Below are 72,089 nucleotides of genomic sequence, written 5' to 3'. Positions count from 1 at the left end.
TGTGAATAATTATATCAGACAAGTCCCTCTCAGAGTTTGGGGGTGGGTGCAATAAATTATCACAGATTGCAACTCTAAAAGAGTAATAATTTATGATAACTGGTCCCGTTTGCAAAGAGTGACATGTTGTTATAAGGAATTCGTTTAAAAAAAGACATTGCTGGAAAATAGCATTCACACATACCGTACCTTACCTCAATACATTATTGGAACATTTCATTCAGTCATTACAATGTCTTGTTTCAAGTTGCATTGTAACAACGTTCATTCACTCTAAAGACTAAAGTGTTGCATTTAACAATGTAAAGAGATCAAAGGAGTGACCGCAATTATACGCATTATCTGACCGAGTTAAAAAAAAAATTAATATTTTCAATGGAGTTGGAAAATGAACACCTGTGAAGAGTGTTAAAATATTAACACTCAATAAAAGTGGTCAGATATATGGAACTCTAATAAGTGCTCTATAAGTATACAGTGTTAACACTTATGTTTTAAGAGAGTTTATCTATGTAGACTTAGCTCATTTGGCTTAACAATGCCCAGTTGAGTGAGACGGTTTAAACTTTGACACGAACGATCCCTACAAAACACTGATTGGGCCAATAGTGTCGAGATGTCGTGTGTTAACGGCTATCAGTAACACTGCTATCATTTTGATTCAGTTTACCACACGTGGCTTGAACCAGACAGACATTTCAAGTTGACCGATTAAATGTCACTGAAAATCTATTATCACACAGTCGTTCGTCTTCTATACTATAGGTGACATGATTGTAAGTTTCCCCTGTATAATTTAAGTATTATTTTACAAACTTGCAGCGTATAGACAGATATGCAATCAGGAATTTACTCAGGTGACAGCAGTTACTTTCAGACTTTATCTCAATATTGTTGTTATATTGTAAAAAATGCCAGTCTAATTTTGTTTAATTTTGAATGTTCTCATTATCACATCGAACAAAGTATTTAATGTTTACATATTTAAGCATGTTCGGGCCTTGAAATGGCTAAAACAGTGCTTAAGGCGTACAATATAGATTCTCATTGGCTGAAGTAAGAGATGGACAAGCACAGGTTATACTTTGCCTAAGCAGAATTTTAAGTATGGTACATTTATCCAAGCGTGACCAAGGTTGCAAGATTTAACCCAGGAAGATATATCTCCACTGTTAGTCATTCAGCGTCGATTCTGTATCCTTTTAAATGGCGTTAAGCCATAACCATTCATTGTTGTTTTAATTATGTTGTTTTAAAAACTTATACGTGGGGAGGTCTCCCAGCAGCCTGCGGATGGTCGTGGGTTTTCTCCGGGCTCTGCCCGGTTTCCTCCCACCATAATGCTGGCCGCCGTCGTATAAGTGAAATATTCTTGAGTACGGCGTAAAACACCAATCAAAATAAATAAATAAATAAAGACTTATAATCAACATATTACATCCGAAAAACCCAAATTCATAAAACACTTGGTTTTACATATTAATACTGAGTTCAGGGTCTATATTACACAAAGCTTTTCAGCGTTCTTCATGAGACATGAGTTTCATCAGGATCTATTGGTACTCCGAAATGAGGTAGTTTGCTGTGACGAGAGACCGAATTGGGGACTGACAAGCTGGACCTGCGTTACCAGTTCAGTGATGTCATTTCTCATTTGTTGGCATATTTTTCTTCCATTTCCTTAAAACCCTGCCTTCCTTTTATAGTATCCTTTGAACTTCGGTTCGAGTCCCAATTCTGTATTGTCGTAGAGTCATTTCATGGTTACTCCTTACAGGTTTCATGGCTTGGATTGTCTTCCTTTGGCTGATCAAACGTTTGCGGGATTTCTTCGACCAAACATTTGCCCTCAACGTCGCTGTTGCCAATAAAGGTGAATATAAGATATTTCTTGACAATTAGCTTAAGCATTATTCCTATAACATTAACCCTGTCATTGTTTTCATGTGATTGTACGTTATATGTGGCGACAATACAGGATTTGGAGTAATTCTAGATCAGTTACGTCTATATAATAAACTGCTGTTAACATTAAGTGCATCACTTATTTCTACCTGAACCAATGTATGTATTTACGACTAGCTCGTTGTCTGGACGAACAGTTAAATATACTCAACAATCAGGTACATATAGCTTGAAGTGAAAAACAAAAATAAAATAGATCTACGTGTCAGCAGAAAGTTCGTTGTAAACTGTATGTGTGAAATTATCGTCTGTAATATGCATGTTAGTATAATGCCTTCCGGATTTCGTAATTTTAGTACACGTGACCTACGGCTTACGCTGTTGAGAAGTTTACACTCGTAATGTGAGCTCAGACATTAATACGAACTACTGTATTTGTTAAATTGGCATTATAAATTTATATATTTCTTTATTTAATTGGTGTTTTACACCGCAGCAAAGAATATTTCAATTATTTCGGCCAACTTTATGGCGAGAGAAAAACGGGCAGAGCCCGGGAGAAACCCACGACCTTCCGCCAATTGCTGGCAGACTTGATACGTACAGCCGGAGAGGAAGCCAGTATGAGTTGAACTTGTACTCACAGCGACCGCATTGGTGAGGGGCTTCTGGGTCATTACGCCCCGTTGGTGTGCTCACCACGTCGGCCGCAGAACAGCATGGACACCAAAAACACTATGAATGTAGCCTACCTTTAAATCCGATACTGCACTTAAGCCCTCAAAATAAAGAATTCATAGCATTGCGACAAAACTGTAAAAGATTACACAAGTTTTCGACAAAGATGCCCGCCAAGGGATCAAACACTTTTGTAACGTTTTACATTTACGTGACGATGCTTTATCATCATTGGACCACGTACGACTTTGGGTCTAAAGAAGTAAAGAATAGATTTAAATAGTAAATTTAAATCATTCTAAAAATTTCTTTTAAAATATGTTATGAAAGAACTGTATCCTACGGGTCTTGTCGCTGACATTTAGGTCATTCTTTGATTTGTTCCAGTTCCAGTTATCAAATGGTAATCTCTGGATGTGTTTTGTTGTTGTTTTTTCTTGTCCCCAGAGACGCAGACAGAGTACCCAATACAGACCTTGAACTATCCCATACAGGCCGCTGGGAATCCAGTCAGTTGTACTCAGGACTCCAGCTTTGAGTCCTCCTCCCTGGCTCTCCACAAGGAAACCCAGGTGTAATTACCAAGACAACAGATTTCGTCGGCATAGTCTTTTCATGCTGGCCAATAAGTGAAGATTTTGCTTGATCCGTGCTTCCGTCGACACGTTGGTTACGTTTTTTTTTTGTGGTTTTTTTTGTGTTTTTTTTCATATAAGACCTATAGTGCTGCATTTTCCTTCAATCTGTCAACCTTAATATATACAATTCATAAAAGTGAAGGTAATTGCTCTGAGGCTTTCTTGGGACAGAAAAATTGGCATTTGAGATCTTAACTTTTATCTATGTTTTAAGAGCCAACGAACTTTCTTACCTGTTAATATTCGTTGGTTTATTTTTCTGTAATAATCGTTTACATTGTTGATTATTTTTATAATTTAAGTAAACGTTACAAAACCTCCCTTTAATACTTAGTTAGTTCTTCCATTACATAATAACAACATGCAAATAGTCATTTGTAAGCACACATTTCAAACACAACACTTTTTATAATGCATTTTTGTGTAAAAATGCCAGTAAAATTACAAGTTACTACGATAAGTCAGTCATGGATTTATTTTTTCAGACAGTATTTGACATACATGAAAATTCATCAATAGATCTGTCTCAGTGGTTTTAAAAAAATGTCGGTCCCCTACACGAAGGTACCGACACTTCTTGCCGGAAAAACGAAAAGAATCCCGAAAAAATATCTTCAGCGCCAATACTTATGTATTTATATGTTATCGATCTTATCATTCACAAACATTCGACCTTTTCTCTTTTTCTTATTTTAATAGTTATTATTGTAGGCTTTCTCACAACTATTTTAACGCACATTGGCTATGTTTCCATTGTTATCTATGCAATCATGTGACAGAAATTTTGGTGCCTATCGTCATCATGCAATACTGTACAATGTTAATCTGAGTAACGACGTTTCAAGACTTTAAATGAGGGGAAATCCATCGAACAATGTCATTCTGTAGGCTTTAAGACTGCGCTTATTGGCTAAGTGACACGTACATTTTTTTCTTGCCGTTGTGTATTACTGGCTTTGTATTTTATTGACTTTGTCTATTATTGCCTTTGTCTGTTACTGTCTTTGTTTATTATTGCCTTTATTCAGCAAAAAAGACATGAAATCACAAAAATACCGAAACCAGTCACTGTTCCTTTGTATCGTACCAATTTAACCTGCAAGTTAATTGTATGACATCGTTTGCAAAATCAACCTACAACTTTTGCCTTAAGTTAAATGTGTATGATGTTTTGTCATCCTTTATCCACTCCTTCCGCCTTTTATAACTTTCGATTATTTTTTGCTGTAAAAGGGCTCCAGGTGTTTGTGGTAGAAAAATTGTAAAGTACTGGTACAGTACGCTGTCTTGGCACCCTTTATCCACTCCTTCCGCCTTTTATAACTTTCGATTATTTTATGCTTGAAAGGCTTCAGGTGTTTGTGGTAGAAAACTTGTAAAGTACTGGTACAGTACGCTGTCTTGGCACCCTTTATCCACTCCTTCCGCCTTTTATAACTTTCGATTATTTTATGCTTGAAAGGCTCCAGGTGTTTGTGGTAGAAAAATTGTAAAGCACTGGTACAGTACGCTGTCTTGGCACCCTTTATCCACTCCTTCCGCCTTTTATAACTTTCGATTATTTTATGCTTGAAAGGCTTCATGTGTTTGTGGTAGAAAACTTGTAAAGTACTGGTACAGTACGCTGTTTTGGCACCCTTTATCCACTCCTTCCGCCTTTTATAACTTTCGATTATTTTATGCTTGAAAGGCTTCAAGTGTTTGTGGTAGAAAACTTGTAAAGTACTGGTACAGTACGCTGTTTTGGCACCCTTTATCCACTCCTTCCGCCTTTTATAACTTTCGATTATTTTATGCTTGAAAGGCTTCAGGTGTTTGTAGTAGAAAACTTGTAAAGTACTGGTACAGTACGCTGTTTTGGCACCCTTTATCCACTCCTTCCGCCTTTTATAACTTTCGATTATTTTATGCTTGAAAGGCTCCAGGTGTTTGTGGTAGAAAAATTGTAAAGTACTGGTACAGTACGCTGTCTTGGCACCCTTTATCCACTCCTTCCGCCTTTTATAACTTTCGATTATTTTATGCTTGAAAGGCTTCATGTGTTTGTGGTAGAAAACTTGTAAAGTACTGGTACAGTACGCTGTCTTGGCACCCTTTATCCACTCCTTCCGCCTTTTATAACTTTCGATTATTTTATGCTTGAAAGGCTTCAGGTGTTTGTGGTAGAAAAATTGTAAAGTACTGGCACAGTACGCTGTTTTGGCACTCTTTATCCACTCTTTCGGCCTTTTTAACTTTCGACTATTTTATGCTTAAAAGGCTCCAGGTGTTTGTGGTAGAAAAATTCTAAAGTACTGGTACAGTACGCTGTTTTGGCACCCTTTATCCACTCCTTCCGCCTTTTTAACTTTCGACTATTTTATGCCTAAAAGGCTTCAGGTGTTTGTGGTAGAAAACTTGTAAAGTACTGGTACAGTATGTGGTTTTGTCGTCTTCTCTCCACCCCTTCGGCGTTTTATAACTTTGGATTCACTCTTTGTGGTTGACCTTTTTGCAACCTATATGGAAATATTCAAATCAGCATGTGTTTTGATTGCATCATTGTCTATTTCTAAGATTGAACAGGTCAGACCTGCCCTCCATTTGTTCCCGGTGATACTTGTTTTGTAAAAATCTCCCTGTGAGTTCAATTTCGTTCATTCAGAGTTGACAAATAATGTATCATTATTAATAAGAATTTCTTTCGTTCTGTTGTTAAATTCTGTTGCAATATCAGAATAGTATTTATGACTGATTTGTATTATGAGTCATGTTATTCACGGTAAGGTCTTTTAAGTCTTTTTCTTTCTCTTTCTCTTTTCCTTGCAGTGTATATTACTATTTTGTGCACCAGCGTACACCGGGTAAATATAGTATATGTTTACAGCTAAAAGGGCTGTGTTAACCAAAACTCCAGGTGTTGAGTTACTCATCGGTCTGTGCATGTAAACATGTGACACGGGACATGATATAGAATGACCAGACAGATTTAGTAGGTAAACTCTAGGGTGAGCTTTTAACCAGCGAAGCCAACGTGTCACATGCTTAGGTTGAACGTGTTTTTTTGTCAGTACAACATTTTGAATTTCACATCTGTTGGTGACATTCACTCCTTATCCAATATGCGATCAGTTTGCACATCTCATCCTAGAGGTAACAGTATATGACCTTTAAAACCGCATGTGACTTGCATAACAAAAACTGAACAAAGAAACAAATTCAAGATTTTAATGTTTTCTATAAACATCTGCCTTACACTATCAGTCACTCTAGAGTCGATCTACATACCGCTTTCTAACAACTTTTACGGAATCTCAACTGGTTGCTTTTCCCCAGTGTTGGATCTGCGTGTTCTATTTCTTTCTATCTTGTGATCTTAACAAATATCAGAAACATAGAGCTAAAAAAAATCTCCTCTAACTTGATTTGTACTTAATTTGGAAAGTCCTTTCTCTGGTTAAATCGTGTATTTTGGTTAACACCATAACTGTTTTGTGAAATCGGGTTATTTTTGTCGATTGTATATCCAATCGGTTTGAACTGAAGGAAAGACATGTAAATATAGCTCACGTTCGTTACTTCATGTATGTCACCAATAAAATCTTTTTATATCAGTTTTCAATTCTCTGTAAATGTTGCTGATTTCAACGAAATTTGTTCGATTACAGATGTTGCAAAAGCGTTGTTCACAAGGCGAAATGGTTTGCTGTGAGAGAAGGCTTAGGAGTAGACTTGATTGCTTAATTTGTTTGTGATGTACTCTCAGCCCTTTTCGATGATTGCCTGATCGAGTGCTTTATGAATTGATTGCGTTACCTTGGTGAGTTCGTTAGTAATTTACTATGCAAAACTAGTAGGTTTGGAAATATTAGGAAACGCCATATTCATGGCTACTCAACCTCTAGTCAGAGATTCCGCCGTTAGCTGTTGTGGTGAAGAACAAACTACAGCCCGGATATGCACCCCACTTACCTTTTGCCCGTCAAATCCACGGCATAACATATTTCTTGCAGATTGCCTCACACAATTTTGTAATGGTTTGGATAAATTTACAGAAGCCAACTATGGAACTTTAAACTTTATTTATCACAGACATATAAATAGTCACCATCTAAAAGCATTCAAGTGCATGACCCCATGGTGAAATACATAGTTTATATATTCAGGTATATCGAAATCAGCATCAAAGTTTCTTGAGGAAATCTGTCATTTAGCATCGATTGAATAACCGGGGCCCGGAGAGCTAATACAGCAAGTCTGAAACAGAAGAAACAGAAACAACACCTTAGTATTGAAATCCTCACAACTGTACGAGTATCTTAGCAGTATTATGTAGATCTCCTACAATTCACTCTTAAGAAATACACATTACTATATTTTATATTTTTATATCTTATATTTTTTGCGCTGGAATTATTTTTCGCGGTAAATTACTCACCGCGAAATCCGCGAAAATTAGTTCCACGCGAAAATTAAGTATTTCACAGCAATCGTCGCATTCATCTATTTTAAAGTTTCCTTTAAATTGACCACGAGCCTCCGTGGCCGAGTGATCAGCGTGCCAGCGCGGCGCAATCATGCAGGGGCCTCCCACACATGCGGTTGACATGAGTTCAAGTGCAGCTCATGCTGGCTTCCTCTCCGGTCATCCGTGGGAAGGTCTCTCAGCAACCTGCGGATTGTCGTACGTTTCTCCTGGGCTCTGTCCGGTTTCTTTCCACCATAATTCTGATGACCGTTGTATAAGTGAAATATTCTTGAGTACGGCGTAAAACACCAATTGAGTAAAATACATGAATAAATATTTAATCTTACAGAAACCTGCATCCTGGCCGTAAAACGCATTCCATAACGTTATTAGCAACCATTACGATTCATCTAAGACGTATCACGTCGTTGTCATATCCAATGGTTGTGGGGTTTCCACAAACGATTAGAATTTGTAGGAAGCAATATGTGTCTTACTTTCTTCAGCCACCGTCCGTCGCCTGGGACATCCTATAGCCATCATTTCCAGCTCGACGTCGTCGTAGAAGTCTGTGACCGTCACCCTGACGTACTGGGACAACACCGGTGGGTCGAACTCAGCCTTTATCACACGACCCTGACGGTACACCTGTTTTCGATTGATTGAGAAATTAATTGATGGACTGATTTTTCTGTTTGTTTCCTAAACTGTTATATTGCCACTACATTAAATTTTGTCAACCGACGCGACGAATTTAAATCATGTCAAATGAACCACGAAAGTTTCCAAAAATTTACATAATTACAATCGTACTACTTGCATTTTATAAGATTTCTCGCAATTCAGTGGCTACGTATTGTGAGCTTTTTGAACAGGTGTCAATCAGTAGACCAGGAAGTCTGAGTCATAAACTGATACCTGTGCCACAGCTGTAATTTTTGACCTAATTTTTGCATATATTTCAAAGAAGTGGGCGTTAACCGTAAAAAGTTAACCTAGATTTTGGAAACATGTCACTCATCGCGCACATATGTACTTTTACATGTACTTGTGCATGGGTGGGTATGTGTCTTGAACCTGGGTGAGGACATCTCTTCCTGCACCTCGCAGTGACATAAAAGCATAAAATCCATTAAAACCTAAAATCTTATAAAATACAAAATAGTAACATTTGTAATTGCTCCTTACCATAGAAGACTCTTCCCATGTAGCAGGGTCAAGACCAGCTTCAACCTTGACCTTGACACCTGGGGTTAGCAGGTACACCCTCACCTGACTCACAAGGGCCCATGAACCGAGGTCTGCCTGAAACACAATACTTTCTTCATAGACGTGTGTTGCTTTATACTTATGCCTATTCAAAGTAAACAAAAAGTCTGCTTGTTATACAGAGACATCTATAGCGACGTGTTATTAATAGTACACGCCCCACTAAACGTGTCTGTATTACGATATGTAGGCCACAAATCAAGAAGAGCACATGATCATACCAGACGAGCCACATCACGACTGGCTGTTCGTTATCAAGATCTGGTCGTGAAAATAAAAAAAAAATATTTTTTGGGATATAGTTCGTAATTGTTCGCCATGACATAATAACAATTCCACATTTATAAGTCAAGATTTTATGTTTATATAATTAAAAGAATTCATCTGATCCAGTATATTAGCGCTCTTGTTCCGTTCTCAACTTTAAAAACCAATTTCATCAATCAAGTGCTTGCTAAACGCCATTCAACTGCAGTGTATATATTTGCATACTTAATCATTGGAGGTAAATTCAGCCTCAATAAAAAAATGTTTTTCTTTTCTGCCTTGATTGTTAACAAGAAATGGGTTTACATGGGCATCTAACACTAAATATATCTTTATGTCTGTACAGAATTCTTTTGTATAAACTGTTTTTTCGTCTGGGATGTAAAGTTCATTTAATTCTTGCTTTACAACAGAGGCAAAATGTGTTATACAAAGTCACTTTGCCAGTGAGCTTGGCATGACTAAAGATGTGGTTCAAATACTAACATGAAAGCAATGAACTTCGGCCCTCAGTTGGTTTAGAACGGGATATTATACAGAGAAAAAATGTACTCCAGCACGAAAGGACAACATAAACCGACCCTGTAGTTGTTACCTCATACGTTAGGGCTTCATCATGCGATGCATATCATTTTAGACTTGGTGGCCTTGGCAACCACACATTTTGTCGAAATGACCCAGTTCGAGAGGAAATTTAATTTACCCCTGGCTAAACATATAAGTGACTCCCTACTTTATGTAGCACGGCATGACGCCATATTTCTGTGCCATATTAAGGTTGGTTGTCATGGAAACCAGAAACTCAATCGAAACGACATCAGTTGAAAGAGAAATCTAGCTTAATCCAAAGTGAACATACAAATTAGATTTGAAGTTTCTACTTGTTGCTAATGTGGTTTGGCTTAATCGAAATGACACCGGTTTAATATTTATTTATTTATTTGATTGGTGTTTTATCCCGTACTCAAGAATATTTCACTTATACGACGGCGCCCAGCATTATGGTGGGAGGAAACCGGGCTGAGCCCGTAGGTTGCTGACAGACCTTCCCCACATACGGCTGGAGAGGACACTAGCCTGACCTGGACGTGAACTCACAGCGACGGCATTGGTGAGAAGCTCCTGGGTCATTACGCTGCGCTAGCGCGCTAACCAACTGAGCCACGGTAGTCCCTCCGGTTTAATATGGAATCTATTTCATCCTAATCTGAACATACACATGTACACAAACCACACTTGATATTCCTATCCCATGTGCTGTCGCTTTTACTGGGAAAATGTCATCTTGACGGACGGACCGACGGGCAGACAGCCTAGCGACAGCCCTCTGGCATATTATGCCGATGACATACAAAGGGCACAAAATCATTCCAATGGTGATTACTCATTATTTTCAACATAATCTCTAATTCTACAAGTGTGAAGAAAACCGAAGAGATCTCAGGGGAATTGTAAGTCATCTTCAGATAGAGTGAACTGGAGCGATTTAGAAGAAAGCAATAACAGCATATAGTGAAATATTTAGAGGAGATTGTGGCAACATGTCCAGGCATGTCTCAGTATAGGTGTTAAGTGAACCAGTTCAAACCGATGTTCAGTTTAAGTCTCTACGTAAAAGATAGCCAGGAGGTGAACTGTATTGTTGGCAGAGGAGGCCATGGCGAGCAATAATGACATTGGTTCGTGTCGCGAAGGAGTTGTCTCCCTTGATTACGTGATTTTTTTTTGTGTGTGAAAATGTGAGAGATTAATACCCCTCAGTTAGCTATATGCTAGTGTTAGTTGAAAGAAATGAAAGTAGTTCCAGTTATTTTTTTGTTCCAGTTATTTCTTTTAGAATTTTTTCAACCGATTAAAATGCTTTAAACAACGGATACAACGGTGATCGAATGGGACCAAGCAGATATAAATAGGATACCAACTATATTTTTGCTGGTAACCGCTCCTTTTATCGTTCCTTCAGGGAAAGCATTCATATCTGTTTATGTATATATATCATGTGAATTAGAAGTGGCAGAAACCTGATGCAGCGTTATTGGTCACAATATAGTCCGAAAAGGCCACATTATAATACATTATGTTTAAGAGAAGACTTTCAAAAAAACTGCAGATTTGTATTTACAACCACAAAAATACGTGGTTATACTACAACGAGCCACAGTATCTGTTGAGTGCATAGTTGTTAATTCGGCTCAATGTTTCAAAAGAAATGTCCATCTAAGGCAAAGGAAACTTAAATTTTCAAGGACCAATACATTTTTCGTATTCTGGTTTTAAATCTAATAATAAATAAGCGCTGTTTATTCAACTAATGTGAATGCCTTTGTGAAGACAAGTTATTACATTAAGTAAGACACACGCCCTTAATGCTTGCGGGGTCGCGGTGACAATAAACGGTGGATGACGTCCTCGCACGAGATCGCTTTGCGCAGTCCAATGTTCGTTGAAGACTATTTGTCTTCCACCAATACGGTGAGCAAATTAGTATGTCCCACATGGAAAAGTTTGTCAGTAACCTGTCAAAGGTCGGTGGTTTACGCCGGGCACTCCAGTTGCCTCAACCCATAAAAACGTGATGCCCTCGTATAACTGAAAAATTCTTTCGTATCGTGTTAACTATCAATCAAATATATTTAAAAAACACTCAAATAAAGTATAATTCCACTTTAGAAAAACAAAATAGATTAATGTTTCTTGATATCGTCATCTAGAAGTGTTAATATTACATGAATATAGAATTAATGATTGCTTTTTGTGTGAGCATGTTGCAAAGTTGTAGATATCTAAGACTTTTAAGAATATTGAATGAGTTTCCTCCGCCATCAGTGTCACGCCGTTTGATTTAACATTATTAAAGGCATACATAACATTTTAGTTTTCAGAATGTAAAAATGCCTGATTTCCGTTCTGGTCCACGTTTGTCACATACCACCGCTTCACTAACCACCGCCCCCCCCCACCCCCCCACCCCCCCTCACACACACACCCCAATCCCACCAGTGCCGCGATTGATCACCTACCTCCAGCCACTCCCCTCGTCTCCACTGCCTGGGTGACCAGCCGGTATTCCCGAAAGCCAGACCGTGCGTCGCGGAGTGACGCCTGTCCCTCTCGCTGGATGCCAGCATCAGGGTGCCAGGGTCTGGTAACGTCTCCATGCCGTTCAGGATCTTTAGTTCCGACCGCCGACATTTATCTGTGTTCGCTGTAATAGGACGGAACGTTTAATTCATAAAACTTGTACCTACCTATGCTGAGTTGAGTGACCCTGACATTTTACACGTCCGTCTTTTTTTCTCAAACGCTTACAATACCGGTGAAAGATCACGTCTTGTGCACGCTCTATGATTTCAAGATTGAATTGCCCAATGTCGTTTCTGATTGGTCAGATACCAGCAAAAAATGTTTGGAAATAGACGTTCTCATTTTCCCTTCATAGCTGAGTTCCCTCGTTCTCCCGTACCTTGCTAAACTAAAATTTTCAGAGGTTCATGACGTATGAATCAAAAGAAATCTACATGAACACGCCCACCATAATTCTGGTCGCTGTGGTATTAGTGAAATATTCTTAAGTACGGCGTAAAACACCAATCAAATAAATAAATAAATAAATAAATAAATAAATAAATAAATAAATCTACATGAACGGCTTAACAAGACTAGAATTTCCTACTCACACTTTCTCTCAGGCCGTAAGTGGGAAGGTCTGTCAGCAGCCTGCAGATGGTCTCTCCCCGATTTCCTCCCACCATAATGCTGGCTGCCGTCGTATAGGGAAATATTCGTGAGTACAGCGTAAAACACCAATCAAATTAATAAATAAATAAATCCTACACAAAAATGTGTCATAAATGTCATCAAGACTGTCATGGAAACACAGATCGGCCCAATGCCTAGATCTAGCATCGGAAAAATATATTGCAACTTCACATCTAATTGTCGACTGGTTTCCAGCTTTGTTGATGGAGGGAATGAGGGTGATCAGGGTAACCACTGACCTTGAGCAAGTTGCACAATTTAATCTTATAAACTTAATCGAATTCTCTTTATTCAAATTATTATTCTTAAACATATGCAATTATGGATTAAACAGTGATCAGCGATTAAGATACGGAATTTTACTTACCTAAAACAGAGTGTAGCGAACACGCCAGAGTCATTAGGACAAACATACTCATGGATGCAAGATTCATGCTGATATCAAGGATGACGTGCTTCAAAAGTTGAAATACCGCGTTACCAGACACATACAAATTATACGTTTTCTCAGTGAAAGGTATCAGCTCCATCCATACTTATACGCAAACTCTGACCGGAAGCAGGTCAAGTGTGTGTTCGCGTGAATCAAGCTAGGAGAGACCTTATTGGCTCGCCGCATAGACGATGCGATGACGTTTGACCTTTGCTCTCTGACACTTTACTGGAGGTATTACAACAGAAGCCTCTCCTATCAAGATTCTAGAAGGTGTAGAAACAATCCCAATCAACCAGCTTCGTCTTCTGTAACAATGAACTACGCCCTCGCGATCTAGCGCATTTTAACAAATATATATATATATTTTTTTTATGTTTTACAGTTTTTTTCTGTTTTTTTTTTTTAGCAAATCCAGTTACGTCACAGTGTAAAACAACAACTATAGCCTGGGGGTATGTTGTCCGACATGTTCATTAAGCTTGAGCACTCCCTTGTATATCTTAATAAAAACTCACTCACAGAAATCCCGTAATTTGTCGCTTAAATGTCACAGCATTATTTTTTTTCACCTTGAATATTTAATTAATCATCATCATACCCGGAATGCTGTGGTGATGAGCTCAGCTGGGAAGAGCCCAGATGAAGATGGAAGTCGGGATGAATGAGCGAGTGAGAATGACCCCAGTGACCCCTAAAATGCTGGGCATTCTCCTATTCCACGTGTGAAGCGGGGGATATGCCGAGCCTGCAAGGCTGACTCGTACAGAAAACTTAGAGACGTCATCAGTAGTGTGTAACCTCAAAATGATATATGTCCATATACAAGGAAGTGTCTCCGGAAATAAAGGTGGTGGACACGCGTGCTGAACCTCATACATCCACTAGTACATTGAGAAGTACCAAGGTGCTAAAGAATTTAACACAGAACTTAACATATTTAAAAACATAGCTTAGGGATAGCAAGTCCATTCCCACATTTAATACTGCGGATGTTTCAGAACACTTGAATCTTTTTCGATCGACTACATACACAAAGGGAAGTAAAGTGAATATGCAGTGTAAAATCTAAAGATTGAGGTGTGAATATTAAAACAATAACATATTGCGATTGTTAATCAGTCCAGCTGGACCCAACTTTAATTAAAACAATAACTGCAGGAGCGAGATATCCATGAGCATTATGTTTAGCTTTTTTCATAAAACACGATCCCAGGCGACACATGGTGGTTTTTAGCCCACGCAGAATTCGCCCGTGTTTCAGGAAGTTTTGTCAGTCGGACATTACAGTTAACTGTAGTTGCAGGAATAACATTACTCACGCATGCTACAGCTCAGTCAAGCTGTATTGTTTTTCTTTCTTTTTTGGATGGAGGAAACTAGGCAGAGGAAACCGGGTAGAGGAAGAAACCACACATGCACGTAGCTGGTCGCATTCCACAAAGCGACGTAAAAATATCAAATCTAATATCCAAAGTTAAAATTTGACACATTTATCTCAGAAACAGACTTGCTATAAACGTTCCCAATTTTAGCATCTTTCGTCGAAACATTAGCGCTGATATCATATTTCTGATATGAGATAAGTCCAAACTGGCTTATTCTTTCTTTACTACATGTACCCGATAGGGCAGGCCCTGCGGAGCTGCTCATGTTTGGTTACTGTCAGACTGGGTTAGAGACAATAAAGCTAATAAAGGTAATCAGAGGAGGCAAAAGTGTACTTTGTATTTCAGAATATGTGCAAACAATAATGTAATATGCGGCGTAATGACAATCCTTGATTAGCGACCACCGCTGTACTCGGAAAACAGCCGATCTGAAATACAAGTAAAAGGTATAACAAAGAAATAAACTGAATTTTAAAACCACATCCCGGTTTCACAAAACTTTCTAAGCAAATGTGGTTTGCTTGAGGTACATTTTTATCATACTTGAGTGGTGTTTGACTTCAGCTTCTGGTTTTTAAGATATTCCATGTTAGATTTAGGCAAAAAACAATTCAGAGACTTAAGAAATTTGCTGTATTTTGGACGTTTAGTGAAACGCGCCGATGGAAGTATACGTAACAATATTATCGTTATAACTGCCGAATATTGACTGAGACCACTGCGGGTTCCGAACCAGCGACCTGAGTCGGTCACCAAGTCGCCAGCCATACATGAAGAAATACCCAACTGAGGTAAATTGACTGTATTTCATTTTTTACGCTGTATTTCACCCGTTACGAGTGACCATTTGTCAGTTATCACAGTGTGGTCACTGCTCTGGCTTTACCCTCTATGCTGTATACATGTACATGTAAGTCTTTAACTATATTGTATTCCCGCATCTGCAGGACTTTGCGATGTTTAATGTGATTGTATGTTAAATGTGATAACACAGCTAATTCTACACTTTTCGTCTAATAAATTGCGATCAGATCACCGCATTTTTGAAAAACTAATTGTGCTTAAGCCATGGTGCTAGATGAGTGTAATTGGCTACTATTTAAGCAATTACATGAACGGTTAGAATAAAACCCTAAATGAGGCGAGTTCACTAGAGAATGTATTTCATCAGTTACGTGTGACCATTTACCAGAAGTCACTGTCATCACACGTTAATTATATTTACCAGTTAACTGATATGCAGAATTTCAATGATTTAATGTTATTGTATATTAAATGGGTCTGTCAGCAACATGCGGATGGTCGTGGGTTTCCCCCGGGCTCTGCCCTGTTTCCTCCCACCATAATGCGTGCCGCCATCGTATAAGTGAAATATGTTTGAGTACGGCGTAAAGCACCAATCAAATAAGTAAATAAATATATTAAATGTGGTGACTACACAGTATTCTGAGGGATTCTGGAAAGGTGATGTCAAATAAATTGCATTTAACATCACTGCTGTTTTTTACCTGATTCTGCTTAAGACATGATGCTAGGGGGCGTGTAATTAGCTACTATGTGTGCATTTACATGAACAGTTAGAATAAAACCCCAACTAAGGTAAACTGACAAGGGGCCGTATTTCTTTATTTTTTTATTTATTTATTTGATTTGTGTTTTACACCGTTCTGAAGAATATTTCACTGATACGACAACGGCCAGCATTATGGTGAGAGGAAACCCGGTAGAGACCGGGGGAAACCCACGACCATCCGCAGGTTGCTGGCCTTCCAACGTATGGCCGGAGAGGAAGCCAGCATGACCTGGACTTGAACTCACAGCGAGCGCATTGGTGATAGGCACCTGGGTCATTGCGCTGCACTAGCGCGCTAACCAACTGAGCCACTGAGGCCCCGGGCCGTATTTCCCCCAGTTACGTTGGATCATTTGCCAACTATCACACTCGTCACTGCTCTGGACTTGCTCCCTATAGTACCATAGTAATTAATATTAGTTTCTCATGTAGTGTACTAAATCCGTGTTGGACGTGTCCTTATACAAAGTTACGTGGAAGTGGCGCCAGATTAAGATCTGCGGTATTACACTCGTGGTGATTAGCTCACTACTCACTTCCATACCACGCGTACTTCTTTCCGCACAGAACGGAAAGAGCGGTAAAACGCGATGATGCCCAAGGTCATCTTATACTTACGCTCTACGGCGACTCCCCGCCGTCGTTTACAGCCAATCACAATCATTTCCAATTCGACGTCACGAGTCACCTTGGTGACGGTCACGCGGACGAATTGCGCCATAACGGGTCGACTGAACTCCGCCTTGATGTATTCTCCTTTAGAGATCATCTGTAAATGTTTGATTTATTCAACGTATTTAATTCTTCTGTGTTTTATAACGACAATAACGACAATGATCATTAGCATAGGGCCCACGCAATCCTTAGAGCGCATGCTTTCCTCTTTTTGCTCGCTTTACAGAACTGCCACACCTGCTAATTTTGTACAGAAATCTTGAACATTGCCAAGGTCAATGGGGTCAAATAAGGCCAAAAGTGGTGTCCGAAAAAAAAAATCAAGCTTCTTTTCAAATCATGCCTGTTATGTGTATTCATTTAAATTTGGCATAAAGTGCACAATACGATTAGTCTGACAGTTACAGGGTTTTATTGATGAATGTTTGTCGCGCGGGGCATTACTGCTGAGGTTAAACCTAGGTGAGATAACCTCTGTCAAACTTGTCAGTTGCAGGTGGATATGACGTAAAACGAGCGTAGACAGCGACGCGTGCGCTGTAGAGAGTATGGCTCAGACCACACCAATTCATATTTTTGTTTAACGTGCAGAATAAACCTTTTTCCAATGTCCAAGGAGGGTATAACAAAAAACTGAAAAATCATCTAATATGTGAGAAATGTGGACACTTCCATCAGTTTTTTTTTAAATGTTTACATGATAGAAAAACCAGGAAAATCACGAAAAGGTCTAGGCCTTTAAAATGGTGGAAAGGTGGATCTTCAATTTAATTTTATTTAAGTTTTGGATTTTTTAGTGTCTGCTCGCCCATCAAACACAACATGAAATTGGTGTCGCCTTATATGAGTGTGAGTAACCGGAAGGAGGCATGTAAAAGCCACTGCTCCTTTCAGGTACCTAAAGAACCCCAGAGTTGTTCAGTAAAACCCCAAGCATACATACATTAATACATACATATATTCAGTGAATCACCGGTATCTGGATTCGATCCTGTGACCTCTTCGGCCAGCGGTTAATGGTACTTGTTGCTGCCTCGGGGCCTCCGTGGCTAAATGGTTAGCGTGCTTGTGCGGCCCAATGACCTAGGAGCCTCTCACCAATGCGGTCGACAACTTGTACACTAGCACGGCACACGATCTGAATACTGATTTCACTCAATCGCCGCCTAATTTCGAAATTGGTATACTTTCTTATTTCTTTGGTAGCTTGTGTCAAACCTCGTTTTGGGAATTGGCCTTGCGACTATTGACCCGGAACGCTCATCTTGGTTCACGAATGTCTGTTTCGATGCGCAGATTCAAGTCCAGCTGATGTTGACTTCCACTCGGGTCGTCTGTGGGGAGGAATGCCAGCTACCTGCGGATTTCCCCAAGCTTTGCCCCCCTGGCCACCTTTGTATAAGTGAAACATTCTTGAGCACGGCGTGAAAATTCAATCAAATAAATCACTTCAAATCCTAATATTACTCAAAAATCGTAGAGTACGACGTACAACCCAAAGCAGGCATACATACATACATACAACCTAGGAGCCTCCCACCAAAACCGTCTCTATTTTTTTCAAGTCCAGCTCATGCTGGCTTCCTCTCGAACAGTACGTGGGAAGATCTACCAGCAACTTGCGGATGGTCGTGGGTTTCTCCAGGGTTCTGCCTGGTTTCCTCCCACCATAATACTGGACTTCGTCGTACAAGTGAAATATTTTTGAGCACGACGTAAAACACCAATGATATATATACATACATACACCAATGACATACATACATACATACATACATACATACATACATACATACATACATACATATATATACACACACACACACACACACACACACACACATACACACACCTACACACATACACACATACATAAACACATACATACACACAAAGGTTACATGTACCTACGTACCTTATCGGCCAATGTCCAGTCCTGTAGATCCATGGATGCCTCCACTTTCACTCTCAGTCCCGGTGTACGTGTTACGATCCTCACCTGTTTTATATATGCCCATGACCCAATGTCAGCCTGTAAAAAAGTACCGTATATTTGCACTGTACTTCATGTCGTACGTTACCCGATATTTACCAGACAATTTAATGATGCATTACCAATGGTGAGATAGTGGTAAGATATTGTTTAGTGATTAGTTTTAAATAATCATATTTTACCTTATAACGGATAAATCTCAGTTTACTCCTTCTCAATACTGCTGGGACACCAATGCTCAAGTCCAGCTTTCGCGCATTTCGCTTTGGATTTAAGTTAATCATGTACGTATAGAAAAGGTCACCGTTTCTGCGGTTTCACCAACCATCAAGACTTGTAGACTAATCGGGCAAAAGTCCAAATTGCGGTAGAAGTTTTATTTTCTGCTACAAAGTTGGACACCTTGTGTAGTTTTATGAGCACGCGGACGAGATGTTACTTGCAGAAACAAAAGAATGCATGGCTTTGGAAAGCTTTATTAATGCCGAAGTACCTCCCACGTTAAACTTAGTCTTTCTTGTATAAACACATTTCTGCTACAGTTTCTAAACCGCCATAGTGTTTATTCATAAAGACATAGTGTTTAGCAAGTATGAAGATGTGTTTATTTTGGTAAACATGCGAAATGTTTACATAGTAATGCGGTGAATATTTTCACTAAAGACACATAGTCCAGTAAACATGTCTTTGTCTTATTAAGTATGAAAAGCCAATATACATCTATCAACGTGTACTAGTAAAGATTTTGCATGTGTTGGGCCCTTAATGTGTAACGATGCATTTCCCTTTACGCATTTCCTTGATCAACTTTTCGTAGTTAACTTAAGTAAATATATAATTGTTCAGTCTGTTTCATATTTCGATTATGATAGTTGGTGTGGGTTGTCCTACCTCAAGCCATTCACCCCTCTGAGCTGTCCTCGGAGACCATCCTGTCTTTCCGAGGGCCAGGCCTTTGTCTGCCCCGTGGTCCGGATCCCTCTCGCTGGAGGCTGTCATGGTCGTCATGGGATCCGCACTGGGCTCGATGCCACTTATCACCTCGATATTGGATCTGCTGCAATCATCAAATCCTGAAAGACGACAAAACTACAGTTCATATTTAGCAATGAAGCGACGAAGCGATAGCAGGATAGGAACGGTCAGTCGAACGGTGGAAAGAAGCTGTGGCACGAGTATCGTCCCATGGCTTCGCACTATCGTGACTTCGCTCGTAGCACCGATCCATCCCTTCGTACTATTGTGTCTTTGCTCGCGGCACCGATCCATCGCTTCGCACTGTCGTTCCATGTCTTCGTATTTTGCAGCCATCGGTTTGTTCCATCGGGCGAAAGACGACACTATAATGGTGCGATGGTGTTCTTAATCGGCTTCCAGAGCGTAACGATTTCCATACGGGAATATCGGGGGGTGGGGGATGGATCCAGGGGCTGCTAAAATAAATGGCCGCTCTCTATAAAGGGCTGTGTGGACCATGTGGTGAATCAAATTTCTATCTAGCATAAGACTATCTCGTTGAATTACTGTAATCAACTTACAGGTAGAACAGTTAATAATGTGTGTCTTCTTTTCACATGCAGATGTAAACGAGACTTTAGAGAATGCATCTTTATACAACAGTCAAAATTTTTAAAATATAAATATTATGTAACAAACTGTTTTAGGTGAAGCCTAATACGTTATAAAATACAATAAAATCTGAACTTACCCTTTCCCAACTGTAACAGACTGAAGTTAATCAGCAAGGTCAAAGTCAGATGCAAGGAAACCATTTTGTCTTGAGTTATTCACCTGGGGAAGGACATACATGAGTAATTAATATATTTTCGGTGACTACACGGCCAAAAAACCTTATACGTCTTTTCTGTTTTCATGGGAGGATCGCAGTGAGGAACTAACTAGTGTCATTTTCACAAATATTTTCGTTTTATATTACATTTTTATATATAGTAAATGTGGTGTTTTATGCCAATGCGTTCTAAATGTGGTTTCCTGGGCATGCGTATTCTAAATGTGGTTTTTTACATTTGTGTTTTATACTTGGAGTTTCTTACATATGTGTATTCTAAACTGCATCCGGTTTCGCCTGACCATTTGCCAATTATCACTCTGTCATTGGTACTCTGGAATTGTTTTCTGTGCAGTGGCCTATTATATTTCTACACATATATGGAAGATGTGGCTCCCAACACAAATGCATTCTAAATGTTTCTCCCGTGGTGATAGGATGTGTGTCATTAATTACTTGTTTAGCGTTTGCGTGAACAGTTGCATTAAAACTTAAGAAACTTGTCAAAAGACCATGTGTGACCGGCTATACGTGTGTCCATTTTACAATTATACTGTCGTCGCTGCTCTGGTTTTACTCTCCAGGCTGATGTTTGTTGTATTTCAACGGAAATGTTTTAAATCTGGCTTGTTGTAAGATATATTCTAAATGTGGCTTTTTACACAGGTACTTAGGTGTTCTAAATGGAACTTATACGTGCGCTACATATGTATTCTAAACGTAGCTTCGTACAAAGTTGCATGTATTCCGCGGTTGGCGTGTTGCATGCCCTTATGATGCATTGTAAACGTGTCCTCCGAACAGATGTGTTCTAAACGTAGCTTCCAACACACATGCATTCTAAAACGTGGATTCCAACAAAGACGGCTTTCTGTCCTCCTAGATCGGTTTTAAGTGTATGTTTTCACACAAATGCATCCTGAATGTCGTTTACTTCATTTATTTGGTTTGTGTATTTGAATCGTGCTTTACGCCATTATAAAGAATATTTCTCTTATACGGCGGCGGCCAGTATTAAGGTGGGAGAAAACCTGACAGGTTGCTGGAAAACTTTCCCATGCACGAACATCGTTCACTTCATCGATATGTTGTAAATGTGGTTTCCTGTACGGATGTATTCAAAACGTGACTTCTCACAGATGTGTTACAGGCGTAGCTTTTGGATTTTCCACATGTTCTAAATGTAAGCTTCCGCACAAGTGCATTCTCAATGTCGTTCACTTCACATATATGTTCCTGTACAGATTGTGTTCTAAATGTGGCTTCCTGTACAGATTGTGTTCTAAATGTGGCTTCCCTCACAGATTGTGTTCTAAACGTGGGTTCTTATACAGGCTGTGTTCTTAATGAGGCTTCCCACACAGATTATGCTCTAAATGTGGCTTCCTGCACAGATTGTTTGCTCAGTGTGGCTTCCTACACAGGTTGTGTTCTCAGAGTGGCCTCCTACACAGACTGTTTCCTCAATGTGGCTTACTTCACAGATTGTGTTCTCAATGCGGCTTCCTATACAGATGATGTTCTCAGAGTGGATTCCTATACAGATAGTGTTCTCATAGTGGCTTCTTACACACATTGTGTACTGTGAGTGGCTTCCTACACAGATGGTTTGTTCAATGTGGCTTACTACACAGACTGTGTTCTTAATGCGGCTTCGTACACAGATGGTGTTCTGAGAGTGGCTTCGTACATAGATGGTGTTCTGAGAGTGGCTTCCTACACAGATTGTGTTCTCAATGTGGTTTCCTGCACGGATTGTGTTCTCAGGGTGGCTTCCTACACAAATTGTGTTCTCAATTTGGCTTCCTACACAGATGGTGTTCTCAATGTGGCTACCTGCACAAACATATATTTAAGAAGAGGAATTGACTAAATGCCAACATAGATATTTCAGCTAACGTTTCATTACTTACGGTCATTTGGTAAGTTTTTCTTTTGCCTAAACAAAAACAAAATGTGTAGTTTAATTTAAAATAAAAAAAAACATGTCAAAAACTTACTGATAACCTTGCCAGCTGGACAGACTTACCCTGCATGTACTGTGTCCGGTAGTATACGTATCCCCGCTGTGCTCTGTAGCAGTCTATGAAGAGATGTTTCTGATATTACGGGTGGACGTCTACCAGTACCAGTTTGAAGCCATGCGCAGGAAGTGTCAATCCCCATCAAGGATTGCGCAAATGCTGTGCATATACCACCAGTGTTTTACAAAGACATTAAAAACATATATGACAACATTATGGTACAAATAAATTATATCTCAAGGGCATTATGTTACGAGTTCTTTTTTTTTTGGCGAGAATTATCTGTTAGCACGACGTAGATGAGTATGGAGATAATTGCTCTTATTATAGACGTATTATACAAATTAATTTACCCTGTAGACAAAAGTCACATTGCTAGAAAATTTCACTTATATAAACAACAATTAGTGGAGCGTTCATGTATAGGTTACAGTACTGGCTGACACTATTTTTTTGCAATTCCTATCAGATACATGCGCCAGAACGTAGTTCCGCAAGGATATCACGATCTCATAATTTGGCCATTTGCAACCTTATGCGGGTTTCTATTAAAAAGTACTTAAAATAACTCTTATGAATTGAACTCCTTCTTAGTTCCTTTGAAATCACGATTGGTCATATGTCATGTTACAAACATGTAACATATTTTGATTATTTTGGAATTGGATTTTGTCATAAAGTAAAGCCAGCCCCATGTTCCAAATGTTGATGATCATTTTGCATATGCTGGGAACAGACAAAAACTTACTGTTTAAGGTGCAGTAGAAATTGAAACGAAATATTAATATACTCTCTGGAGAACGTGAATGAAATATCAATAATATGATAGAAATGTTTATTTGCAGAAGTTGAATTGTTGCATTATAATTCATGAATTTTCAAGGAAAAAAAGACAGTATTGGCTCCATGTAACTATTCAGTTTGCAAAATTATTCCCCATATTAACAAATTGATTCAGTTTAACGTTACTGTTTTTCAGGATGAATTCCTCACAGCTGAAGCAACTAAATTATGCCTTATCATCAACTAAATTATACCTTATCATCAACTAAATTATGCCTTATCATCAACTGAACTGGGTGTCCTTCCACCACACAACAATGCTGGCCACAATCGCCTAAGGAAAATATTCTTGAGTACGGCGTAAAACACCAATCAAATAAATAAATAAATAAATAAATAAATAAATAAATAAATAAATAAATAAATAAATAAATAAAGGACTAATTTAATATTCAAAAGATTTTATTCCTTAAAACATGTCTTCCTGCTTTGGGAATTATTTCTTGTTTACACTTTCTTTATTCATTAAACCTTATTAGAATTTTAGGGTTATTCCTTGTTTACACTTCGATTATTCATTAAATTTTACTAGAGTTTGGAATTATTCCTTGTTTACACTTTGTTTATTCATTAAACCTTACTAGGATTTGGAATTATTCCTTGTTTACACTTTGATTATTCACTAAACCTTACTAGAATTTGGAATTATTCCTTGTTTACACTTTGATTATTCATTAAACTCTCAAGCTAGACAGTTTAACTGAGGATGTTTCCTTGTTTCTTGAATCTTTCCTGATCTCTTCTTAAACATTCCTTACTAAAAGATTCCTTGACAATATGAAGCATTTTTTGAACTTAAAGGATATTTCCCCTGATGTGTGCCAATGTCCTCTTGCGGAACTATTTAATCCGCATTCATCAATAAAATTGTTTCAGAATTGTGTTGGTTAGAATCATGTTGTGCATGCTTCTGATAGGGAGAATGAATGTGTATAAAAAAATATTAGAAACCAAGATTGAGACAGTTTTTGTGTTTTCTGACATCACTTCATGCCTCAACTCCGTGACCACACTGACTTCGACCTTGTTCAAGATTTCTGAACCAAGTTTGCCGGTGGTGGTAATGGATATACACAATGTAGAGAGCAGCGCATGCGCTGTAAGGAGTATGAGTACACTTCTTAAAAGGCATTAGTATATTACGGATTCCTTTTCTTCAGTGTTTGTGTTAGTTATGTCACTTAATCAACGTCGTTGTTTGAAAAAAACAGGGAATTAATCCACATTGGTTTATCGGAATGTATCAGAAAAGGAGACGTTTTACAAGGTTTACATAGAATTTTTTACATCAAAATCAGTATCCTGGTCAAAGGACTGAATGTTTTAATCTTTGCATTCATTCTTTATTTTCATAGTATTCAGCTTAGAACATTGTTATATCAGATTGGCGTTTGAATATCTTCAATAGCGTTCTCTGGAAAAGTGGAAAGGAAATGCTACCAGATATTGTAGCCAAAAGTTAACAAGGTTGTATGTCACTATATAAACTTGAGGAACAAGCCACACGACCTTACAGCCGAGAGCCACACGACCTTACAGCCTGAAATCACACGACCTTACAGCCTGGAGCCACACAACCTTACAGCCTGAAGCCATACGACCGTACAGCCTGGTGCCACACGACCTTACAGCCTGGAACCACACGACCTTACAGCCTGGAGCCACACGACCTTACAGCCTGGTGCCACACGACCTTACAGCTCAGAGCCTGGAGCCACACGACCTTACAGCCTGGAGCCACACGACCCTACAGCCTGGAGCCACACGACCTTACAGCCTGGGGCCACACGACCTTACAGTCTATAAGTTGTTGTACACGTGTCTCTCGAGTAAGACACATACATGTTTTATGTAGATGTCTTAAGAGCCACCCAACAGGTTTATAAATAAAAGTTATTTCCAGGCAGTATGTTTTATAGACTATAGACACAAAACGATATGTAAACTATCTAATCACTCACTTGATCAATATATTTTTACAGACTATATAACCAACAGTTTATTTATTTATTTAATTGGTGTTTTACACTGTACTCACGAATATTTCACTGATAATAGGACGGCGGCCAGCATTATGGTTAGAGGAAACCAAACAGAGCCTGGGGAAACCCCCGACCATCCGCTAAGAGACGATTATTTTTTTATTATGAGCTACAATGGCAGCCCTTATTGAAACAATTATTTCAATAGGGGTAATTTATTTCATTAAGAGTTGCAACACAGCCTTTACAACAGTGTACAAACTTTGCACATACGCAGTGACGTGAACCAGTGGCACACAAGTTGTCCACTACTGACACAGATCATTGTGGATATGTTTCATACAAATTACATAATTTGTCTACTGTTGGTATACTCAATTATAGATGGATATGCAGTTCCTTATGAGAGTGTTGAGTTGTTTTCACGCCCACAGTATAGCAACACATTTTAAAAGGATTAAAGATCCACTTTCATGTAGTAAATGAGTTTTTAACTCTCGTCTGTAGTAAATGACTTTTCAACTCTAGCCTGTACCAATAAGAGTTTTCAACTCTCGCCTGTACTAATAAGAGTTTTCAGCTCTCGCCTGCAGTAATATGAGTTTTCAACCCATGCCTATATAAAATGAGTTTCAAAACTGAACTGATATTTATTTCATTTATTTAATTGGTGCTTTAATTTTTCCCAAGAATATTTCACTTATAGGACGGTGGCCAGCATGATGGTAAGAGGAAACCGGGCAAGGAAAACACACAACCTTACCGTATAAGTCAGATTTATTTACCACGATTACACTCCAACCTCACTGCAATTTTTGTTCTTTTATGTTTTATTTTGACGTGTTAAAGAAGTATTAAATAAATTGATTGTGCTGCAGAACAGCCGTAATGAGGCCGTATAATGCAAAATGCACGTGCAATAAAAAATAAAATATAATCTTAAACAATATAACTCTTTCTTTCTTGTGAACATCTTTAGTCGCAAAAGTGGCAATATTCTAAACCATGTTTCAACTTATTTCAGAGAGTTAACGTCACATCTCATGCCATAATATTCTGTAAATATTGTTTAGAAGAGGACTGCTATATTTATTATGTTTTATCTGATATTAATATCAGGAAAAATGGATTTTTAGTTCAGACTAAAAAATAAAGGCTTGTTTTAATGGCCCATGCCCTTATCGGCTCATGTTCTTATTAAGGGATTTATCACTCAATCGGTCCATTCCATCGTTCGTGCAGAGGATCCCCCCATCCTATCACTACATGCAGAGCAGCCCGCCATCTTACAATCCTATACATCGCTATAGGCAGAGCATTCTGCCATCCCATCGCTTCATGCGAAGTTTACCACCACCCCATGGTTAAATGCAAAGTATCCCACCATCCCATCGCTACCATAAGAGTATCCCACCATCCCATCGCTACATAAAGAGTATCCAACCCTCCCATCCCTACATAAAGAGTATCCCACCATCCCATCGCTACATAAAGAGTATCCCACCATCCCATCGCTACATAAAGAGTATCCAACCCTCCCATCCCTACATAAAGAGTATCCCACCATCCCATCGCTACATAAAGAGTATCCCACCATCCCATTGCTACATAAAGAGTATCCCACCATCCCATCCCTACATAAAGAGTATCCCACCCTCCCATCGCTACATAAAGAGTATCCCACCATCCCATCGCTACATAAAGAGTATCCCACCCTCCCATCGCTACATAAAGAGTATCCCACCATCCCATCGCTACATAAAGAGTATCCCACCCTCCCATCGCTACATAAAGAGTATCCCACCATCCCATCGCTACATAAAGAGTATCCCACCCTCCCATCACTACATAAAGAGTATCCCACCATCCCATCGCTACATAAAGAGTATCCCACCCTCCCATCGCTACATAAAGAGTATCCCACCATCCCATCGCTACATAAAGAGTATCCCACCATCCCATCGCTACATAAAGAGTATCCCACCATCCCATCGCTACATAAAGAGTATCCCACCCTCCCATCGCTACATAAAGAGTATCCCACCATCCCATCGCTACATAAAGAGTATCCCACCATCCCATCGCTACATAAAGAGCTAATGTCATCACATCAGCTAATGTCAACTGCATGGTTAAAAAGCAGCGATATGACCTTTCTCGACCGTCAAAGTCATGAATGTGACATATGGTGCACTGAAAGGTCAAAAATCCGAAAATCTACCTGAACAACGTAACGCTCAAGTCACAATTACCGATCTGTGAGCGACCTGAGATTATTCATTTCATTTATTATTCATTTATTCTTCCACGAGAAGGTCAGTTGTGACTGCATGGGGACAAATAAATGCGTGTATTATCTACAGCGCGTGCAGGAGAAATTATATGTTTGAGTTACAACCTTGATTAGTGTTCCTTTGAATTAATAAATATCTTACATACCCTATGCTGGTAGCAATTACCCGTGGCACTAACTGACACGAGAGACTGTGATCTTAGGTGGTGCATGCACTCCCCACCATCACAACCACCAACCCTCTCGGCCACTGTCTCAGTGTAAGGGTCTGTACAGCCTGGAAACAGGCCGTGGACTAGCCATATATCAACTTCACTATGCAACAAGCCATGGACAAACTACTCTTCGTTCACTGCAAACCTCGCATATGGAGTAAATGAGTAGAGATGTCATTTTTTATTTGTCAAATGAAACCGAGGTTTGCTGCGGACATTGTGGTTGCACCACCCGCAATGCTGACTGCTGTTTTGTATAACTAAATGAAATATTCTTGAATAAGACGTTCAATCCTAAACTCGTAAAACGACTTCCTGTCTTCAGCAGTATGTTTCCAGTGCATTTTGGACATACATGTACCAGTGTGTACATGTACGTTGCCTTTAAAGCTCTCCCTTTAATAATCATGATTCTAAGACAAAGAGCAGTTGCCATCATACCTGCTTCCCATCGCCAGCGTAACCTATATAACGACAAACCACGACGCCAAGTCAACATCATTTGAAATAACATACAATACTGTTTTCAGTTATGCCTATTTTTCCATGGGTACAACAATTATGCAAAAAATCGATAGGCGTTCTAGAAATGTATGCATGTATAGCGTGTAATGACAGTGTTGATTCTCGGATTACGTGTAAACCTTCGGATTGTGTGTAAACATTCGGATTACGTGTAAACTCTCGGATTACAAGTAATCAACACATGCAAAGTTTCACACTGGACAAACCTACATGGGCGCGCTGAAGGTCAGCAGTGTAATAATCTAGGGTTACAGGTGAAATACATACGTTCGATCGTTAGGCCTGATTATATCCTACGAATTTCAAATACCAGATTGCTATAAACAGACCTTGGAGTGCATTATAGCACTGCTGTATACATGTATATACAAATACCTAATTTTCCTCGAAGGTTAGTGGCTGGTAGGGAATATGGAAGTGCATACAGAAAGTCTGTTCATGTGAATATATAGGTACCCACTGAGTGTAATACAAACGACGAGGTACGGTAAGGCGGAGAATCGGCCCCAGAGAGGCACGATGAGAAATTACAAATTTCAAAATCCCAGCACAGTTCTGTAAATTTCCAAATCAGAAGTTTAAGACTCGGTCAAATCACCCATAAAAGTTATATGTCCATAAAAGCGATGGTTGCTTAGTAATAACTCGCCAAAAATACTCTCGGGATCAAAGATCCTAATTTTTCTTTCAAACGAGTGTGTTATTAATTTACAGTATGAAGATCGACATTAACCAGAAAAATACGTAAAAAAAAGTCATACCTGAATTCTGATTGAGAGCACGATATCATTATGTGATATAATTAGTGCGTACTGTAAGAAACATGGCTACATTTATACATCAAGATCCACGGCATGAACAGTTAGGCTCAGTCTAGGAACTCATGTAGGCCTAGGCTTAAATGTACGTGTACATGCACACCAATCACTTGAATGAATGAATGCACAGGGCCTATGTGGCTTAACGACTCTTTAGCAATATTCAGAAGCAATATCGTGGAGAGAACATGTTCAAACCAGGAGACAGTAAATGATGAAAATATTCTAAATTGGGCAAAGATGGAGGTACATTTGTAGGCCAAAAAAAAAAAAAAAAAAAGAAAAAAGAAAGAAAGAAAAAGAAAAAAGAAAAAAAAAACATAGATCAAGTTATTTATTGTTGCTAATGAGCGATTCTGTGCACAGACTTCGTCTCCAGAAAACCGTGAATATTGTGAACTGGTTGATGTTGTAAACGTTCATAGGTTTACTTGGATAATAGGCCAGATTTTCTTATGACATAGACATGTATGCCTGTACTTCAGTCGGCATTTAGGCCCACGTGTACCGGTAGGCTACATGTAGCCTACATCTAGGCTTACATGTAACCTATAGTCGTGCATGAGCACCAAAATACCCAATCAATTTTTAGCTGAGTTTTATTGATGTTCACGTCGCTTAAAATTTCTCCTCTTTTGTGTTGATCGCTTTGGTGTATTACTGTAATTATTGATCTCGTGACAATCAATAGCATGTATGTATGCTTATCCTTCACAGCAGACTGAGTCAACTGTCAGATGGTTGTAGCAATGTGTACGCTGTATCCTAGCAACCAGCCATGTGCGTGCTCGTGTTCTATTTTGAACCAATACAAACGCTCGATAATCAGAAGTCCGAGACAGCAAATCATCATGGCTGGCGTCGCTTTACACATACCCTACGCTCAAAACTTGACATTTCGTGGGTGAATTTTCTTAAATATTAAGGTTTGATCATGGCGAACCGTGCCAATGATTTACAATTAGAGGATTTCACCTACGATGACGACGGATTACCGGTGCCAGTGCCTGCAAATCCGCGAACTAGGAACAGTCTTTCGTCAGTCCTGACCACAAACAACAACAACAACGACAACCCTCACGGTCGCCGCAAATCAGAAGGTTCAACTGGGCGACGAAGAGATCGCGATACCGATGACCAGAATCCCAAACCAAAGTCCAGACAAAGGACACACGGAAATAAACGATACCAAGATCATTCACCCGTGAATGATATATTCAATACATCGTCCAGTACTTTACCCGATGTGGAGACGATTCGTATAGATTCCGGACCTTTGCGAAAGCCGCGTGAATCCCCAGAGACTGTTGTGCAGAGTAGACCTCTTGAAGATGGCATTGACGATGAGATTTCTTGTTTGACTTTACCGCCGGAAAATGGACCCGGTAAAAAAAGAGGCCAGAGGTCCTCAAAGGGTCATAGTGATCCTCCTCCAGTGGAAAGACGCCCTCAGCTCCGCCCTCACAAATTCACAGATGTGGGGGAAGACTGGGAAGGCGATCTGCAGGCTATGTTTGACATTGATGGGGAGGGCTTTGATGTGCGGCTCACCTCAACCAAACTGACATTGTCCCCGATGAGTTCAGGTACATGTTCATACACCAGTTTCAGGGAGGGAGTTATGGCTAAGTGGTTAAGATGCCTTTCTTTCAGTTTTTGGACATATGAGGTGTGGATTCAATCCTGGCCTATGGCAGGGAATTTGTGTATTCTCCCACTGTTTATGAGGCATCAGAGACAATCTGGAAACCAAGAGCTTACAGGAACCTAGGCGGCCTCTGGAGCCCAGCCTGTAGGCTCCCTGCACTCCACTCGGCGGACACCTATCGCTACACTCACTCAAAGAAGATGCACTCCCTAAAATTGTTTTTGCACTCACAGTTTAACAATTCCAGGCTAACACTATGTTTACTCCACCAGTATAGCTGACTGCTATGTATATGTTAAAATTTCTTTAATTTTAAGCTTTGAGTAACAATCAATAAATAAATTAGTAATGGATTTCTCTCGTGCACAAAAGTGTGCATATTGGACATATAATTTGTTTAGTTACTTTCCACAGCTAATTGACATATGACTAACAAGATCTTGCTGGTTTGATGTCTGCTTGAAATCAGCTAAAGTTTTTAATTATTCCACTCCAAGAGCTGTGAGTGTGATTTTCATTCACTCATAAAACAAAAAATTTCTTTAGATTCTCTGAAGCAAAATCTATAAATGCAGTGAGAAGGGATGTTGGGGAAAGTAAATGCAGGGGTCAAAATGTTGGATATTATCAGCTGACCTCGCTAAATTGAGATTAATTAAAAGGGTGTGAAATGCATATATATATTGGATTTCATTTACATGGTGTAAATCATTGCAAAACAACGCATGATTTGGGGATTGTCATAGTTTTGTCTAAAATTATGAATATTTTGTGATCCAAAATACATGTAGTCCGAGCCATGATCAGACCTCAATTTGGCTTTCTTGTTTCTGTTTTGATACCTTCGAATCAAATGAATGACCAAACATTTTGGCCTTTCTTTAATAGTGAATGATTGAAAAAGCCTTAAACCCACATACATGTATAGGTATAATCAATGAGATTAGGCTTTAGACGTTATGATATTAATACACGTATATAAATGTGTATTTATTATCGATATGAGCATCCCTTGGCAAGTCTACCCTACAGGTAAAACCTGTGTGTAAGTTTAGAGTACCTGGAAAAAGTGAATAGGTGCACATGTATGCATATATACCTTGAAAAAAAAACCATACATATAAATTCAGAAAATGAAAGAAATGTGTCGTTGAACTAAACATGCGATGTAAAAAACAAAACACATGTTACTAACTTAAATAATGAGAATTTGAAGTGATGAATGGTTTGAAATACTTGTATTTGATTTTTTTTTTTAATTATTTTTTTTATTTTATGTTTGGTAGGAAGCAGGAGAAAGAATAAACGCAAAGGCAGTGGGTTATTTCGATCTTCAAGCCGGTCAAATCTGAAAAATAGCTCACTCAATATAAACAGTGCTGGAGATGAGGTGATTCGGCTGAAGGATGTGTATGGTGCGAAAGTGAAGTATAAGCCATCACCTAACCAGTCCAGTACCAGTGAAGGCATCTGTGTAGGATTAACAGTCTTCACTGTTGTAAAGAAGGATGCAAACAAACTGAAAATTTGTCCTGTGTCTTTAGATCACCCAAGTGAGTCACTGTCCAGGCAGTGGGTCAGTCGGATTGCCAGCGCTTTGAAGGGTAAGTTACACGGGTTACTATCAACAAGGTTGAGGTTACACTGATAACATAGCACCCAGTGTTGTGTTTGGGTAAAGATGCTGAACTGTGCAGATAAGTTAAAAGAAAGAATCAACAACTATACTTTTAGTTGCTGTGCATTTAGACTATTATCACCAACTATATATAAATTATCCATTTCCCTATCCTTCTTGAAAATCATTGTTTACCTGAGCTGTTTTTGAGCGTTGGCTGGTATTAAACAGAAGATATGTTGAAGACAGTGTGAATGTTTAAGTGATTATGCTATAGCACCTGATAGAGTCCCAGTTATGCATTACCAGGTGACTTTGTATACAGTGAAGTTACACGTAGAGGGGAAAATAGGGTGCCCGGGTGGGGGGACGTGCAGTGATTTAACCAGAATTTAAAATCAGGCCATCTCGTTTCCAGTTTTGTCCTATTTTCCCTATCTTCTCCATGTTAATTTTGTCAGAATAGGGTATCTCAGAGATACAGAGACACCCCACTGACATGTCTCATTAAAAGCTGTGGGCTTTTACAGCGTTTGGTGGGGGAAGGTATTTAAATAGGTGGGGTTTAAAGTGGTTTATACTGAAATTGTAATTATCCCACAGTTATTAAAGGAATAGTATGAACTACATGTTTACATTGGTAGGAGTACGTGTATATTAATAATTTAATAAAGTATGTTTTCGAAACTGATAATCTGCTAATTGTTAACATGGCTATAAGTATTAAATGCATTCCTCACCATGATGCCAATCAGCGAGGTCCCTTTTTTGTAACGGTGCAACGTGGCTTATGCATATAGTGTGCAACATTTGTCTTGTTTCATGGGAGGAGAGATACCTGTAGTTTAAGTCATGAAGGACTGTCTATACATGTGTTTAATGAACCAGTATGGCAAATGTCTAACTTTCTTTTGTACTGTTCCATCAGAATTCTCTTCTGTTTTTGTTGCAGTCTTCACAAGCAGACCAAAGCGTGTGAAGGTGATTTTACAACCTCATGCAGGAAAAAGACTGGGAGCAGGTCTCTACAAAACGCATATCATGCCAATATTTAAACTGGCTGGAATAGAAGGAGACCTGATGGGTAAATCATACTTTTATAGTCAGATGTCCTTATTATACAGGCCAAGTTTTAAGATCTCTAGGTGCTTTGTAGTAGTGTGCCATTAGTGTGCCTGTAGTGAATCTTGTGGAATGATTCAGTTCGTATACATGTACAGTGTACAAGTCCTGTTTTATTACATACATTGGTCCACAAAATAGAGCTGTCACAAATTGCCCAGAATTCTGGTAATGGTACAAATAAACTTAAATTGTTAAGCATCAGAAGTGTTATTTTCATACCTTAAAGTATGTGCCTCTGAAAGTGCATTTTCAAATATCAATCTAGGTGGAATATGGTATTTTACGTATGGGTTTGGTTTTAGTACACCTGTGGAGATAGAGGTATTCTCCAGATTACAGAAAGATCGTAACAAGCTAGAAGATGTGATATTCCCCAGATTACAGAAAGATCTTGACAAACTAAAACATTTGCCTAAATTAAGACACTTAAATGGCACCCAAATTAAAAAGCTTTAACATATTTTGGTTCTATGCAGAAAGATCAGGCCAGTCAGCCGGCCACATATCCACAAGACATTGCGGTAAACCTGCATCCTAATGGCAGGAGAACATTACTAGTGTGTTGTCAGCTAACAGTGTGCTGTTGGTGAGCTAGTGGCATGCCATGTGGCATGAAAACTTAATTATTAAAGCCTGTGTAACATATATTCTTCTGACATACAAGTGTGTTTGCTGCTTTTGTTTTTTGCAAGGTTGACATTCTTTTATTTATTTACTTACATAATATTTATTCACTTATTTATTCATATATTCATTCTTTTTTAATTTTTTTTATAAAGATTTTTGCGTTTGTTGATACACTATACATAAAGTGCACATATCATTGTCAGAAGTGGTCAGATTTCATATAGAATTTAGAGTGCATTCACCAGCAGGATAGGAATCTTGGTCTTGTCGTGTCCTTCAGAATTAGGAAAATTGGTCATCCAAAAAGTTAATTGGCCCAAAATTTACAAATTTAACATAGTTGTAATGAAGGAGATAATATTTTGATGGGTATGGTGTTCATTCATAAAAAAAATCTGCAGGAATACAGTGCTTAAAGTGTTTATTGCCTCAGTTGATCTATTTGATCTGAGGATAAATAGTAGCTCATGTTTTTCATACAGATATGTTAACTAATTATTTCTTCTAAAAAAATCAAATGTTAAAGGACTTGTACAAAACTTCCTGTATCCACACTGACTAGTTTTGTAGTACATGTACATATATAGTAATCTTAAAACGGTATTAGTGAAATATGTTGGCTAGACACATGTGCGTTGTGACAGTTTTAGGCTGTTACAGAATGATGACAGTGAAGTATGATGGCTAGACACATGTGCGTTGTGACAGTTTTAGGCTGTTACAGAATGATGACAGTGAAGTATGATGGCTGGACACGTGTGCGTTGTGACAGTTTTAGGCTGTTACAGAATGATGATAGTGAAATATGATGGCTAGACACATGTGCATTGTGACAGTTTTAGGCTGTTACAGAATGATGATAGTGAAGTATGATGGCGAGACACATGTGCATTGTGACAGTTTTAGGCTGTTACAGAATGATGATAGTGAAGTATGATGGCTAGACACATGTGCATTGTGACAGTTTTAGGCTGTTACAGAATGATGACAGTGAAGTATGATGGCTAGACATGTGTGCGTTGTGGCAGTTTTAGGCTGTTACAGAATGATGACAGTGAAGTATGATGGCTGGACACATGTGCATTGTGACAGTTTTAGGCTGTTACAGAATGATGACAGTGAAGTATGATGGCTAGACACATGTGCATTGTGACAGTTTTAGGCTGTTACAGAATGATGATAGTGAAGTATGATGGCTGGACACATGTGCATTGTGACAGTTTTAGGCTGTTACAGAATGATGACAGTGAAGTATGATGGCTGGACACATGTGCATTGTGACAGTTTTAGGCTGTTACAGAATGATGACAGTGAAGTATGATAGCTAGACACATGTGCATTGTGACAGTTTTAGGCTGTTACAGAATGATGATAGTGAAGTATGATGGCTGGACACATGTGCGTTGTGACAGTTTTAGGCTCTTACAGAATGATGATAGTGAAGTATGATGGCTAGACACATGTGCGTTGTGACAGTTTTAGGCTGTTACAGAATGATGACAGTGAAGTATGATGGCTAGACACATGTGCATTGTGACAGTTTTAGGCTGTTACAGAATGATGATAGTGAAGTATGATGGCTGGACACATGTGCATTGTGACAGTTTTAGGCTGTTACAGAATGATGACAGTGAAGTATGATGGCTAGACACATGTGCATTGTGACAGTTTTAGGCTCTTACAGAATGATGACAGTGAAGTATGATGGCTGGACACATGTGCATTGTGACAGTTCTAGGCTGTTACAGAATGATGACAGTGAAGTATGATGGCTAGACACATGTGCGTACTGCGTAAAACACCAATCAAATAAATAAATAAATTAATTAATGGTAAAAATGTTTGAATGCTTCATAATTTCTGCTTGTCTGTTTTGAAGAACGTCTGTGTGAGCTTTTGGCTATAATAATCCTCTCATCTGGATACAACTGCATACAATGTGTACACAAACATGGAAATTCTGTTTGGATGATATTGTCTGTCAGTTTAAATGTACATTTACATATACATGTACAACTGCACAACTTGAGATGAAATAGAGAAAAGTCAAAATATATAGTGTTTAGTTCCGGCAAAGGAAATGTAACCAATTAAAGCATACATGTGTAGTTGTCAATTTCAAAAGTACATGTAACATATTTAACACCTATAAAAATATATGACTTGTACCCAAATTAATATGCAAATGTTTTCACTGGAGTTTATGACTTTTGCGCTTACTTAAGGAGTGTCATATGATTATAACCTTCAGATCTGAGGAAAGGATTTGGACATAGTACAAATAGTAAAGAAGGTATGTCCAGTCTTAAAAAAGCAATGGTTGGATAGGTAAGGGGAGATAACTCTGGAAATATTCATTGTAATCTGTACTACCACAACACTGCTAGCATAACCTTGTTTGTGTAACACCTTCAGACTTTTGTATGCTATTGGTGTGCTGCATGTTTAGTCCCTTGATCCTATCTCTGTACAAGTTCACTCTGCCTTTTAAGTCTCGATCTGCATGTGATGTACGTAACTTTTCATGTTATAATGATTTTAACTTATTTATTTATTTGATTGGCATTTAGCGCTGCACTCAAGAATATTTCACTTATATGACAGCAGCCAGCATTAGGGTGGGAGAAAACCTGGCATAGCCTGGGGGAAACTCACAGCCATCCACAGGTTGCTGACAGACTTTCCCATGTATGGCTTGAGAGGAAGCCAGCATGAGCTGGAATTGAACTCACAGCGACTGCATTTGTGAGAGGCTCCTAATTTTAATAATTTTTCTACATGATGCACATTTACGCTCAAGGATTGTGGTAGATCTTTATATGTGTCATTTTTATTTTACATTTGCACTTTGTCCTTGTTAATCTTGGTGTACTTATGGTGTAGCCTTTCATTTTTACTAACTGTGTGCCTCATATACCCTAATTCTTCCAGTTTTTGGGACACCTGACCTGATCAGTATACATGTAATTGTAGCAGGAATATTTAATTTGTTTGTTTCTTTCTTTTTTCACATGGTTCGGCCATCTAATGAACAGATCTTTACTTTAAAAAAAAAATGTGAGAGAAAGATAATTCTTTGCTTTCAGTACTGTTAATATCTGTTCTGGAAATGAGAAGAATTAGGGTTTGTCATGTACATGAATGTATGTGAAAGATTGGTTGTGTCGTTCACCGTGTACATGAATGTATGTGAATGATTGGTTGTGTCGTTCACCGTGTACATGAATGTATGTGAATGATTGGTTGTGTCGTTCACCATGTACATGAATGTATGTGAATGATTGGTTGTGTCGTTCACCGTGTACATGGATGTATGTGAATGATTGGTTGTGTCGTTCACCGTGTACATGTGAATGATTGGTGGTGTCGTTTACCGTGTACATGAATGTATGTGAATGATTGGTTGTGTCGTTTATTGTGTACATGAATGTATGTGAATGATTGGTTGTGTCGTTTACTGTGTACCTGAATGTATATGAATGATTGGTTGTGTTGTTTACCATGTACATGAATGTATGTGAATGATTGGTTGTGTCGTTTACCGTGTACATGAATGTATGTGAATGATTGGTTGTGTCGTTTACTGTGTACATGAATGTATGTGAATGATTGGTTGTGTCGTTTACCATGTACATGAATGTATGTGAACTTCTTGGTTGTGTCATTAACATGCACATGAATGGGCCGGGATTGTGCCAGGGCCCACTTTTGCAAAGCTTTTTTTGTAAAAGACGTCTAGGTTACAGTGTTATAAGGTGACGTCATTTACGAGAGAAGCCAAAAAAAAAAAAAACTGATTTGCAAAGTTTTGTGAAAGTAGGCCCAGGTCTTTATACATGTAGGTGTCATTTTAATAACAGTTGGTTCTCACGTAGACTTGGCATTTCTGTTCACAATTTTGTTGTCTCTGCCTGTACCATGAAACTGGCATGTACATGTGAAGACTTGCAAAAGTACACATAAACTTTCAGAAAGTTAACTAAGCCTTTCATAATTCATTTCATGCGTCAATTACATCATGGTAATTAACATTCCCTGTAGATTTTCAGTGTGGAATGTAGGTTGGTGGTGCGTATAAACTGTCATGTTGTTCCAAGCGACCTGTACACGTTCAGCGTTTACACATGTATTCTTCCCTACCCTTACACTATTACACGTATGTTGTACCAATTCAAAGAGAGACCTTTTCGGTCGCTATAAATTGAGTTACTTGTTTTCATAGTTATTGCACATGTAATACAGGTTTCTCCTGTCCAGAACTTCTTGAAAAATATTTATTCAAATTCGTTACATTTGCTTTTTTATAGGGCTATACATGTATATACCAGTATATTTTAAATTAAATATTATACTGTATTTTTGTTGGGGCCTCCGTGACTCAGTTGGTTAGTGCACTGGCACAGTGTAATGACCCAGGAGTCTCTCATCAATGCAGTCGCTGTGAGATCGAGTCCATTTCATGCTGGCTTCCTCTGGCCGTAAGTGGTAAGGTCTGTCAACAACCTGCGGATGGTCGTGGATTTACCCCATACTCTTCCTGGTTTCCTCAATGCTGGCCGCCATTGTATAAATGAAATATTCTTGAGTATGGCGTAAAACACCAATCAAATAAACAAATAAATAAATGTATTTTTGTTTGGTATTTAAACATGCACTTCCAGAAACTCCAAGGTTTTGCTAAGACTTTAATCAAACTTCACAAAAATCCTTTTAACCCTGTATAAGGTGGACGAATCAGACAGAATCACGCAAAAATGAGTACAGTAAATGTGTCAAGCAGGTGTACGGTTTGTGTTGTCAGGAGTCCAGTACATTGAACATGTCACACACGTGTACTGTTTGTGTTTTCATGAATCCAGTACATTGAACATGTCATGCAGGTGTACTGTTTGTGTTTTCAGGAAACCGGCACAATGAACATATCCAGCAGGTGTACAGTTTGTGTTTTCAGGAGTCCAGTACAGTGAACATGTCACGCAGGTGTACTGTTTGTGTTTTCATGAATCCAGTCCATTGAACATGTCACGCAGGTGTACTGTTTATGTTTTCAGGAGACCAGCACAATGAACATATCAAGGAGGTGTACAGTTTGTGTTTTCAGGAGTCCAGTACAGTGAACATGCCAAGCAGGAGTACTGTTTGTGTTTTCAGAAGTCCAGTGCAATGAACATGTCAAGCAGATGTACTGTTTGTGTTTTCATGAGTCTAGTACAATGAACAAGTCAAGTACACGTAGGTGTACTGTTTGTGTTTTCAGGTGTCCAATACAATGGACATGTCAAACAGGTATACTGTTTGTGTTTTCAGGAGGCCAGTACAATGAACATGTCATGCAGGTGTACAATTTGTGTTTTTGGGAGTCTAGTACAATGGACGTGTCAAGTAGGTGTGCTTTTTGTGTTTTCAGGAGTCCAGTACAATCCAGTTCAGTGAACATGTCATGCAGGTGTACTGTGTTTTCAGGTGTCCAGTACAATGAACATGGCAAGTAAGCATGATGTTTGTGTTTTCAGGAGTCCAGTACAAAGAACATATCAAGCAGGTGTACTGTTTGTGTTTTCAGGAGTCCAGTACAATCAAGTTCAATGAACATGTCATGCAGGTGTACTGTTTGTGTTTTTAGGAGGCCAGTACAATGAACACGTCAGGTAGGTGTGCTGTTTGTGTTTTCAGGAGTCCAGTACATTGAACATGTCATGCAGGTGTACTGTTTTTGTTTTTAGGAGTCCAGTACAATGAACATGTCATGCAGGTGTACTGTGTGTGTTTTGAGATGTCCAGTACAATGAACATGTCAAGCAGGTGTACTGTTTGTGCTTTCAGGAGTCCAGTACAATGAACATGTCAAGTAAGTGTGATGTTTGTGTTTTCAGGAGTCATGAACATATCAAGCAGGTGTATTTTTTGTATTTTCAGGAGTCCAGTATAATGAACATATCAAGCAGGTGTGCTGTTTGTGTTTTCAGGAGTCCAATACAATGAACATATCAAGCAGGTGTATTTTTTGTATTTTCAGGAGTCCAGTATAATGAACATATCAAGCAGGTGTACTGTTTGTGTTTTCAGGAGTCCAGTACAATGAACACATCAAGCAGGAAATGATACACATGGATCTGAGCAATTATGATTGGTGAGTTGGAAAGTGATCAAACATTAACACAAATTGTCCTTACTGCTGTAAGTGTTTTTGGAATAGATTGGCTTATTCATTTGAGTATGGCACTAAAACAGAAATGAAACAATTAGATAAATGTGCACTGAAATGTGCACATTCTTTATACCATGAAATATTCTTGGGTAAAGCCCCAAAGAAATAGACAAATTTCCAGTATTTTAACAAATATCAAGATGCATGTGTAGTTATGTCAGTGTTAACAATTTAATATACATTACTATATTCCCTGATGAGATGGTAGTTTTCAAAGTAGACAAATAATTCCTAATTACTTTGTAAGAAGTGAGTATCTTCTGTAGGAATATGGTATAGATGCAGGTGTATGGTCAGGATGTGTTTTATGTTTATACAGTGTGATGTGTGTAGACTGAACATATATGTCACAGCATCTGAACTGGAAGTATATGTTACAGTATCATGTGTATGAAGTGGAAGTATATGCTACAGTATCATGTGTATGAAGTGGAAGTATATGCCACAATATCATGTGTATGAAGTAGAAGTATATGTTACAGTATCATGTGTATGAAGTGGAAGTATGTGCTACAGTATCATGTGTATGAAGTGGAAGTATATGTTACAGTATCATGTGTATGAAGTGAAAGTATGTGCTACAGTATAATGTGTATGAAGTAGAAGTATATGTTGCAGTGTCATGTGTATGAAGTGGAAGTATGTGTTACAGTATCATGTGTATGAAGTGGAAGTATATGTTACAGTGTCATGTGTATGAAGTGGAAGTATGTGTTACAGTATCATGTGTATGAAGTGGAAGTATATGTTACAGTATCATGTGTATGAAGTGGAAGTATATGCTACAGTATCATATGTATGAAGTGGAAGTATATGCTACAGTATCATGTGTATGAAGTGGAAGTATATGTTGCAGTGTCATGTGTATGAAGTGGAAGTATATATTGCAGTGTCATGTGTATGAAGTAGAAGTATATGTTGCAGTATCATGTGTATGAAGTGGAAGTATGTGCTACAGTATCATGTGTATGAAGTGGAAGTATATGTTACAGTATCATGTGTATGAAGTGAAAGTATGTGCTACAGTATAATGTGTATGAAGTAGAAGTATATGTTGCAGTGTCATGTGTATGAAGTGGAAGTATGTGTTACAGTATCATGTGTATGAAGTGGAAGTATATGTTACAGTATCATATGTATGAAGTGGAAGTATATGCTACAGTATCATATGTATGAAGTGGAAGTATATGTTGCAGTGTCATGTGTATGAAGTGGAAGTATATGTTACAGTATCATGTGTATGAAGTGGAAGTATGTGCTACAGTATAATGTGTATGAAGTGGAAGTATATGTTACAGTATCATGTGTATGAAGTGGAAGTATATGTTGCAGTGTCATGTGTATGAAGTGGAAGTATATGTTGCAGTGTCATGTGTATGAAGTAGAAGTATATGTTGCAGTGTCATGTGTATGAAGTGGAAGTATGTGTTACAGTATCATGTGTATGAAGTGGAAGTATATGTTACAGTATCATGTGTATGAAGTGGAAGTATATGCTACAGTATCATATGTATGAAGTGGAAGTATATGCTACAGTATCATATGTATGAAGTGGAAGTATATGTTGCAGTGTCATGTGTATGAAGTGGAAGTATATGCTGCAGTGTCATGTGTATGAAGTAGAAGTATATGTTGCAGTGTCATGTGTATGAAGTGGAAGTATGTGTTACAGTATCATGTGTATGAAGTGGAAGTATATGTTACAGTATCATGTGTATGAAGTAGAAGTATATGTTGCAGTGTCATGTGTATGAAGTGGAAGTATGTGTTACAGTATCATGTGTATGAAGTGGAAGTATATGTTACAGTATCATGTGTATGAAGTGGAAGTATATGCTACAGTATCATATGTATGAAGTGGAAGTATATGCTACAGTATCATATGTATAAAGTGGAAGTATATGTTGCAGTGTCATGTGTATGAAGTGGAAGTATATGTTGCAGTGTCATGTGTATGAAGTAGAAGTATATGTTACAGTATCATGTGTATGAAGTGGAAGTATGTGCTACAGTATCATGTGTATGAAGTTGAAGTATATGTTACAGTATCATGTGTATGAAGTGAAAGTATGTGTTACAGTATCATGTGTATGAAGTGGAAGTATGTGCTACAGTATCATGTGTATGAAGTGGAAGTATATGTTACAGTATCATGTGTATGAAGTGGAAGTATATGTTACAGTATCATATGTATGAAGTAGAAGTATGTGTTACAGTATCATGTGTATGAAGTGGAAGTATATGTTACAGTATCATGTGTATGAAGTGGAAGTATATGCTACAGTATCATATGTATGAAGTGGAAGTATATGCTACAGTATCATGTGTATGAAGTGGAAGTATATGTTGCAGTGTCATGTGTATGAAGTGGAAGTATATATTGCAGTGTCATGTGTATGAAGTAGAAGTATATGTTGCAGTATCATGTGTATGAAGTGGAAGTATGTGCTACAGTATCATGTGTATGAAGTGGAAGTATATGCTACAGTATCATATGTATGAAGTGGAAGTATATGTTGCAGTGTCATGTGTATGAAGTGGAAGTATATGCTGCAGTGTCATGTGTATGAAGTAGAAGTATATGTTGCAGTGTCATGTGTATGAAGTGGAAAGTATGTGTTACAGTATCATGTGTATGAAGTGGAAGTATATGTTACAGTATCATGTGTATGAAGTAGAAGTATATGTTGCAGTGTCATGTGTATGAAGTGGAAGTATGTGTTACAGTATCATGTGTATGAAGTGGAAGTATATGTTACAGTATCATGTGTATGAAGTGGAAGTATATGCTACAGTATCATATGTATGAAGTGGAAGTATATGCTACAGTATCATATGTATAAAGTGGAAGTATATGTTGCAGTGCCATGTGTATGAAGTGGAAGTATATGTTGCAGTGTCATGTGTATGAAGTAGAAGTATATGTTACAGTATCATGTGTATGAAGTGGAAGTATGTGCTACAGTATCATGTGTATGAAGTGGAAGTATATGTTACAGTATCATGTGTATGAAGTGAAAGTATGTGTTACAGTATCATGTGTATGAAGTGGAAGTATATGTTACAGTATCATGTGTATGAAGTGGAAGTATATGCTACAGTATCATGTGTATGAAGTTGAAGTATATGCTACAGTATCATATGTATAAAGTGGAAGTATATGTTGCAGTGTCATGTGTATGAAGTGGAAGTATATGTTGCAGTGTCATGTGTATGAAGTAGAAGTATATGTTACAGTATCATGTGTATGAAGTGGAAGTATGTGCTACAGTATCATGTGTATGAAGTTGAAGTATATGTTACAGTATCATGTGTATGAAGTGAAAGTATGTGTTACAGTATCATGTGTATGAAGTGGAAGTATGTGCTACAGTATCATGTGTATGAAGTGGAAGTATATGTTACAGTATCATGTGTATGAAGTGGAAGTATATGTTACAGTATCATATGTATGAAGTAGAAGTATGTGTTACAGTATCATGTGTATGAAGTGGAAGTATATGTTACAGTATCATGTGTATGAAGTGGAAGTATATGCTACAGTATCATATGTATGAAGTGGAAGTATATGCTACAGTATCATGTGTATGAAGTGGAAGTATATGTTGCAGTGTCATGTGTATGAAGTGGAAGTATATATTGCAGTGTCATGTGTATGAAGTAGAAGTATATGTTGCAGTATCATGTGTATGAAGTGGAAGTATGTGCTACAGTATCATGTGTATGAAGTGGAAGTATATGTTACAGTATCATGTGTATGAAGTGAAAGTATGTGCTACAGTATAATGTGTATGAAGTAGAAGTATATGTTGCAGTGTCATGTGTATGAAGTGGAAGTATGTGTTACAGTATCATGTGTATGAAGTGGAAGTATATGTTACAGTACCATGTGTATGAAGTGGAAGTATATGTTACAGTATCATGTGTATGAAGTGGAAGTATATGTTACAGTGTCATGTGTATGAAGTGGAAGTATATGTTACAGTATCATATGTATGAAGTAGAAGTATGTGTTACAGTATCATGTGTATGAAGTGGAAGTATATGTTACAGTATCATGTGTATGAAGTGGAAGTATATGCTACAGTATCATGTGTATGAAGTGGAAGTATGTGCTACAGTATAATGTGTATGAAGTAGAAGTATATGTTGCAGTGTCATGTGTATGAAGTGGAAGTATGTGTTACAGTATCATGTGTATGAAGTGGAAGTGTATGTTACAGTATCATGTGTATGAAGTGGAAGTATATGTTGCAGTGTCATGTGTATGAAGTGGAAGTATATGTTGCAGTGTCATGTGTATGAAGTAGAAGTATATGTTGCAGTGTCATGTGTATGAAGTGGAAGTATGTGTTACAGTATCATGTGTATGAAGTGGAAGTATATGTTACAGTATCATGTGTATGAAGTGGAAGTATATGCTACAGTATCATATGTATGAAGTGGAAGTATATGCTACAGTATCATATGTATGAAGTGGAAGTATATGTTGCAGTGTCATGTGTATGAAGTGGAAGTATATGTTGCAGTGTCATGTGTATGAAGTAGAAGTATATGTTGCAGTATCATGTGTATGAAGTGGAAGTATGTGCTACAGTATCATGTGTATGAAGTGGAAGTATATGTTACAGTATCATGTGTATGAAGTGAAAGTATGTGTTACAGTATCATGTGTATGAAGTGGAAGTATGTGCTACAGTATCATGTGTATGAAGTAGAAGTATATGTTGCAGTGTCATGTGTATGAAGTGGAAGTATGTGTTACAGTATCATGTGTATGAAGTGGAAGTATATGTTACAGTATCATGTGTATGAAGTGGAAGTATATGTTGCAGTGTCATGTGTATGAAGTGGAAGTATATGTTGCAGTGTCATGTGTATGAAGTAGAAGTATATGTTGCAGTGTGATGTGTATGAAGTGGAAGTATGTGTTACAGTATCATGTGTATGAAGTGGAAGTATATGTTACAGTATCATGTGTATGAAGTAGAAGTATATGTTGCAGTGTCATGTGTATGAAGTGGAAGTATGTGTTACAGTATCATGTGTATGAAGTGGAAGTATATGTTACAGTATCATGTGTATGAAGTGGAAGTATATGTTACAGTACCATGTGTATGAAGTGGAAGTATATGTTACAGTATCATGTGTATGAAGTGGAAGTATATGTTACAGTATCATGTGTATGAAGTGGAAGTATATGTTACAGTATCATGTGTATGAAGTGGAAGTATATGTTACAGTGTCATGTGTATGAAGTGGAAGTATATGTTACAGTATCATATGTATGAAGTGGAAGTATGTGTTACAGTATCATGTGTATGAAGTGGAAGTATATGTTACAGTATCATGTGTATGAAGTGGAAGTATATGTTACAGTATCATGTGTATGAAGTGGAAGTATATGTTACAGTATCATGTGTATGAAGTGGAAGTATATGTTACAGTATCATGTGTATGAAGTGGAAGTATATGTTACAGTATCATATGTATGAAGTAGAAGTATGTGTTACAGTATCATGTGTATGAAGTGGAAGTATATGTTACAGTATCATGTGTATGAAGTGGAAGTATATGCTACAGTATCATGTGTATGAAGTGGAAGTATGTGTTACAGTATCATGTGTATGAAGTGGAAGTATATGTTACAGTATCATGTGTATGAAGTGGAAGTATATGTTACAGTGTCATGTGTATGAAGTGGAAGTATATGTTACAGTATCATATGTATGAAGTAGAATTATGTGTTACAGTATCATGTGTATGAAGTGGAAGTATATGTTACAGTATCATGTGTATGAAGTGGAAGTATATGCTACAGTATCATGTGTATGAAGTGGAAGTATGTGTTACAGTATCATGTGTATGAAGTGGAAGTATGTGTTACAGTATCATGTATATGAATTGGGCTTATGTTACAGTGTCATTTGTATGAACTGGGCTTATAAGCCACAGTATCATGTGTATGAACTGGGCTTATATAGTACAGTATTGTGTGTATGAATTGAGCTTTGAGGTTACAGTATCATTTGTATTAACTGGGCTTATATGTCACAGTATTATCTGTATGAACTGGGCTTATTTGTTACAGTATCATGTCTGTGAACTGGACCTTTATGTTACAGTATCATGTATATTAACTGGTCTTATATGTGACAGTATCATGTGTATGAACTGGGCTTATATGTTGCGGTATCATGTCTATGAACTGGGCCTATATGTTACAGTATTGTGTGTATTGGAGGGGATGGCACGGTCAGGCAGGTGGTCAGTGGACTGCTGACCAACACTCAGGAACAACACAACATACCCATGAAGAAGGGCTTCTCCCCCGCCCCAGCCAAGATACCCTTAGCCATAGTAGCCACAGGTACTGTGTATGACTGTGCTTTATGCTTGCCTCAGATTTCCTCAGAAATATACGGCCATATAGCACTATTGTTTTCAGCTATTACATGTACATGTAAATTTCTCCACATTAGATGCACATATGTCATATACATATAGCATACAGCCTTAATAGTTGTGTCCATAATACACATGTATGTGATGTGTTTTTCTCATTGACTCGGGCACTTCACCATATATAACATAAGACTTTAGTTATGGCCATCGTAATATATGTGATATGTTTTTTTCATTGACTCCAGCACCACAAACCATATATAACATAAGACTTTAGTTATGGCCATCATAACATATGTGATGTGTTTTTCTCATTGACTCAGGCACCACAAACCATATATAACATAAGACTTTAGTTATGGCCATCATAATATATGTGATGTGTTTTTCTCATTGACTCAGGCACCACAAACCATATATAACATAAGACTTTAGTTATGGCCATCATAATATATGTGATATGTTTTTTTCATTGACTCCGGCACCACAAACCATATATAATATAAGACTTTAGTTATGGCCATCGTAATATATGTGATATGTTTTTTTCATTGACTCCGGCACCACATCATATATAACATAAGACTTTAGTTATGGCCATCATAATATATCTGATATGTTTTTTCATTGACTACAGCACCACAAACCATATGTAACATAAGACATAGTTATGGCCATCATAATATATGGGATATGTTTTTCTCATTGACTCTGGCTCCACAAACCATATATAACATAAGATTTTAGTTATGGCCATCATAATATATGTGATATGTTTTTCTCATTGACTCCGGCACCACAAACCATATATAACATAAGACTTTAGTTATGGCCATCATAATATATGGGATATGTTTTTCTCATTGACTCCGGCTCCACAAACCATATATAACATAAGACTTTAGTTATGGCCATCATAATATATGTGATATGTTTTTCTCATTGACTCCGGCACCACAAACCATATATAACATAAGACTTTAGTTATGGCCATCATAATATATGGGATATGTTTTTCTCATTGACTCTGGCTCCACAAACCATATATAACATAAGATTTTAGTTATGGCCATCATAATATATGGGATATGTTTTTCTCATTGACTCAGGCACCACAAACCATATATAACATAAGACTTTAGTTATGGCCATCATAATATATCTGATATGTTTTTTCATTGACTACAGCACCACAAACCATATGTAACATAAGACTTTAGTTATGGCCATCATAATATATGTGATGTGTTTTTTCATTGACTACAGCACCACAAACCATATATAACTTAAGACTTTAGTTATGGCCATCATAATATATCTGATATGTTTTTCTCATTGACTCCGGCACCACATCATATATAACATAAGACTTTAGTTATGGCCATCATAATATATGGGATATGTTTTTCTCATTGACTCTGGCTCCACAAACCATATATAACATAAGATTTTAGTTATGGCCATCATGATATATCTGATATGTTTTTCTCATTGACTCCGGTACCACAAACCATATATAACATAAGACTTTAGTTATGGCCATCATAATATATCTGATATGTTTTTCTCATTGACTCCGGCACCATATCATATATAACATAAGACTTTAGTTATGGCCATCATAATATATGGGATATGTTTTTCTCATTGACTCTGGCTCCACAAACCATATGTAACATAAGACTTTAGTTATGGCCATCATAATATATGTGATATGTTTTTCTCATTGACTCCGGCACCACAAACCATATGTAACATAAGATTTTAGTTATGGCCATCATAATATATCTGATATGTTTTTCTCATTGACTCCGGTACCACAAACCATATATAACATAAGACTCTAGTTATGGCCATCATAATATATGTGATATGTTTTTCTCATTGACTCCGGCACCACATCATATATAACATAAGACTTTAGTTATGCCCATCATAATATATTTGATATGTTTTTCTCATTGACTCAGGCACCACAAACCATATAGCATACTCAGTGCTGGGAACAGAAGATCCCATTACAGGAGCATTACATGTCGTGTTGGGTGAGTCAGAACTGTCTCCCTTGACATGCATGTATACAGGTTCTTAAACCAGAAATCTCACAGGTTTTGAATTATATGCATTTTTCATTTCACCTTTAGTTTTCTTTAATTCTGAATTTTTTTTTTTCAACAGCATCAGGAGCCTTTAATGAAATGGCATTTTTATTTGGCATGTTAAGATTTAACTTTATACGGTATCTGCTGTGTGTTCTGACATGATCGCACATGTTAGCTTATGTTGGCTTCCTCTCCGTTCTTAGGTGGGAAGGTCTGCCACCACAACTACATTGGTTATTTTGGCCAGTTGTAAGGGCTTCACTAATATTGTTATTGTCTACAAAGAATGATGCACTAAGAATATGCTTGAGTTATTGCCCTAGAATCATGCCAGATGTTTGAAGAATTACAGGACGGTGTTAAACACAGAACACACATGTACATGACATAAATAACTGAACTTCTCTTCTACTCCCCAATCCACCCCACCCCCTTCAGGTCACAGCCAGCCAGTGGACGTGTGCTCTGTCTACTCTGAGGACAAACTGCTTACCTGGGTGTTCAACAGTCAGTACGGCTTTGCCGGTAACGTCCTGGAATTTGCTGACCGCTACAAGGCCTTGGGACCTAAGAGGATAGATGCAGCCTTCCTGAAAGCCATGACTAAAGCTAAGCTCAGGTAAGGCATAACCCATGAAAGCCTCAACAGGGAGAATCCCGTGGCTAAGGCGGTATAAAGGGGCTTGCCTTGCAATTGCTAGGACACTTGGTTGGGGTTAAAACCCAGCCTGTAGCTTTATAATGTCACCCTAGATCAGTGAGGTTGTCTGTGGGAATCCACTGCTCGCTGTTTCAGCCGCGTCTTTGGTTTGTCACATACATGTACATGACAAAGGTTGTTGGTTTTATAATAGCCCACTTATAAAATGTGAGTGCCGTCATCCAGTCAAAACTTCGAATTGACGATGACGTTGAACATTAGGCACCAATCAGTAACACAAATGGATTGCATTTTTTCCATGCTCAGGCACACGTTACATGATGAATATTTACAAGCGTATTGTTCAGATATTAACATGAATATGAAGATTATAAAATAGATGTATTTTCAGGGCTTATTCACATATCTACATGTATATTGGCATCATAAAACTGGAAAGCTGTTAAGTACAATACAAAAACCCGAAGCATACATAATACACGTATAAAAGTGGTGAAACTGACAGATTCTTGAATCAAAAGAGTAACCAATTTAACCGATTTCCTGGTGGTCACTTCATTTTTATGTAGTTTTTTGTGTTAAAGGAGAAGAAAACTTAAATATCAAACAAATACCATTGAAAAGAGTATGCATTTTCTCACAGGTGCATGCCATGAAAAAAAATTTTAATATGTACCTCAAGTTGATAAATTATAAATAAAGTCAGCGCCAAAATCCACTGTGGAGGACTCCATTTTGCCTAAGAACTAGTCCTGAAGTCTTCTGTGTTAGGAGAAGAATTGCTGTCGGAAACCGCCGAAGTGTAGTTCGTACATTTCCGGTAGAACTCTTCTTCCCAGAAGGTAGCAAACACTACAGTTCGTTTTCCGCTTGACGGTCGGGACACTGGAATGTTGGACGTAAGTTCCGAGTTTACATGAACAAGCCGGCAGTTTTAACGACTCTCATTGGTTGAGAGGCAAAACACCCCCAGCGTAAATTACAGGGTCTTAAAGGTGGAAGACACGATGGACTCAGTGATTTATGCCAGCTTGGCCGTTTTCAGGCTTTACTAGTATGGCGAGGGAAAATCGCAAAATTATGCAGCAGGCACCACCAGATAGAAAAAAATGTGCTCTTTTCAGCCTGTAGTGTTATAATTTTAAGCTTTCTTCTCCTTTGAACAAGCCTTACCCTAGGAATTTAAACATACATGTATTTCTGTAGATATACAGGTACATGTGTTATTTGTCCTTCCACTCTTTGACATGGTGTCCTTTCAGGTCGTATGTGTTAAGTTCTGGCAACAACCTGAGGATGATCATGGGTTTCCCTCCGGGCACTGCCCAGTTTCCTCCCACCATAACGCTGGCTGCAATCGTATAATATGTATAAGTGAAATATTCTTCAGTACAGTGTAAAACACAAATCAGATCAAATAAATAAATAAATAAATTTGACATGGTGCATGTACTTATGAGTGTTGATGAATGTTTCTCTCCCCTACAGACCGTATGAGTGTGACATTGAGTACATCCCTAGTGCTAACCTTGACAATAGTCACACCAATGACAAGGTTGTCTGTATGAGAGGGTAAGTGACATTGTTGGTATTTGCTTGGCTCCCAGAACATGTAGATGTGTTTCAGTAACTGGTTTATCGCTTTAAACAAATCTACAGAGCAATACATGTATGAGCAGATTTCATTTAAGGACTGGTACTTTTTCTTCTTAGTGGCGTGCGCCGCTGGATTCTTCCTGCGGTAAAACCAGCTGTCATTCTATAAATGGAGAATGTGTATATTACGAAGTGATTATACAAATATAGTATTGCAAACATTCAGTGAGGTTGTTACAATTACGGATACAGCTGAAAACTTGCTCAGACTACGCTGATCTTCCCTGATGCGGTGAGAAAGTTTGGGGGGTTGGGGTTTGGGGGTGAGGTTATAATAGTGTTGATACTGAATTACAAGAGATCACCAATGAGATAAATCACTCAGTTTGTCATTTAAGCCAGCATGTGTTACAACTCAGTGGTGTGAAGCACATCTAAGGGCAAGGTACATGTATTGTAATGAAGTTGGAAAGTGATGGTGCCATTACAAATGCTATTGTTTTGTTAGGATACTAGTCTATTATGTAAGCTATTAGTTTGATGTGTACAATGTATGTATCGGGCCACTGTGAACTTCAGCTTTATCCAGACATGCAGGCATGATTTATTGATGCAATGAGAGATAGCACCTGTTCTCGCTGACATCATGTGGACACTGTTCTGCCTTTCTCGAAATGTGCGCTGGATACGAGAGACAGACCATGTTCCTTGTTTCTCATACATGAGGTATCCCATGGCCTGCTAGTATGATATCTAAATTAAAAGTTGATTTACAGAGTTTAATACCAAACATGATGGAAGGAAATGTCTAGGTTTCTTTTCATCCCTTTTTTGAAATACTAACTAATGCTATATTATTTATCTTTTATTTTAAAGTAGACTGTTCTGTTTAGCAGATGCTTTCATTTTGTGTCCTCTTCAGTTGTTGAGCCACCTTGGGGCAGGCAGGTTTCTCCTATTTAAAGCCTGATTGTTGTTGTGTGTTGCCAGGTGCTCTGTGTGTAAGTCTGACAGGGACAGGGACAGTGTCAGCAGTGATGTGGTGGAGGACTATGACCCACTGGCTGTTTCCAGCACTAGCAGCACCTTCATGGGTAAACCAACCAATCACTCACTGACGATATCACATGATGCTTTCTTACGACATTGTATTCCTCAGCAGTCAACGAAAAGTTTTCTTTTTCCATTATTGCGTGGGATGATTTTTTTTTAATGACATACCTTACATAATAGCACTGTGTAAAGATTTCTGGATGTAACCCTGTGGTAAAATAGTCTGTGTAAGTTTTAGTGCTGCTGTCATGGGAAGCTACTGTTTCTGTAATGGTGTTTTTTTTCCCCCAAATTACATATAAAGGAATGCATAAAAGAATATTGATATGCCCAGTAATAAATGGTGTTAAGAAATTCACTCAAGTTTGAATGACAAACACTAGACAATTGTTTTCAGACTTGACAGAGGAGAGTCCATGGAGGCAGTGTAAAGGGGACTACTTTAATGTGGGTGTGTTTGCTCTGCCGGGCAGGGTTAACTTCGCCCCCCAGGGCCTCAGTAAGTTCACACACCTTTCGGACGGATGTATGGATCTCGTTCTCATCAAAAACACGGAGAGGAAGGAATTTGTCCGGTTCCTGAAGCGTCATGCCACCTCCAAAAATCAGGTAGGTTTTAACTGTGCTGTGGGTTAAAACAACCATAGTGCCTGAAGCATAAAACCACTGGACTTTGGCAAGTAGCGGTCATCCCTTGGATGTACAAATGTGTGTCATTACCAGGAAAGTCGTGTGATTTGTAATGAACTTCATGAAAAAACTCGTACTATAGATTAAACAGCCGTATGAGAACTGTTTGTTTTCACCAAGGCCCTGAGAAAAAGGGAGGAGTGGAATTTCAAATTGTTTTGTCGTTATGTCTCAGTTGTGCAAAGATTTGTTCTGATATATGATTCTAAGATTTGTTCCAAAACATCATAAATTCCTTGCAGAATGTTGGGCAGTTTGTCTTTTCATGTTAAATGGCAGATTAAAGGACATGCAAGCCAGTCTTCATCAGTACATGTATACTTACCTTCAGCAGTTAGCTTGATTAATTGACGAATTGATCACCAATCAACATATCAGATGTGGTTGATCTTCAGTTTGTACTTTTTAGAAATCACGGATGCAGAATTAAGTAGCTGTAAAGTATAGCTGACACCCAAAAAATCTATTCAGATTTTATTTTGCTTTCTGCTTTTATTTTTGACCAGTGTTTTTTACATGTTTCATACCTGCTATCTATAATAATATTTTTACAAGTTGTATAAGTGAACATGTAGATAGCTTTACAGAGTTGTCTAACCATGTGTAAAATTATCTCCCTTGATCTGTCTCAATGTTAAATCAGTGTTGGCCTCAGACCCTGATTAACTTTCCATTAACGACAAAGTTAACGTTTAGCACTGTAGCTCAGTCCCAAATATTCCCTTTCCAATAAGCTTTGGTGTACTCTTGACCCAGCCTGTGAGAAAGAAGCCATTAAAAATCTTGACATAGGCTGACCGTCAAATTCTGGACCTTTCTATGCTGAAGCCGGGAGGGGTGCCTAGCAGCGCCAAGGGGACGTCATTCGCAGCCTCATCACTACCTGTTTCCTTGTGTCCTCTCACCCAGAATTTCAAACTTTCATCATTAAAACTCACACTTGCCCAAAGCTTAGACAATTTCCATTATTGTGATACCAAGCTTGCACCTGTACACCAAAAATGGCAGGCTGGCAGGAAAAACAAAGACTTCACACTTTGAAATACATGAATTACATTCGTCCCTCCTGAAAAACAGAAGTGCTAGTCGAATCCTGATTCCTGCCATACTGTGGAATAGCCATTTTTGTATCTCAGAATTTTCTGTAAATGGTAAGATATTGAATTGATTGTATGAACTTTTTCTGGAATGCTGACTAGGTCACTAGTTCTGTGAAGAGTAGTTGTTTGAATCAGATATCGTTTTTGTATAAATGCTGGATAGTTTATAATTGTAGGTCGGATTTGCCAAGTGTGCTACTTGTTAAGAATTGGTTGACTCACTGAAAACACATGGAGTTTTGCCACAAGCACTTTGAGTTGTTCATTAAGATAACATCCTGATGAGAGAGAGGCGCATATTCACTCTGATGCTCTTGTGGAAGTATGACATACACAGTATGAATTTTGATCATGTAGGGGCATCTGTCTCTGAGAGAGTTGGAACGTCAGCATGGTGCATTGACCAAGAAGCCTCACGCCAATGTGGTTGCTGTGAGTTCAAGTCCAGATTATGCTTGCTTCCTCTCAAGCCATACTTGGCAAGGCCTGTCAGCAACCTGCGGATGGTTGTGGGTTTCTCTCAGGCTCTGCTGCACGTATGTTTCCTCCCACCATAATGCTGGTCTCCGTGGTATAAGTGAAAGATTCTTGAGTTCGGCATAAAACACCAATATCTTAAATAAATTAAAGCTGTTAAGCTCCTTACATGGCCGGGCATCAAGGCCTGATTGAATATCAAATAAGAACACACTATGAAAGTAATGCACTAAACTTATTTGCCATGACCGGAAAAATTAGGCTTTGGAAAACATCTGTTTACCAACAGATGCTAACATGTTTTCTTCAAAAAAAAGTCCTCAGTCCAAAGCCATGGTGATATGGCAATATGTTTTAGTGGTTGAATTTGTCCTAGTAAGAGTAACAAGATTTGGGCCCATCATGACTCAAGGTACATGCCTGGATAGACATTTTTCGTATATTTTGCTTTGGACTTATATGCCTGATAGCATAGGGGTATGGGGGAATGCTGTCAGGATTGTTGAGAATTACCCATGATACATTGCGAACAGGGCTTTAGGTGCAAACATTGAAAATTGTCCATTGGTAGCTGTTGAGAGGAAAGAGAGTTGTTCATTTTCTGGTTTGAGTGATAGCCTCTGACTTATGGGGTAGGTTACCTGCAGCACATGTATAGTAATACACAGTTACCTCCAAAGCCTATGTTAAATGCACAGGCTTACATTTCTATTGCTGAAGTAGGGTGGTGTCATTTAAATATTTCTAGGGGGAAAACTATAGATCATAGCTCAGATCCATTGGCGTGCATGTGTTGAACTACAATTTGGTGCAAGTCTCAGATTTGTAGCTTTTGTAGTTCTCAGGCCATTGAAATTACCTGATTTTAAAAGTTTTTTTGACCATATCTCAAAAAGTTACAAAGATAGGCGAAACCCGAAAGCAGATTCGGAATCAGTGTTGCCAAGTATACCAGAATACATGAAAGTATTGTCAACCTTAAACTCCTTTTATGACATCTTAAGTTCGACCAATGGTGAGCTTCCAAAGTTTTCAATGCATGTCCAGGTTTTTTCAGACTTGTTCTGACTGGGGTCACTCTACAATTATATCAAATTTCGAAAGAATCCTTTCGATTGGCTCTTAAGAAGAAGATTTTTAAAGGTTTTGATCAAATCCAAGATACCCGCCATGTCATGTGACCAAAGTAAGCCAAAAAAAGCCTTTGGTGAAATCACCGAATTTCATCAACGTCCAATAAAAACTTTACTTTATGATAAATAATGATCATACTATTACATGTAGGTGTGCTGCAAAAACTGTGCTGTTACAAAAACTGTGCGGTTGCAAAAACTGTGCTGTTGTAAAAACTGTGCTGTTGTAAAACTGTGCTGTTGCAACATATGGGCTGCTGTCCAGATAATGTATTTGATGTTTTAACGGTTTGTAACTTTCAGTTTGACTTACCATTTGTGGAGACGCATCGAGTGAAGGAGATTCGATTCCGTCCACGTCTGCCTATCACATGGAACTACAAAGACTACAACTTCAGCGAAATTGACTATGAAATGGGGAAAGTTGAGAAGCGCTTGAACCAGCGGACCAAGTCTTTGAACATGATTCCCGTGGGTGTGGACTCAGATGATGACTCAGATGAGGATTCTGACGATGACAGCTTGAGCCACGTAAAAACGAAGAGCCAGATTATGTCAGCAGGTGGTGACCAGGAGGCAGAAATAAGTGACACAGAATCTAGTCAGGGCCATGATAGCAATCAGCGCAAGGTGAGGAACAAAACGCAGCATGCAGACCCCAAAAAAGGCAACACTGGTTTTTTTTATGTGTTATGCAGGCATGTCAATGCTAAAAATCCAAAAATGAAAAACAAAACATAAATTCACCTCTTTATTATTTTTGGTCTTCAGGGTTTTATCACTTTCCTGTTTTTCAAGGCTTTCTGATCATATTATACATGTATGTCTTCAGCAGTAAAAAACCTTTTATACCCTATGATTAAAAACAAAGATTTGCTCTGCCCATCATGTCTGTGAAACAGTCCGTAGGTGTGACCTTTAGTAACAACCTAGTACCCGTGTGTGCTCTCAAGTTAGTTTGGAAAGTTGAAAGGGAAAATGGCCATTGGTCAGTAGAATGTGCCCTGTACTATTTGTACTACATGGATGCTGTATTTCAGCAAGAGGTATTATTTGTTTCCATGTTTGCATTCTGTTATTTTAGAGTAGTGCAGAAAGCAGTCCAGTACTAGTGTCCATGCAACGACTGTTAATGCCAATCCTCACCGCTATCGCATGACCTTCACTGAGAAGGAGATTATTCGCAGGCGACAGAAACAAGCCAAAAAAGATGAAAAGAGAAAAGCTAAAGAAGAGAGTAAAATGAGATCACGGTGGAATTTTGACAATGAAATATTCAACAACAGTTTGGAAATTGACATAAGGTTTGTAACTTACTGTTTTTGACCTAAATATTGGTAGGTGAGAAAGCACTTTTTCAAGCACATAAAAGCATTTAATTGCTACTTTTGATGCCAATTTTCTGATCTGAAATGGATCAATCTTCATAAAAAAACCTGAAGTGGCTACATACTCAAATCAGATGAATCAGTCCGAATTAAACTAAATGTGTCACTTGAAGAATGCTAGTATTTACTATATTTGTGTGTAAATAAGATATATAACATGTACTCTATGTGAAGCACACAGATGGCCTCAGAAATGCAACTGATAGCCTTTACCAATAAAACCACTCTACAGCATGTTTTTGTTGCCTTTTTTTAGAGAGAACGGAGGTCCTGTTAGCTTCATTTTTAATGAAGTATTTATCTGTGTTTATCAACATTATGGTCTGTTACAGTTCTGTGTGTTAATGAAGTGTTAATTTCAGAGCCTGTAACAGATCTGTGTTTATAATGAAGTGTTAATTTCAGATCCTGTTACAGATCTGTGTTTGGGTGTGATAGGAAGTGTTACTCTGTGTTACACAGAATACCATGGCCTGTTACAGATCTGTGTCTAAGATGAAGTGTTAATTTCAGAGCCTGTAACAGATCGGTGTTTGGGTATGACAGGAATTGTTACTCTGTGTTACACAGATCACCATGGCCTGTTACTGATCTGTGTCTATAATGAAGTGTTAATTTCAGAGCCTGTAACAGATCTGTGGTTTGGTGTGACAGGAAGTGTTACTCTGTGTTACACAGAACACCATAGCCTGTTACATATTGGTGTCTAAGATGACGTGTTCATTTCAGAGCCTGTAACAGATCGGTTGGGTGTGACAGGAATTGTTACTCTGTGTTACACAGATCACCACGGCCTGTTACTGATCTGTGTCTATAATGAAACGTTTCTCCTTGTCACAGAGCACCCCTCCTGAAAATGTCCTATAGGTATCCTATAGAATATATCTGATAGAACTTCTACAGAAAATTCTTAGAGGAAAGGCTCTAAAAAAAACTCCAGTTCTATAGGATTGCTTTTCTGCAGGAAAATCCTAGATGAAAACTCTTACAAAGCACCTGTAGTAAAAACTCCTGAAGAGCACAGTTCTCTTTGCATAGTTACACAGGGCAGTGGTTGAATTGCAAATTGTTACATTATGAAACCAGCCTCGTAACTGTGCCAGGTGAAATATTATTGCTTCACACATTCTGGAGGAATGTGAACCAGGTCAGACTGGTCTGCATGAAATACAGTACTGCAAAGGAGACCAGCAATCAGCTGTGCGAACAGGATGACCTATCTAGTAAGGGATGGGGAACCATTTCATTTAGGGTTTTATTAAGCTTATGTATTGTACATCAACATTCAAGGCAATAATCATAAAGGTGTACACTTGTGCATCAGCTTGCGGTATGTGTTGTACATAATCTTAATTCACCTGTAAAACAGTTCCAATGAAATTGCAAAATAAAATAAAAAATAACAGACAAGCACATTAATAGAAGATAAAAATTTAATGATTTGAAGGGCTATTTGTACATGTATAATAACAACATGTCTGAGTATTTTATTTGGGTGACTAAAATCTGGCACTTGACTGCAAAGAAAAGCACTTACGTCTGGTATTACATATGTGTCTTTCTCTTTTCCAACTAGTTTGTGATACGTTCAGTTTGGCAGTAGTGGCCTTCCTTATTCCTTTTTCCTCACTGTCAGGATGCAATCTTTTGACAAATTCTGAAAGAGAATGAAAAAAAAAACTGTAAGAAACATATCCATATAAACCACTACCAATCCAGTACAATGATGAAAAAAAACTAATTCGTGTTTTCCACACAGAAGACATGCACAATTTTGATAATCAGAGGATGCTATGATATAGGGATGTTCCGCTTAGAAGCCAGTCTTATAATTAAGCTGAAATAAGAACATAGTCCATAAGCTGCAGAATAAAACTGTAATTCAGCTGTAAAACTGTTAGTTTTCGTCAAGATATTTTTATGCATGACTGCAGACACCTTGTTTTCATCAAGCATAGGTTGTAGCTCTAAATCCTTGAAGAAATTTGACTTACGCCCAGTCAAACTGCAATTTACCAGCTTCTCCATGCTGAAGATTGCCTCACAAATGATGTTAGTGGCCTTTTTCATGTCGGCCTTGCCAACAAACTGCAAGGTTGATGCACGAACAAAGACCCCATGTTCCAGGTCAACATGAAAAACGCGCTGGAGGACAAACTAGAAAAAGTATTATTCATGTAAGGTATTAACAAACAGCACAGCACAATGCATGAATTTAATTGAGTCAGTCAGACTGGAATTCCCTACTGATAACAAAAAGGCCTTCAGTTAAGACACACACTGTTTTTTAGTACATGCGTGCATATATATGAAATCAAGAAAAACTGTCAGTATTTAATTGATCACAAAAATGGAAAGAAACACTCTAATTTAGCTCTCAGCGAGATAAATATTATTTACTTTGTGTCTTTATTTTATTTATTTGATTGGTGATTTATGTTGTACTCAAGAATATTTCACTTATACAACGGTGGCCAGCATTATGGTAGGAGGAAACAGGGTAGAGCCCGGGGGTAACCCATGACCATCTGCAGGTTGCTGAAAGACCTTTCACAAATGGCCAGAGAGAAAGCCAGCATGAGCTGAATTTGAACAGGTGGACCTTTTAGAGATCTTTGTGTATGATTGATTGTTTCTCTTTGTGACATGGCACACCAAGACCCGTTAGAGATCTTTGTGTATAATTGAGTGTTTCTCTTTGTTACATGGGACACCAAGGCCTTTTACACATCTTTGTGCATAATTGAGTGTTTCTCTTTGTTACATGGCACACCAAGACCTGTTAGAAATCGTTGTGTATAATTAAGTGTTTCTCTTTGTTACAGGGTACACCAGGGCCTGTTATAAACCTTTGCGTATAATTAAGTGTTTCTCTTTGTTACAGGGCATCGTGAAGTGACATGTTCACCTTAGCCGATACAGGGCATGTGTCATTGTTACAGGCCTGTTACAGATCTTAGCATATATTTAAGTGTTTTTCATTGTTACAGGCCTGTTACAGATCTTAGCATATATTTAAGTGTTTTTCATTGTTACATGGTACACCAGGGCCTGTTATAAACCTTTGTGTATAATTAAGTGTTTCTCTTTGTTACAGGGTACACTATGATCTGTTATAAACCTTTGTGTATAATTAAGTCTTTCTCTTTGTTACAGGACATTGTGAAATGACATGTTCTCCTTAGCCCATACAGGGCATGTGTCATTGTTACAGGCCTGTTACAGATCTTATCATGTATTTAAGTATTTTTCATTGTTACAGGGTACACCAGGGCCTGTTACAGATATGTGGGCAGGGCATATCGCCAGACACAGAGCCGGAGGAGACTAAGATGTCCTGTCTGCCAGCCATAGTTCTGTGAGGTTGTTCTATTGTGACAGTCTTTGTAGGGTGACACAGTAGACCAGGGCATATCCCCAAACACAGAGCCTGAGGAGACAAACATGTCCTGTCTGGTTGTTTTCTCCTGAGGCATTTTGTCTGGGGTGACAGAGTAGACAGGGCATATCCCCATACACAGAGCCTGAGGAGACAAACATGTCCTGTCTAATAGTTCTCTCCTGACGCATTTTGTCTGGGGTGACAGAGTAGACAGGGCATATCCCCATACACAGTACCTAAGGGGACTTCCTGTCAGCCAGCCATTGTTCTGTGAAGTTGTTCATTCTGTCACAGTCTGTCTGGGGTTACAGGACGTAAATGCACATGATGGGCACAAGGCAATATGTGCATGTTTGTGTATTAACATAGACATAACATTATATATACATGTACACTACCTCATCATCACAAGTTTTTCTTCACTGAAACATTTGCAAATACATGCACACGTAGATGCATACCACAACGACAGAGTGGTTTGATATGTCTGCAAACAAGCGGTACTGAATCCTGTGTCATTGTGACACCAGCTGTTACCATTCAGAAGTAGAGAAGCACAGTAAAAGATAATGTCTGATTCATCTTCAAAGTTCATGACATTGTCAGTGATTTGTATGTTATGTTATATAGTGCTAGGATACTGCAGATTAATACGGATTGAGATGTTATAAGGTAGGTGTTGTAAACCAGGGGGTTGTGCATAGAATTGGTATTAAGGCCCACCCATAACCCTCACCCATAACCCCACGCCCACAATCCCAACTCCAACCCCACCCTCAATCGACACCGACCCATACCCCCACCATTTTCTTTTCAATGAGAAACCATTTTCAGTCAAATTAGTCTCCTGGTCCCTCAGCTATTTTGATAATACATGTATCTGTATCTGTCACGACCACCCCCTTACCCCAGACTGCTTCGGTGGCCTAATGGTTAGAGTGTGCGCTTCGAAGGGATCAAAGCCTGGGCGGATTGTACAAAACACTTCAAAAATGGTACATTGTACCTGCTTCGACCTCGCTTGGTCCTCATCAATGAGAGGTTAGAGCAAGGAAACAGGACTGGTTGGCCCGGTGTCAGTATAATGTGACTAGGTGGGGTGTCATGTCTGCTGTTTTCTGCCGGCTGCTGCTGTATTTGTACCAGTAACGAGTAAAAAAACTCTACCAGCCACTGCTGTATTTTTACTGGTAACCAGTAAAAAACCTGCCTGGCACTGCTGTATTTGCACTGTTAACCAGGAAAAACACCTGCCTGGCACTGCTGTATTTGTACTGGTAACCAGTAACAAAATCTGCCTAGCATTGCTGTATTTGTACTGTAGCTGGTAACAAAACCTGTCAGGCATTGCTGTATTAGTACTGGTAGTCAGTAACAAAACCTCCTTGTTACTGCTGTGTTTGCACTGATAACCTCTGACAAAACTTACCTGGCACTGCTCTACTGGTGCTGGTCACCAGGAACAAAACCCGCCTAGCACTGCTGTATTTGTACTGGTAACCAGTAACAAAACATGTCTGGCACTGCTGTATCTGTACTGATAACCAGTAATGCAACCTGCCTGGCACTGCTGTATTTGCACTGGTAACCAGGAAAAACACCTGCCTGGCACTGCTGAATTTGTACTGGTAACCAGTAACAAACTTGCCTGTCACTGCTGTATTTGTACTGGTAACCAGTAACAAAACCTGCCTAACATTGCTGTATCTGTACTGATAACCAGTATTGGAACCTGCCTGGCACTGCTGTATTTGCACTGGTAACCAGTAACAAAACCTGCTAGGCACTGCTGAATTTATACTGGTAACCAGTAACAACCTTGCCTGACACTGCTGTATTAGTACTGGTAACCAGTAGCCTGTCTGCTGTTCCCCACTGCTGGTATAAAATACATGTGACCACTGCTGAGTCAGGTTGCCCCAGGAGTTTATGTAAGTTTTACATTGGGGTTCAAATCAGACAAACTTATAATGCACCTTGCACAGGCTGCATATCATGCATTCTATATTTGTTTACACATTTGATTTTGATTTGTTGTTTTTCATATACATATATGTATATATTGTGAAGTGGTGTATTGTGCATGAAACAGATTTCACTTAAGTAAGCTTACTGTGAGGTGTTCAAGAGAAAGGCATGCAGGCATGGCTTGGAGGAAACTGTAGCACCTGTTCAGGTAGCTGTAGCACCTGTTCAGGTAACTGATAAATATCTTGAGTTCAAGCCACAGCTGAATCAGCATGATTGTAACTGTGAAGATATAATCTTGTTCGTTAGTATAAACTTGTCGTTTCGGCAAGATGTATTTACTCACTAAACCATTGGTACCCCTTTGAACATTGTCCTCATTATGTTGTGCTTTTTTTGTGTGTGTTTTTTTTTAACCAGAATATGCAACAGTTTGTGAGCTGTTGAACTTTGCAGCATGTATAAAATTGTACATGGAATTCTTATCACAGAGTTTATTCAATCTTTCTTGTGTTATTTATACAAATTCATAAATAATTTGTTTACGGTATTTTGATATGTTTTTCTTGTACAGTACGTTTTACATGTAATTGGATGTTTTCAGTGTTACAGAAATGTACATTTACATATAGTAACCTTGATGGTTTTAAGTACATATACCAGTGCTTTCCCTTTATTGTATAATAGTAACAGTTACTATGCGTAGTTTTGAGTGTTTTGTTTGATTTCAGGTGTATAATGGAGTTTTATTTTCATTGAGTAATCATGAACAATATTGTACATTCTACATGTAATTTTTGCACGTAGCATTGTCTCAGATATAAAAATTCTTTCACGTGTAAAAATTCTTTCACGTGTAAAAGTTTATTCAGGTGTTAATATTTTTAGTGGTTTGTACCTCCAATGTTTTTTTTTGTTTTTCAATCATGGTGTTTGTTGCCTTCAATGGTTGCATTTATTTTTCGAGTATAGATTTTATTTGTGAACAAACGATTCTCTTTGTGATATATATGGTTACACTAAATGTAACTTTGGAAGGGTGGAGCTGGGAAATCGGACATTAAACATTTAATACTTGTATATCAGAACAGCTTCTCAATGTAGCTTTGGAAGAGTGGAGCTGGGAAATCGGACATTGAACATTTAATACCTGTATACCAGAACAGCTTCTAAATGTAGCTTTGGAAGAGTGGAGCTGGGAAATCGGACATTGAACATTTAATACCTGTATACCAGAACAGTTTCTAAATGTAGCTTTGAACATTGAACATTTAATGCTTGTATAAGAGAACAGATGTGAAGTCAGAAATGTGAAAGTTGGAAAGAACAGTCTTAAGTGCGAATAGTTTATTTCTCTTATTCATGCCAAACATGTTATTACTACATTTGTGTCCAAAGGTGAGGGTCACAAACCCAGGCCTGCAAACGGTTTACAGAGTCGATGAATGAGATGGTCTTTAAAGATCAAATTCGCTTACGATTATTATGCCGCAACACCGTATCACCAGGCCATGAGCACCAATCACACAGCAATAAGGGCAAATGACATCACACGATTGGCCAGCCTGGGCTGGGCACATCGGTGTTTCCGCATAATCGTAAGCGCCTCAGCTTAGGTTCTTACTATTTTTGAAGGTTCAAATTGTTTCTTGCTGTTTTCTGGCCCGCTTTGCTCGAGGCGTACCGAATGCTGGGCTTTAAACCCATTAAATTTCCGTCCAAAGTTATTTATGCCATATTTGTCATGTTAAAGAAAATTATTGTGTTGTTACATGGCTCCACATTGTGTTGTTGCATGGCTCCACATTGTGTTGTTACATGGCTCCACATTTTGTTGTCACATGGCTCCACATTGTGTTGTTTCATGGCTCCACATTGTGTTTGGAAGTCATGTGACCGACATTTTCCAGTATAGTTTTCCACACACATTTTATTGTCGACCTGCTGATGTGCCGTTTTTAAATTTCATCATTTACAAATCATCAATATTAAAACCACTTCATATCATTGTATGCGTTGTATTTGATTTTGTCTGGTTGAATGCTTTGGCTATTGTAAGCAATCATGCCAATTTGCCAACAACCTGCGGATTGTCGTGGGTTTCCCTCGGACACTGCCTGGTTTCTTCCCAGCATAATGCCAGCCGGTGTCTTATAAGTGAAATATTCTTGTGTACGGCGTAAAACACCAATTAAATAAATCAACCATGTGAAGGGTGACTGGGTGGTTAAAAATGTTTGTCTTTCCGTCGATGAGACACACAGGTTTGGGTTCAGACTTATCTTTCGATGTAAGAGTATTGTGGATTCCTCCGCTTTCACTGTCCGTGTTTTCTTGGGAATGGTCACGGATCGATCCTGTGACAGTTTGTCTGAGTAGGTTCATGAAACGCCAATTGTTTTTCACTAATGTGGTATCGAAAGTTTGCTAGTAAATTGCCAGAAGTCGTTAGTTCACACCGGGCACTGTGGTTTTCTCCACCCGTAATACGGGCTGCCATTGCGTAAGTATGATGTTTAGTTAAATACAGTTAAATTAAGTATGGATTAGTTAAATACAACGTTAAAGTCGATAAATGCACTTAAAGATGGGCGCTTAACGCAGTTTCAATATATGGTGTATATGTTACTAGTCCTCCTTGATGAAACCTTTGTGACTTGAACATGTGTCTATATAACGTAGGCCAATCTTCTTGTGGCAAGGCGATGCAACGTCCCTCTCCTACTGAAGTATAATATCGAAGACACCAGACCAGGACACCCCAACCAGTCATATTATACTGACATTGGGTCAACCAGTCCTGTTTCCTTGCTCTAGACTCGAGAGCGCAAAGCGAAGCAGGAACAAGTACTATTTTCAATCCAGCTGTTTAAGTTGACTCCATTGACTCCATGCTTTGAACACTCAATTGAGCCTGCGTTATACAGGCTTATACAACTTCTTCGTCATTATACCACCAGATACACGATGGCATAATTATCACGTCACGCATTTAGGTGTCCATAAGGTTAAAGCCACCTTATACATCATCATAATCTGACTAACATAAAATCCATTTCCCGGCGTTGGGCAGGCGTTTTTTCGCTTCTCACTGGGGCGTTGGTGACAATAAATTAACCGGTCACGGCGCTCGTGTATGTTGGTATACGGAGATCTTTGCAGACATTTGTTGAAGACCACTTGTCTCTCACCAATGTGGTGTGTATACCTATTCGCCACGTGAGGGAATTTTTTGTCAGTAAATTGCCAAAAGTCTGTTTTTTCCGCCGGGTGGTCTGGTTTGCTCCACTCAAAATACATATTGTTATCCAAAAAATGAAAAACTCTTGAGTATGGTGCAAATAAATATCTTGCAAATTTGTCTGACAAATCTCATCAGTTACAACATTTTGCTTCCAATCTTTCAAAAATGCTGGATTTTATTCAAATTAGCTGCAAAGGTTTTAAATCGCTATAATAGGTTTCTGCTTTAATTATTTGATTGCAAATTAACGTAAGAAATTTTCAATGTACGATGGCGGTCGGGCCCTCGGTGGCCGTGATGCTAGAGTGCCAGCACTGCACAATGAACCCTGGAGCCTCTGACCAATGCGGTCGCTGGGAGTTCAAGTCCAGCTCATGCTGGCTTCCTCGCTGGCCATACGTGGGAAGGTCTACCATCATCTTGGGGATGGTCATGGGTTTCCGCCGTACTCAGCGTGGTTGTCTCTCGCTATAATGCTGGTCGTAGTACAGGTGAAATATTCTTGAGTACGGCGTGAAACACCAGTCAAGTAAATAAATAAATACATAAATAAATAACTTAAGGATGTCGGTTAGATTTATTGGATTCCATGGGGATACTGGAGTGTCCAGGATAAAACAACGGCTTCAGGCAAGTTGGTGACTTTCGCTGGAACACGTAAGCAGAAGATACGTGGTACGCCTATTTAACAAAGCCACACGAGAGCTGTCAAGCGCTTATTGTCACCAAGGTCCGCATGCACAGACAGAGAGGGTGGCGAAATGTCAAAATTCTTCGTCCACGGCCAGGACCGAACCTTCATTTTGTGTGTCCTTGCTATCGAACACTATAACCATTCGCCCATGTTGTAGGAGATCAGAATTACATGTATCAATCATCAAAGATGTGACAGGTAATCACTCGATGTAGGGAATTTCGTAGTTCCCGTTGGATTAAGTACTCTGTACTGACTAAATATACACATTGTGAGAGAGTGTAGGCACTGAATTTTACATTTGCACGTACATATCTTCGCAACATCTTCGAATACCGTTGACGCCTCTTTGTTTTAGGTAACCACCATTTGTCCCGACTGATAACTTGTTAAACAGCTTGTAATGTCAATTCTGTAATTATTTCTATCTGATGAAGGTGCCGAAAAACAATCACTGTGAATTTGAAGATATATTTTTGCTTTCTTCTGTTTTTTTTTTTTTTTTTTGTTTTTTTTTTCTCTCTGATTGCGTCACCTAGCCACATTCCATTCAGGCTAATTTTCTGAATTTATCACATGTCTCTTGTTAAATTACTGTCTGCCACAAAAGTCCGCACTACAATTTCGCCAGTCTCGCCTTTATTCCTGAGCAGTTTGCCGGCCTCGAAGATCATCGCCTACATGGTTGGTTGAAGGTCTACACCTGTGTTAGTTAGGTGTCATACAAAGCAATTGTATACAAGCCGTCAAAATAAGTGATTTTGAGAAATTAACTTATGACTTATTTAGCTACAACTTAATGTTCATAAACTTTATTTCACATTTGGCTCATACAATTTCATCTCCGTTTGAAGGCTTTACGCCTTATTAGTGTGTGTGTGTGTGGGGGGGGGGGGGGGGGGTATATTTCCACTTACTCATCAGGAATGTATTACACTAACTAGATATACAAACTCACTGTAGCGCTCATCTAACTCAAGTAGGCCCCACACAGCTGCCACATTTATTCTACTTTGTAACATTTCTCAAATGCATCGATCAGTTCTCATTTGCCACGTTGACTTGACTTTGATAAGTGACCTTTGTGATTCTTTCCACAAGACACGCTCCTTTTTTTTCTGTACCCATCAAGCCTGTATCAACACTCCCATCATAGACATTCATTTATCTAACGTCTCATTAAACACCTTTACACCTAGCTGCACTCTACGGTGAAATTTAGATGATCTAATTGCAGCGTTGTTTTCCGTAACGGTAGGATCAATCTACCTGATTGGACGTAGAGTGTCACAAGGGCCCTACATGTAGAATATAGAAAACTAATTAAACAGGACCAGATTAATGTACTGGGCGGGCTTGGATCCCAATATTGCAAAAAATAATGAAAAACTTTGATCTACACTCAGAAAATAATTCTGTCAATTTAAACAGAAAGTCTGAGTGATGCTAGAATGAATTCTGTTTTTATAACCAAATAATCTGTCATATTCAACAGAACATTCTATTAGTCTAATAATTTTTGTGTTGAAATAACAGAATATATTCAACAGAATAATGCGATGTACTAGCAGAATACTTTGTAACATTACTCAGACAACAGACTTGCTGACTTTTTTGGGGGGTGGTGGAGGGGGCGAGGGAGTAGCAGTTTGATCTAAACACGAAGACTTTAAAGTTAAAAGATAGACATACGGGTCTAGCCGTCACGGTCGTAATGTCATATCTAAAAACCGCATTTAGTACCGTTTTCACAAAAGACACGTTGTGCTGCGTACGCGTTTCTACCATGGTGACGTCAACAGGCGTGCCTTCTTGGAGCACTTATACAAGCAGCTCTGAACTTCTACCAGTCAGTCAGTAAACGCACTATTCCGAATTATGTCAACATACCTGACGTACAGTTATGTAGCGTTGACTTTTATGTCTCTACATGCACTGTGTATTGGCATGTATTAATGACTCATGTGTACAAGTCTATGTGCATGTACCTAAGTGTGCGAACATCATATTTTGCTGACATGACATTTTGTGTACGTAGGGCGCTCGCGTGTCTAACAGTAAATCCTCCTGCTGTGGAGTACCGCTATACATCCACTTCTATCAAAGTTTGTCTCTGATTTAACCACAGGCTTGTGCGTAGAAATAGATACACCGGACACAGGGATTGATATATTCAGCTTATAGCATGTATAATTCGACGTATTTGGTGTACTAGATAAGGATATTAATATACAACGAGATAATTTATTTTGGATGTATCGAACCTTTAAAGCCAAACCTAAATTTTACAAGTTCCTTGAAGAAACAATGAATTTAGTTAAGTAAAATGAATAGATAGTGTGTAGATACTATATCTAAATCTTTCAAAAGGCCTATAGTACCTGAATGTGCGTGGACTTACATACTTATGCCTTCCATTCAGTGTCTGATTGTAATTATCCTGATAATGATTTAGGTGTAGTCCATGGACTAGCCTATTGGCTATGTTTCAGACATACTGTTATCTGAGTTCTATTCCATGTCGAATCAGTATGTCAGGGACTTGTCAGATTTGTTAGGTTTTTTTTTTAATCTTAACTGATGAGGCTGCAAGAAGATGCCAATGTAATTAGTAAAGCTGCTTAACCGTGTCAGTCTAGGTGGGTAACGATTTTGAACTGAACACTGTATCTTTGTTTCTTTTTCGTTATAACTGTATTTTCTGTGAACTTTGCGAACCTGGCTAAGGGATTAGAGCGTCCGCAACTGGCAAGCGGTTGGCCAGGAATTAAGCCGTAATCAGTTCATTCCTGGGACTTTAAATTCCGTTACCCTGGTTTGGAGCCTGGTATAAAGGGATATTGGTTGACTGAGCTGATGCATTTACATTTATTTGAACAGTTAGATTAAAACTGCAAATAAGTTAAATTGAAATGAAACCGGATTTCACTGGGTACATCTAACCATGTATATGCCAGCTATCACACTGTCGTTGCTGATTTGGTTGTACTCAGCAAGCGTACGGCACAGCGTTTCGAAGATGTTGCAGCACAAAACGTACGTTAAAGTTGAGACAGGTCTGCCATTGTCATCATATGACTCAAACAATATTGAAAACGACATTAAACACGCAGGTAAACAAGAGATGAACCTCTACATTTCCAAGGTTTTAGGTCGTGAGTTTCCACCAGGCTCTGCCCTCATTCCTCACACAATAACACTGGCCGTCGTCGTATGAGTGAAATGTTCTTGAGTAAGCCTACGGCGTGAAAGACCAATCCCATAAATACAGAAATAATACCAAAAATCGTTACCATATGAATGCCAAAATAATACTCGTTTATTACTGATAGTCGTATTGTTTTAGTAATCATTTATTATCGATAATCGTTTATTATTCATAATAGTTTATTATTGATAAATAAATAATTATAATTTTAATAATTATTGATAACTAATTAGACATCAACGTAAAAATGTATGCCATACTTCTGGACGCCATCGCAGTCCGGCGTAAAACAACTGTCAAAAACTAAAGAAAACAAACTGATCATGAACACTAATAGATGAAATGGCGTCCATTGAGGAATTATTCAACAAGCCCTTCGGGGTTTTATTCCCGTCCGTTTATTTTTACGCCATACCGTAATGAGATACATTGTGAAATACTTATGTTAAATGTTGATTTTTTTGGGGAACTAAATTAAAACCCCCTATATGTCGTAAGCTGTTGAATAAATATATACAAATTCATCTATGTATGCACATATAAATGAGAAATAAGAAACTTTTCTTTGTGTACCTTTTCCCCATTGGCTAGGGTCGGTTGCCAATAATAGACGTCGTGGGTTGCTGCGGTTCGAGTAGGATGTCGGGTCTTACGCGTGAAGTGTTGCGGTTCCATTAAGGCTCTTCCCGGTTTCTTCCCTTCACCTGACCGCTGCACATTGCATACCAGCTCGATGTCAATCATAAAGAAATTGACCAATCAAACTTTATATTCGTCAAATGCCAATAATAATAGAGATTTTTATAGATATTTCCTTCCATTATTATTTTAATAAAAGGTAATTTGTCTTTAAGTTGTCCTTGAAGAAACAGTAATATCAGACTGTTTCTAGCGATTGACGTGCGAATAATGGAGATATCTACGGTACACACAGGATTGTATGTGGCTATAAATCAAACCACCTTATACATCACCCTGGACAAGCCACACCTCATTACATGCATTACCGTGACGTCAGAATAACACAGCGGGCATCAAAATTCACTAATTCGTGAATTTCCAACCCACCTATGCCAAAATAACATTTCAAATAAAGAACCAGGAAGTCAGATCTAGGGTGGTGGGGGATGGGATGGAGAATGTAGGCTGGAAGACGAAATAAATCATTCCTATGAAGGAATTGTATTTTTATAATTTATTAGATTCGTTAAAATCTCCCCGTTATCGATCCATTGCAGTCATGGTGAACATGCATGATTCAGTTATCCTCTATGTATGATAAAAATAATGGATTCGTGAGTTCGAATCCAGTCCAGGTTATAGCATACCGTCCGTGGTAATGCGTAAGTTGTATTGTGCAATTGTTCCCAGATATTCTCAACCTGGCATGCTCGTAGGTACATGTATTTACACGCAAGTCAACTAATTTATATATGTATTGATTTTTTTGATTGGTGTTTTATGCCGTACGCAAAAATATTTCACTTATATGACGGCGGCAAGTATTATGGTGGGAGGAAACCGGGCAGAGCCTGGAAAAAACCCACGACCATCCGGAGGCTTCTGACAGACCTTCCCACGTAAGGCCGTAGAATATCTTTTACCAGTGCAATGCCAGAGAAATCAAATACACGCCTTTACATTTGAACTACATTGCAGTTAACAGGTTTATAGTAGCTGCCAGAATAGTTTAGACCCTGGAGCATTTCGAATACGCCTGGAGATATAGTGCTCAGATACCGTCTTGAACAGGATGGTGCGCAGCTTGATGTCATATATCTGGTGTTCTGTCAACAGCATTTGAGAGATACAGAAAGATAAATACGGAAACAGTGTCAGCTGTTTCTCTCGTTTAAATTCTCCACATTTGCTAAATGTTCAAATGATACCAGTTAAATGCTATATAAAGTTCGCTTTTGGAAGACGGTGGCTTGAATGATATTCATAAGAATTAAAAGCAATGTAAATAAAAATGTTATACCGATTTATTGTCATATATGATCGATGAAAACATGCGCCTAAAAAATAATCTGTTACTTTTAACAAAAAACCTTTGTGTTTAAGTGATGCTAGAATGTATTCTGTTATTACAGCAGATTATTCAGTTAAAAGTAACACGCATATTGTATTAATTTGACGTAAAAATTATATTAGACTAACAGGATGTGAGGTTGAATAAGACAGAATATTGTATAAAAAATGACAGAATATATATACAGATTTTCTGTTAAAATTAACATCACTC

At 38.4% G+C, this 72,089-nt stretch overlaps 3 protein-coding genes across 3 annotated transcripts in view; 2 read left to right on the top strand and 1 right to left on the bottom strand.

The window, feature by feature from the left end:
- Window positions 1–3,229, top strand: part of LOC135478010 (uncharacterized) — a 14,628-nt gene extending 11,399 nt beyond the window's left edge. Inside the window, exons 5-6 of the mRNA XM_064758260.1 lie at window positions 1,778–1,873; window positions 3,031–3,229. Of these exons, the coding sequence (XP_064614330.1) occupies window positions 1,778–1,873; window positions 3,031–3,161 (227 nt within the window). The 3' untranslated portion in view covers window positions 3,162–3,229. The remainder of the gene's footprint in view (window positions 1–1,777; window positions 1,874–3,030) is intronic.
- An 11,290-nt stretch (window positions 3,230–14,519) lies between these two features.
- On the bottom strand, window positions 14,520–22,936 carry LOC135478045 (uncharacterized). Its single transcript, XM_064758310.1, has 6 exons — window positions 22,847–22,936; window positions 20,737–20,819; window positions 19,920–20,101; window positions 18,951–19,067; window positions 16,979–17,129; window positions 14,520–15,215 (listed from the first exon to the last, which is right to left on the bottom strand). Exons 2-6 carry the CDS (start codon window positions 20,798–20,800, stop codon window positions 15,181–15,183), a joined length of 549 nt encoding a protein of 182 aa, XP_064614380.1. The 5' UTR covers window positions 20,801–20,819; window positions 22,847–22,936; the 3' UTR covers window positions 14,520–15,180.
- Window positions 22,937–30,368: 7,432 nt separating this feature from the next.
- Window positions 30,369–62,246, top strand: LOC135477777 (uncharacterized). Its single transcript, XM_064757980.1, has 13 exons — window positions 30,369–31,103; window positions 32,452–32,769; window positions 33,736–33,867; window positions 40,602–40,665; window positions 46,971–47,113; window positions 49,119–49,193; window positions 49,689–49,869; window positions 51,400–51,483; window positions 52,498–52,601; window positions 52,958–53,169; window positions 56,264–56,590; window positions 57,050–57,264; window positions 60,611–62,246. The coding sequence occupies exons 1-13, from the start codon at window positions 30,452–30,454 to the stop codon at window positions 60,708–60,710; spliced, it is 2,607 nt and encodes an 868-aa protein (XP_064614050.1). The 5' UTR covers window positions 30,369–30,451; the 3' UTR covers window positions 60,711–62,246.
- The last annotated feature ends 9,843 nt before the right edge of the window (window positions 62,247–72,089 follow it).

The sequence above is a fragment of the Liolophura sinensis genome, chromosome 11 (genome assembly GCF_032854445.1).
Source record: "Liolophura sinensis isolate JHLJ2023 chromosome 11, CUHK_Ljap_v2, whole genome shotgun sequence".
Taxonomy (NCBI): domain Eukaryota; kingdom Metazoa; phylum Mollusca; class Polyplacophora; order Chitonida; family Chitonidae; genus Liolophura; species Liolophura sinensis.
The sequence above is the reverse complement of the archived record's forward strand: the minus strand, read 5'-3'. Positions and strand labels throughout refer to the sequence as shown.

Bases quoted from the DNA above. Each gene is read 5' to 3' on its own strand.
- LOC135478045 (XM_064758310.1), bottom strand. From the start codon at position 20,800: ATGGTTTCCTTGCATCTGACTTTGACCTTGCTGATTAACTTCAGTCTG. The intron at 20,102-20,736 runs GTAAGTTCAGAT...GTCGTCTTTCAG, and splicing joins TCTGTTACAGTTGGGAAAGG to GATTTGATGATTGCAGCAGA. The intron at 19,068-19,919 runs GTAGGACAACCC...ACTTTTTTACAG, and splicing joins AGAGGGGTGAATGGCTTGAG to GCTGACATTGGGTCATGGGC.
- LOC135477777 (XM_064757980.1), top strand. From the start codon at position 30,452: ATGGCGAACCGTGCCAATGATTTACAATTAGAGGATTTCACCTACGAT. The intron at 40,666-46,970 runs GTGAGTTGGAAA...TATATGTTACAG, and splicing joins GATCTGAGCAATTATGATTG to TATTGTGTGTATTGGAGGGG. The intron at 49,870-51,399 runs GTAAGGCATAAC...TCTCCCCTACAG, and splicing joins ATGACTAAAGCTAAGCTCAG to ACCGTATGAGTGTGACATTG.